This window comes from Cyprinodon tularosa, unplaced genomic scaffold (assembly GCF_016077235.1).
Source record: "Cyprinodon tularosa strain WSP-4 unplaced genomic scaffold, ASM1607723v1 ctg467, whole genome shotgun sequence".
NCBI classification, from domain to species: Eukaryota; Metazoa; Chordata; class Actinopteri; order Cyprinodontiformes; family Cyprinodontidae; genus Cyprinodon; species Cyprinodon tularosa.
This window is the reverse complement of record NW_024039193.1, coordinates 810,975-874,728: the sequence shown is the minus strand read 5'-3', so window position 1 is coordinate 874,728 and position 63,754 is coordinate 810,975. Positions and strand designations below refer to the sequence as shown.

The 63,754-nt window shown below is 37.4% G+C and overlaps 4 protein-coding genes and 1 long non-coding RNA gene across 10 annotated transcripts; 2 read left to right on the top strand and 3 right to left on the bottom strand.

Annotated features, from left to right (window-relative positions):
• Positions 1 to 3,417: 3,417 nt before the first annotated feature.
• On the bottom strand, positions 3,418 to 5,443 carry LOC119794039 (trace amine-associated receptor 13c-like; the record flags this gene model as incomplete). Its single annotated transcript, XM_038301370.1, has 3 exons — positions 5,263 to 5,443; positions 4,462 to 5,078; positions 3,418 to 3,428 (listed from the first exon to the last, which is right to left on the bottom strand). Coding segments are annotated over exons 1-3 (801 nt in total), but the record flags the coding sequence as incomplete, so codon positions are not given.
• A 1,075-nt stretch (positions 5,444 to 6,518) lies between these two features.
• On the top strand, positions 6,519 to 7,261 carry LOC119794040. Its single transcript, XR_005282175.1, has 2 exons — positions 6,519 to 6,782; positions 7,228 to 7,261. It is a non-coding gene; the product is annotated as an uncharacterized LOC119794040 (long non-coding RNA).
• A 599-nt stretch (positions 7,262 to 7,860) lies between these two features.
• Positions 7,861 to 12,449, bottom strand: LOC119794073. Its single transcript, XM_038301420.1, has 3 exons — positions 12,339 to 12,449; positions 9,715 to 11,893; positions 7,861 to 8,084 (listed from the first exon to the last, which is right to left on the bottom strand). Exons 2-3 carry the CDS (start codon positions 11,693 to 11,695, stop codon positions 7,861 to 7,863), a joined length of 2,205 nt encoding a protein of 734 aa, XP_038157348.1. The 5' UTR covers positions 11,696 to 11,893; positions 12,339 to 12,449.
• A 12,835-nt stretch (positions 12,450 to 25,284) lies between these two features.
• LOC119794062 (gastrula zinc finger protein XlCGF57.1-like) lies at positions 25,285 to 52,033 on the top strand. 6 transcript variants are annotated; one of them, XM_038301404.1, is made up of 4 exons: positions 25,290 to 25,526; positions 27,685 to 28,074; positions 30,214 to 30,393; positions 50,932 to 52,033. In XM_038301404.1, exons 1-4 carry the CDS (start codon positions 25,472 to 25,474, stop codon positions 51,999 to 52,001), a joined length of 1,695 nt encoding a protein of 564 aa, XP_038157332.1. In that variant the 5' UTR covers positions 25,290 to 25,471; the 3' UTR covers positions 52,002 to 52,033. The 6 variants fall into 6 exon arrangements, with proteins under 6 accessions (XP_038157338.1, XP_038157332.1, XP_038157333.1 ...); XM_038301410.1 differs by lacking the exon at positions 27,685 to 28,074 and having other exon boundaries at positions 25,285 to 25,526; XM_038301405.1 differs by lacking the exon at positions 30,214 to 30,393 and having other exon boundaries at positions 50,752 to 52,033.
• Positions 52,034 to 59,673: 7,640 nt separating this feature from the next.
• On the bottom strand, positions 59,674 to 61,535 carry LOC119794054 (trace amine-associated receptor 13c-like). The gene is made up of 2 exons (XM_038301382.1): positions 61,328 to 61,535; positions 59,674 to 61,165 (listed from the first exon to the last, which is right to left on the bottom strand). Exons 1-2 carry the CDS (start codon positions 61,489 to 61,491, stop codon positions 60,343 to 60,345), a joined length of 987 nt encoding a protein of 328 aa, XP_038157310.1. The 5' UTR covers positions 61,492 to 61,535; the 3' UTR covers positions 59,674 to 60,342.
• Positions 61,536 to 63,754: the final 2,219 nt, after the last annotated feature.

Here is a 63,754-nt window from a genome sequence, read left to right as displayed (position 1 = left end):
GATATGTTTTTAACAATTACAACTAAAAATCTTTTCTCAGCGCCAGCCACCGTAACGGGAAGGTTGACTGCAATTTTGCTTTTTGGAATTGATAAGATTTACACACCTTTAAAAACATTTTAAAAGACTTTTACTAAAAAAAATTAATGCAACCTCTTTTGGCATTTATGGTTGGCATTTTAGTTACTTTAACTGAATTATTTTATGTCCTGCCCTGCTAACATGAAACAATTGTGTTAAAGTAACTAAATATGATTAAGTAAATGCCAAAAACCGCTGCATTATTTTTTTCAGTATTGTAAGAAGTCCCTTCAACTTCTCAGTCTGAAAAGTTATTGTACAATATGTTCCTACAATCTGTTCCTAAAATATGTTGTGCCAGTTCATGGTTAAAAAGAACAAGCTCAAAGTTCACTCAGATGAAAATGAACTAGCTCATGTTCATAGTTAGCTTTTTAAATGAATTAACTAACTTTACAAACCTATAAATGAACAGGTTGAAGTTCATTTGCTAACTTAAGCCACAATACTCAATAGAAACTCATATTTCGTCCTTTAAATGTGTGATGATAATATATAGAAAGGAATGGAAAATACTGGATGCAGTCAAGGTAAACTGGATGTGCAGTAAAGCCTTTATTTAGCCAAATTACACAGAACTTTAGAAACATACAGGGACATTCAAGTTCTGCTGAAAAGATCTGGATCAAAGATGATTTCTTACATTTCTCATTCAGTAGCAGATATTTTCCAAGATAGCTCAAATGCTTTAACTCGATGTGTCGCTTTAAATTTCAAATGAACGTGGCTGATGTTTACTGCAAAAAACTGAAATCTAAATCTGAATTGAAATGTTCTTAAATTAAGTGCCTTTTGTCTTGAATTGAGGAAGTAAGTGAGACACTTTGACAATGGAACAAGACAATTTACATTTAAGATAAGAAAAAAACAATAGCATTGTCTTATTTCCAGCGAATATTATCTTCTCTTTCCATTTCATTGGCATATCCTCTTATTCGCCAACTTAAATAAGGACAAATACACTTAATTTAAAATTTGTTTTATTTATATCTAGATCATTTTTGATGTGTATGTGGACTTGTTTGTGGAGTCCTGGTGGGCACAGGTTGCATAAAAAATTTAGTTTTTTCTCTGTCTGAGTGTTGCTTTTTTAGTTCATCACTCTGACACTTGTCAGAGTGATGAACTAAAAAAGTTTTCAGTTTTTCTTTGTTTTCTAGTTTTATTGGTTTAATTATTTTGTGCTGTTTCCTGGATGTATTTGAGTTCTAAGGTATTGTTTGCCCTCTGTTGCCCTCTTGTGTTGGTCTCCTTTTCCCTAGCTCCTTTCTAGATTCCTCTGTTCACACCTGCTCCCAATCTGCCGATTAGCCTGGTCTTTGGCTACGTTCACACTGCAGTCTGAAGTGACCCAAATCCAATTTTTTTGGCCCATATGCGACCTGTATCTGATTTTTTCATGGCAGTCTGAACAACACAGATCCGATTTTTTCAAATGGGACCCAGGCCACTTGGCTATGTGGTCCTGAATCCAATTCGAATCTGATCTTTTCAAATGTGACCTGTGTCTGAACGTCGCATTCATCCGTCCTGAACGCCATTAATACCCAACAAAGGTCACTATTCTGGGTCTTGCTAGGAAGAAGCTGCAAGAAAAAAAACACAACCATGGCAGACAATGATGCGGAGTGCAGTATTTATGCTTAGCAATCTTGAAAAGATTGTGTTTTATTGTTGGGAAAGATCACTAGATGCGCTACCACCCATGTTTAATTCCTTAAATACAGAGCATGCTGGCCTTTGATGTCACTGCACCCTCTACTGCGCATGCAGGACACTTGCATTGTATGACTGCAGTTTAAAAAGGAGATTACATACAAGTCGCATATATTTGGAAATGTTAACGGCAACCCAAAAAATTTAGCATTAAGGCCTGCAGTGTGAACGTAGCCTTTGTTTCTCTCTCCCATATACAGGTGCTGGTCATAAAATTAGAATATCATGAAAAAGTAGATTGATTTCAGTAATTCCATTTAAAAAGTGAAACTTGTATATTATATTCATACATTACATACAAACTCATATATTTCAGATGTTTATTTTGTTTAATTTTGATGATTACAAATGACAACAAATGAAAATCTCAAATTCATCATATCAGAAAATTAGAATATTACTGAAGACCAATAAAAACAAAGGATTTATAGAAATGTTGGCCAACTGAAAAGTATGAACATGAAAAGTATGAGCATGTACAGCACTCAGTATTTAGTTGGGCCTCCTTTGGCCTGTATTACTGCAGCAATGCGGCGTGGCATGGAGTCGATCAGTCTGTGGCACTGCTCAGGTGTTATGATAGCCCAGGTTGCTCTAATAGTGGCTTTTAGCTCTTCTGAATTGTTGGGTCTGGTGTATTGCATCTTCTTCTTCACAATACCCCATAGATTTTCTATGGGGTTAAGGTCAGGAGAGTTTGCTGGCCAATTAAGAACAGGGATACCATGGTCCTTCAACCAGGTACTGGTAGCTTTGGCACTGTGTGCAGGTGCCAAGTCCTGTTGGAAAATGAAATCTGCATCTCCAAAAAGTTGGTCAGCTGCAGGAAGCATGAAGTGCTCTAAAACTTCCTGGTATGTGGCTGCATTGACCCTGGACCTCAGAAAACACAATGGACCAACACCAGCAGATGACATGGCACCCCAAACCATCACTGACTGTGGAAACTTTACACTGGACTTCAAGCAACGTGGATGAAGTGCCTCTCTTCTTTTCCTCCAGACTCTGGGACCTTGATTTCCAAAGGAAATGCAAAATTTACTTTCATCAGAGAACATGACTTTGGACCACTCACCAGCAGTCCAGTCCTGTTTCTCTTTAGCCCAGGCAAGACGCTTCTGACGCTGTCTGTGGTTCAAGAGTGGCTTGACACAAGGAATGCGACAGCAGAAACCCATGTCTTTCATACGTCTGTGTGTGGTGGTTCTTGAAGCACTCACTCCAGCTGCAGTCCACTCTTTGTGAATCTCCCCCACATTTTTGAATGGGTTTTGTTTCACAATCCTCTCCAGGGTGCGGTTATCTCTCTTGCTTGTACACTTTTTTCGACCACATCTTTTCCTTCCCTTCGCCTCTCTATTAATGTGCTTGGACACTGAGCTCTGTGAACAGCCAGCCTCTTTAGCGATGACCTTTTGTGTCTTGCCCTCCTTGTGCAAGGTGTCGATGGTTGTCTTTTGGACAACTGTCAAGTCAGCAGTCTTCCCCATGATTGTGTAGCCTATAGAACTAGACTGAAAGACCATTTAAAGGCTTTTGCAGGTGGTTTGAGTTACTTAGCTGATTAGAGTGTGGCACCAGGGGCCATCAATTTTGAACCTTTTCACAATATTCTAATTTTCTGATATGATGAATTTGAGATTTATATTTGTTGTCATTTGTAATCATCAAAATTAAACAAAATAAACATCTGAAATATATGAGTTTGTATGTAATGTATGAATATAATATACAAGTTTCACTTTTTAAATGGAATTACTGTAATCAATCTACTTTTTCATGATATTCTAATTTTATGACCAGCACCTGTATGCACCTTCTGCTCAGTCACTCTTACTAGTTTGTCATCATTTCTTTGCCCCCTTGTTGTGAGTATTCCTCGTTCTCAGTTTTTCCTGATTTATATTTTTTGATTTCTGATTCGGTTACCCTTTTTGTTGTTAAATCTTCAAGAAACAATTTTTAGCTTTATTGTCTGCATTTGGGTCCTGTCTAACCTCCACCCCATCGTGACATTCAATGAACACGTTCATGCACAACACTGTCCCTACCATCAGTTTAACTTTTTTTTTTTTTTTTTCATACATTCTCATCAGGTTAAAGTTAGGCCTCTAACTGTGATAAATATTAAGAAGCCAAGGAAAACATATTTGATAAATTTAGAGAACAATTTTAATCTGAATCTAACACGGGTATAAAAAATATTTGGGATTGCAGCACAACTTTGACATCATGATAAATATCTAGGCAGAGCCACATCTCTGGTTATAGGTTTTGCAGGTGTCGAAAATATTTAGATCAACATCAAAATTTCCCTCTGGTACAGTTAAACATATCCTGGTAAAAAAAGAAAAAAACAACTGTAGTTATTGTTTTACTCCACTATGTCACCTAAATGCAGACAAAGGGGGAAAAAATCTCTCTTTGGATTGATTTGTTCATTTACACTTCAAATCTCTAATCAGTGAAGTATTTTGATGCTACTGGAGCCTCGCTTTAGAATCTGACGAGAGAGAATAATCTTAATAGATTTTCTGAACCAAGGGTAGAAAAAGGCATAAATGACAGGGTTTAAACAGGAGTTAAAATGTGCGAGCCAAATCTCAAAGGCTGCAGACGAAGCATTGACAGAAGTGTCTTCACCCTCCAGAGATGGAAAAAAGTAAGGACAGAAACAAATCAAAAACACAACCACAACAATACCAAGAGTTCTGGCTGCTTTCATCTCATTTTTCCACATAGTTACAGAGCCATGCTTGCCAGGTGCCGTTGAAATTTGGGAACGCATCATCCGAGCCTGGGACAGAGCAACAACAAATACTCTGAAATACAGAGATAAGATGACAGTAATTGGCATGATGAATGTGAAAACCATGTCAATTATCCCTGCAATGTTGCTGATGACAACTACACACTCTCCAATGCAGGAGACAGACACACCTGGATTTACCACATGATCCTGTAAAAGAAGTAGCCTGTAGAATACGGAAACAATCCAGCATAGACTCACACAGACCTGTGTTGTGCTCTTAGTGACCTTGGTAGGGTAATGCAGAGGATCACAGATAGCAACATACCGGTCAATCGAAATCAAAACCATATTTGCAACAGAAGCAGAGGTGATTATGTAGTCTGCAATATAATAGAGAGTGCACACAATGTCCCCAAGAAACCAGCAGGCTTCTATGTAGATTATTTCAACCGGCATCAGCAGAAGGCCCACAAGGAGGTCAGAGACAGCCAGAGAAAGAAGGAGGAGGTTGGTTGGGGTGTGAAGCTGCCTGTGTGGAAAAGAGATAACAAGAAGAAACATTCAGGTAAAAAGAAGTGAGATTGTTAGTTTTTGAATGGGTAAATTCAGTAAAAGAAATTATTGTTATAACATCAATGCAAGGCTATTCACATATAAGAATTACTTATAGTATTTACAGAGAAAGAATAAACATTTTAGATCACTGTAAGTGCCTGAAGTGGGAAATGGAGACGATGACAAGTAGATTCAGAGCCACAGTGAAGAAGGAGATGGAAGAAAGCAGAACGTAAATGAGCAGAACTGTGGTCTGGGAGTGAACTGGCTTTCTGCAGGAGGAGTTAAGCTGTGGGACACACAGCTCTATTTCCTCCAGCGTTTCCATCATCTGACAGAAAAGGCTGCTTAGGGCTGACTTTTCCAGATTAAAAGCTGTTTTATAAACCTTAGACCCCTCCTCTTTCTGAATTACATCTGCAACATATTTTATTTGTTTAATTAAGCAAATTCTTTAAAAATTTGCATCATTGTTTGAACTGTTATGATCTTTACAGTCCTAAGTATTAATCTTTTTAGTTTTTTTTCATATCAAGCAATGTATTTGGCTGGGATTTTAGGTGATATATCAAAAAAGAATAAGGCATAATAGTGAACTTAAAGGAAAATAATAAAATCTGAAAACTGACACTGATCTGTATTCCACCTTTTTAATCAATATGTTAAAGAAACATATTAGATTGTTAAAGGAAAAGTCTAGTCAGCAAGGAATAATCAATGGATCAATATTTATACCTAAAACTAATATGTTTAAAGTGATTTAATGATTTTAGCATTAATCAGTAAAAAAAATAAAAAAAGAATTTCCGGGAGTTTGAGAGCGGCCATTGATGCCCAAATATAGTAACACCCCACTCCTGACATCTTCCAGCAGTGACACCACTATGCGGTAAGCCTAGCGCCATTTTCCCTGCTAATATTTAAGATTTTGAGATGACTTCACCATTGAAATTCACCAGAGCTATAGTTAACAATGCCCACATAGATGGCAGTTGGATGTTGTAGTACATCTGGTAAAAGTACAAAAAAAATTTTATTTATTTAGTTATTTCACCTTTATGATCGGGTTCATCGTTGGATTGCCAACTTGAAGATGGAGGATTTGCCATTGAACGTATGGCCAAAAAAACATGTAATATGTAGCCAACATTTCGGACAAGACTGTTTTCAAGATGACTTTGATAATTGTGACAAACACCATGATGTCACAAACCGGTAGGTGGCAGTAGTGTTCTTTGACAAACATGGATGTCTCCAGTAAATCACATTCAAAGGAAAATTACTCTTAATTAAAAACACTTATCTTTTATTAAACAATATGTAATAATTTCATATTTAAAGTACTTACAGAAGTTTCAATTCTGAATATGACCAGACTTTTCCTTTAAGGAAACTTAAGACATACCTGTAAATGTCCTTATAACTAGAACCGATTCTGTGTCTTAAATTAATCCGCAGTGTTTATTTTGCTCCAGCAGTAACGCAGCCGATGCTTTTATTCTGAAAGGCTCAGAGCAGGAAAGTGACGTGAATGGAATGTCACGGGGTGTATAGCAGTGGCGCGAACGCTGGCAGGCAGAGAGAAGCCATGTTTTAAAGTAAACGAGAAAAGGCGTGTTGTCACGGAATACTCTTGATTGGCAAAGAGTCCTTAGCACCTGGTTGATGAGGGAACAAGGTTCGTATCAGTGTTTGTTTTTTACAATGCATATTTAGCCATATTTCACAGAGCTTACAGGTCTGCTAAGTTATATTCATTGTAGTTACGTTTTTGTCCACCAAACGGTGCTAATGGTCTCTGTTAAGTTTGTCATTCTTATTCAGCGATACAAATGTTTGTGAATAGTAAATTTATATACCAAGTGAAGTCACAGATGGCTACATTATAATGCATTTTCTTTTATTTTATGGTACAAGGCATTGTAAAATACTATATTAAAGGGTTTAATAAATATACATTGAAAAATATGGTGATGGCATTAAAATTTAAGGATTATCCAGATTAAAAAGGATTGTAATAATTTAAGGTTAAAATGATTCATGGTAAATTGATTATGTAAAAAGGGTAAAAGTCAGCATACTGTCTGAGTTACTAATGTGGATTTTATTTGTGTATTTTGTAGCTCTTACGGTGTGTTCACAAGCAAGGCAAATAAAATCCACATTAGTAACTCAGACAGTATGCTGACTTTTACCCTTTTTACATAATCAATTTACCATGAATCATTTTACCTTAAATTATTACAATCCTTTTTAATCTGGATAATCCTTAAATTTTAATGCCATCACCATATTTTTCAATGTATATTTATTAAACCCTTTAATATAGTATTTTACAATGCCTTGTACCATAAAATAAAAGAAAATGCATTATAATGTAGCCATCTGTGACTTCACTTGGTATATAAATTTACTATTCACAAACATTTGTATTGCTGAATAAGAATGACAAACTTAACAGAGACCATTAGCACCGTTTGGTGGACAAAAACGTAACTACAATGAATATAACTTAGCAGACCTTTAAGCTCTGTGAAATATGGCTAAATATGCATTGTAAAAAAACAAACACTGATACGAACCTTGTTCCCTCATCAACCAGGTGCTAAGGACTCTTTGCCAATCAAGAGTATTCCGTGACAACACGCCTTTTCTCGTTTACTTTAAAACATGGCTTCTCTCTGCCTGCCAGCGTTCGCGCCACTGCTATACACCCCGTGACATTCCATTCACGTCACTTTCCTGCTCTGAGCCTTTCAGAATAAAAGCATCGGCTGCGTTACTGCTGCGTCAGAAAAATGATGCAACTCTGTTTGTACTATTTGGCCAAAGTCTTTAGTAACATAACACCGTGGTATTGTGATTTTCTCCAAGTTCTTTAGGTCATCTTTCCATTTATCCCACACTGGTCTTAGTTCACTGGGAAGGGGATCATCCCAGCTGCTGCCTTGTTTGCATGCCTCTTGAAGCACTCTTTTGCCTGTGAGTACAAAGGGGGAAATGAATCCCAATGGATCATAAAGAGATGCAACCATGGAAAGGATGCCACGTCTTGTAGCAGGTTGGTCATTGGAGTGGAAGCGGAACCTGAGCGTGTCTGAGTCAATGTGCCAGTGAATGCCTAGAGCTCTTTCAAGTTTATAGACGTTTAATGAAAGGTCACATGTTTGCTGTGAAGAGGCACGTTCAGATGCTGGAATGCTTTCTAGCACTGTTTTGTCATTACTTATAAACTTGTGTAGTCTAAGGCCACCTGATGCACAGAGTGTCTGAGCCTCCTGAGCGAGCTGAATAGCTTCCATGATACTTGCAGTACTTGTTACGCCATCGTCTACGTAGAAATCCTTCATTATGAACTGCGATGCAAGGGGAAATGTTTTCTCATTTTCCTTAGCCAGATGCTTTAATCCATAATTGGCACACCCTGGTGAGGATGTGGCACCGAAAATGTGAACCTTCATTCTAAATTCTTGGGGCACAGTGTCCAAATTGCCATTTTTCCACCATAAAAACCTGAAATAGTCTCTATCTGCTTCATGCACATGAAACTGATGGAACATTTTTTCAATGTCACATAGCAGTGCAACCTGATGCTGTCTGAATCTGATCAAAACACCATTTAAATTGTTCAATAAATCTGGACCTGGAAGCAAATGATCATTGAGACAATTTCCTTTGTATTTTGCTGAGGCGTCGAAGACCACTCTGAGTTTGTCTGGTTTTTGGGGATGATATATCCCATGGTGGGGAATATACCATTTTTCTCCTTCCTTTGCTTCACTGTGCACTTCCTCTGCATCTCCCTTTTCAATGACTTCATTCATAAACTTTACATATTGCTCCTTGTACCTTGGGTCCTTTAATAATTTGTTTTTGAAGCTTTGAAGTCGCACAGTGGCCATTTGTTTATTATCTGATAAGAAAGGTATTTCCTTAAATGGAAGTGGCATTTCATAATGTCCTTCATTGTTTTTGTGAATTCCTTCCCTCAATGTGTTCAGAAAGAGGATGTCATCTTGAGACACTGATCTATTGTCCTTGTCATCATCCTTAAAGTCTGACTCGAGAACCTTGATTGCATCAGCTGGAGTCATTAAGGGGAGCTCTTTGACTGTTACTCTGTGACACACAGACATGCTAAGAGAGTCACTGTGAGATGATGTGGGGCCTACAATACTCCAGCCCAATGCTGTGCGAACAGCGTAGGGTTCGTTCTCTCCTCCTAAGATTACCTGCCTTGGAGCTAATGCCTTGGAACAATTGTAACCAATCAAAAGCCCAACTTCACATTCTAGCTGTGGAGGAATCTTATCCTTTATTACCTTGAGGTGATTCCATTGCCTTGCCGTTTCACAGGAAGGAATGTGAGAGCGGTTAACTGGTATACAGTCTTTAGTGTAAGCAGGAGGGAGTTCAATAATTTCTGTGGAGTTGTAGCCTCTCACTTTCAAACCTGAGACACGTTCACTTGGTACAACAGCATCTTTACCAAGCATTGTTGTGAGCTTTAACCTTATTGGAGTAGACTTAGCTTTGATATTATTAGACACATCTTGATCAATGAATACTGTGTCACTTTGGGTGTCTAAGGTAAATAAGCTTTTCATTACCTGGATGTTGCTCTGACGAAACCCATACGGGTACAATCATGGAAGTGTTTACACATGTTCCGTTGGTTTCTGCATTGAGAGATAGAGTAGTTGCAGCCTGTTCAGTGTTGTTCTGAATCAATGTTGTGGCTGATTTATCATTTTCATAGTTGAAGTCATGCAGACAGGTAGGGTGTTTCTTCTTACACACTTCACATACAAGTCTATAACGACAGTCCTTTGCACTGTGTCCAGCTTTCAGACAGCCATAACAGAGCCTATTATCCTTTATGTATTTCCTTCGTTCCAACAGTGATTTGCCTTTGAACTGGGGGCAATTTTGAAGTTTGTGTCCATTGTTTTGACATAGCATGCATAGTGATGTAACATTTGATCTTTGTTTTGTGTTTTCCCTTTCTGTTACCACCTGTGTATGGAGAACACTGGAGGTGGGTCTTTTTTCCTTTTGATAACTTTTACTGGTGATTCTTGTGAAGTCTGTAGAGTGGAGAGCCTGAAATGATGTTATTGGATTGCACACTATTTCAGCTTCAGAAGACATGAACTCAGCAAAGTGTTTTAAACTTGGAAACTTTCCACTTTCCTTCATGTGCTGTGTAGCTTGACGATTCCACCGTGCAGCTGCCCAGTTTGGTAACTTCTGAACAAGTTTTTGGTTCTCCTCACAATCATTGAGAATGTCTAACCCTTCTATGTGGGGCATAGCTTCATTACAGGTTTGAATGAAATCAGCGAATGCTCTAAATCCTGTGGAATCATTTGTTTGAATCTTCGGCCATTTTGCTAGTTTTTCTCTAAATGCTCTCTGAACGACAAACGGATGTCCATACCTTTGGTTGAGGCGTTCCCAAGCATCTTTGTATGTGTTGCTGTCAGCTCTGTAGAAGATGCCATCAAGTGTTTGTTGAGCAGAACCAGATACATATTTCTTTAAGTAATACAACTTGTCTGCAGGTGAGATGTTCCTTTTGTCGATTAGTGCAGTGAATGAAGCTTTCCACTCAATAAACTGTATTGGGTCACCTGTGAATATGAAGGGCTCTGGCATCGGTAGTCTACTCACAGCTACATTGTCCTGTAATGCTTGGGCTAAATAAAGAATGTCTGCTTGTGGATGTGAGGAGGAAACACCATTACTGTTGGTGTCTTGAACAGAAGCAGAAACCATGGGAGCCTTCTGATCTGCTCGGCTGCAGTCGACATGAACACCACTCTCACCTTTTAACTCCTGATCATAAGTCACTAGCCTCGCTCGTGCAGCCTTCAACTCCCTTTCAGCCTTCAGTCTCTCTATCTCACGTTTTTGAGATTCAAGCTCCCTTCTCTGTCTTTCTTCTAAAAGTTGAATCCTTTCCTTTTGTTTTTCTTCTTCTATGAATACTTCAAACTCTGCCTCCTTGGCAGCTAATTCTGCTGCAGCCTCCGCTCTCCTTACAGCTACTTCTGATTTTGCAGACATTGACTTACATGCAGATGATTGCTTACTTGAGTTTGTGACAGAATAACTGTAAATGGATTTAGCGTAGTCTAGATCAAAAAGCTCACGTAGACGTCTCTTCACTTTATCGCTGTCATAGTCATCTATCCCTGAGAGTCTTTCATGTGCGACCTTGATAATGTCTTTGGTGACTGCTTCACATGCATCTATGAGTCGCCTTGTGTCACTAGAGGGAGTAATGCTTTCCCTAATTTCTGTATATAACTTTATGACACCATCTCTTTCTTTCTCTAAGATGTCCATGAGTGAAGCGATTTGACTATTTTGAAGATCTCCCTTTAGTTGTTCTCTTGTTGAGCGTATTTGTTTTTTCCATTGATCATAAACTTTGAGGAGACGTTTCTCCTTTTTATGGGCCTCTTCCTCCAAATATGCTTGCATTTTTTTTGTTGGTTTCCTTGGACGAACAGAGCAGGGAGGTTCCTCTTCCCTGTCAACTTGGAGGTTCTCTGTGTACTTTGTTTCCTTTTCAGATGCTTCCATGCTGATGACCTTGAAAAGTCTTTAACTGGGACCTCAGTGCTGAGCGTGGGATGAACTTCGTCTCACCTTATAAAGAAGCTCTTCTCAGCTTGGGGTCAAGCTCTTACTGTAGCGTCCGGTTGAAAAGATGGTCTCTCAAACTGATGGTTCACAATTCCTTTTTATTTATTTGCCTTGCTTGTGAACACACCGTAAGAGCTACAAAATACACAAATAAAATCCACATTAGTAACTCAGACAGTATGCTGACTTTTACCCTTTTTACATAATCAATTTACCATGAATCATTTTAACCTTAAATTATTACAATCCTTTTTAATCTGGATAATCCTTAAATTTTAATGCCATCACCATATTTTTCAATGTATATTTATTAAACCCTTTAATATAGTATTTTACAATGCCTTGTACCATAAAATAAAAGAAAATGCATTATAATGTAGCCATCTGTGACTTCACTTGGTATATAAATTTACTATTCACAAACATTTGTATTGCTGAATAAGAATGACAAACTTAACAGAGACCATTAGCACCGTTTGGTGGACAAAAACGTAACTACAATGAATATAACTTAGCAGACCTGTAAGCTCTGTGAAATATGGCTAAATATGCATTGTAAAAAACAAACACTGATACGAACCTTGTTCCCTCATCAACCAGGTGCTAAGGACTCTTTGCCAATCAAGAGTATTCCGTGACAACACGCCTTTTCTCGTTTACTTTAAAACATGGCTTCTCTCTGCCTGCCAGCTTTCACGCCACTGCTATACACCCAGTGACATTCCATTCACGTCACTTTCCTGCTCTGAGCCTTTCAGAATAAAAGCATCGGCTGCGTTACTGCTGGAGCAAAATAAACACTGCGGATTAATTTAAGACACAGAATCGGTTCTAGTTATAAGGACATTTACATGGCGCCTAACATGGGACATGAACCCATGACCCTGGGAAGTTTCCTAAGGGGTATAAGATGGCAGGCCTTCGAAAAACGGTCTACAATGGTGAAAATGGTGGAAATACCTCGAGAAACTGGTAGGCCGGTGACAAAGTCAATGGCGATATGGGACCAAGGGCGCGAGGGCACTGGAAGTGGCTGAAGCAGACCAGAAGGAGGTTGGTGTGAGGCCTTATTACGGGCACATGTGGAGCAGGCCAACACATACTCCTTGACATCTCTATGGAGGGTGGGCCACCAGAAGCGTCTTGAGATTAAAGCAATTGTTCTGCTGACCCCTGGATGAGCAGAAAACTTGGCGGCATGCATCCATTGGATGAGACGGGACCTGACGGAAGATGGTACATAGGTTCGGTTAGTTGGACCGTTACCTGGATCAGGTTCAGTAGCCAGGGCGGAGTTGATCAGGTCAGTGATCTCCCAGTTAACAACACCCACTGTACAGGAAGCCGGAAGGACAGGTTCAGGTGTCTCGGGATGATCGACGGTGTCATGATTTATCAGGTTACTAGCCAAAGATGCAGAACTCCACAAGACACTGAGGCAGGATTAAAGTCCAATGTTTATTTGGATCAGCACAGGGTTCTGCCCTGGAAGGCAGAGGAGACAGAGTACAGGTTAAACTCAGGGACAGGTAAACAAACTGAAACTCACAGGTTCGCTGGTTTGACAGGCTGGGTTTAACAGGCACAGATTAGCAGATTCAGGCAGGCATGGCAATGGCAAGGCATGGCAGCACATGGCAAGGCGACAATGACCACGATCCGCTCAGAGTGAAGCTATCAAACAGTTTATATAGGGAGAGCTTAATCAGCAGAGCTGATGGAGATCAGGTGTGAGTGCTGAACAGCAGCTCCCAGGGGAAAGATCCACATCGCCCTCTGGAGGGCAAATCCCAGGATCTCAACAGAAACAGAAGCCCACAGAATGGGATCCAAGTCGCCCTCAGGAGGGCAAACCTCTGGATCCCAACAATTCCCCCCCCCTCAAGGGCGGATACCAGACGCCCAAAAACAAAAAAACAGAAAACAAAACAACCCACTCGGGGCGAGCGGAGGGGAAACAGGCAAGGAGGGCCAGTCACAGAAACAAAAACAGGGTCCAGAAATCAAAACAACCCATCCGGGGTGGGCGAGGACAGGAAAAGTCTCAGGTGGCCGGCCGTGGGGGCCGGCAGCAAGGCTTAGTCTCAGGTGGCCGGCCGTGGGGCCGGCAGCAAGGCATAGTCTCAGGTGGCCGGCAGTGGGGCCGGCAGCAAGGCAGAGTCTCTGGTGGCCGGCCGTGGGGCCGGCAGCAAGGCAGAGTCTCTGGTGGCCGGCCGTGGGGCCGGCAGCAAGGCAGAGTCTCTGGTGGCCGGCCGTGGGGCCGGCAGCAAGGCAGAGTCTCAGGTGGCCGGCCGAGGGACCGGCGTCTCAGAAGCTGCAGGGGCCTAGGAAGAGGACGCCTTCTCTGCTGCAGCAGGATGCACCGAGGTAGACGCCGTCTCTGCTGCTGTAGGAAGCACCGAGGAAGACGCCGTCTCTGCTGCTGCAGGAAGCACCGAGGAAGACGCCGTTTCTGCTTCTGCAGCACAGCAACAGGCTCAGCAGCAACCGCCGACTGTGGCTCAGGAGGAGGCTCAAAGGAAACCGCCGACTGCGGTTCAGGAGGAGGCTCTGAGGAAACCACCGACTGTGGCTCAGGAGGAGGCTCAGAGGAAACCGCCGACTGTGGCTCAGGAGGAGGCTCTGAGGAAACCACCGACTGCGGTTCAGGAGGAGGCTCTGAAGAAACCGCCGACTGCGGCTCAGGATCAGGAACAGAAAAGGCCGCCCATTGCGGCTTCGCATCAGGAGGAGAGGAAACCACCGATTGTGGCTCCACAGGGACACAGGAGGCTGTCGATTGCGGCTCCGGATCTGGGGCAGAGGAGTTTACCGGCTGTGGCTCCACTGGAACACAGGAGGCCGTCCCTTGCGGTTCCGCTTCAGGAACAGGGGTCCTTGGACGGCTCCAGATCTCCTGCATTCGACGATTCCACTCCTCATCTCGTCGACGCCGCTCCATCTCCCATTTACGATTCAACTCCTCATTACGTTTTATTTGTGTATTTTGTAGCTCTTACGGTGTGTTCACAAGCAAGGCAAATAAATAAAAAGGAATTGTGAACCATCAGTTTGAGAGACCATCTTTTCAACCGGACGCTACAATACCAATGCCAAAATGTTCAAATTTTCCTTTGCAAAAAATTTGAAAAGGTGTGCTTTTCTGGTTATGATTTCAAGATGAAGAAATGGTTTTCATATTTCTTGCTCATGGGTGGTTACTACCAGGTTAGAAATTGAACTTCAGAATTCAGGTAAAAAGAAATACATAACACATGTCAAAGTACAACCCATAAAAAGAAGCTTCGCTGCAAGTCCAGCAGGTTCTGAAACAGCCTTTTCTGCTGCCATCAGACTGTTGAATTGTTGAACTTTAAACTTGACTCTGCATCACACTGCAACAACATATTTGCATTACCAACGCGGCTGATTTTATGTTAGTGTATCTTCCACAATATCTAGTTTACACGGCAATGAAAGTTTCCATATTAATGCCTTTTGCATCATGACTTTTAAACTGGTTTCCTTTTCTCCTACACTGTTTACATTCTTGAATACTGCAGCACTTTATAAATGTTAAGGTTAATTTCCTTATTGTAAGCTACTCATTCAGTGTTGTAAGCTGTATGCAATGAAACTTCGTTTTGTATACACTCTGTGTGTACAAGATGACAATAAGGTTTGTCTAAGTCTAAACATAACATGAAAACAGAACCAAAAACTTCTAATATTCAATTAAAGTTTGTAAAGATCCAGACCTGTTTTTGACTTCAGTTGATTGTTCTGTGTTATTTAAGTCCATGCCGTCAATGTGTCCTTTGTTTTCATCACATAACCATCAGGTTCTTGATTTCTGGACTCTCCTCCTTAGTATGTTTTGTTTATTTCTGAATGAAATACTCCTTCACCAAAATGAGTCTGCTGATGTCGGTTTATTGGGACAGAATATTCCAAACATTTTTATGCAGATGATACTGTCATATACTGTGAAGCACCTGCTCCTGCTCATCGGCGTCGCCAGACCCCATTTACTGGGGCACGTGCCCCAGTATAAATCTCATGAATATTTGCAACAGTATTACATTTTTTTAATGCATCAACTTAGATAATTCCAATGGGAGGAGACGTATATTTCTAATCATATGCGCAGCAAGTGTGTTGTTAACTCCAAATTGAGGATGTATTAGCGCCCCCACGTCAGCGCATGTCACTGCGCTGCTCTCAACTGTTTTGGATGGGACACTGTGCGGCCGCGACGCATTTTTAGTTCTGGTAACGTTTCTTACCTGTCAATTTTATTATTTTCCCAGTAAAACCACATGATTTATAGGCTACTAACTGAAAATGACTGCATTGGTTTGTAGATGGATATCAGGAAATTCTTCACACGAAGCAGAGACAGGGAAGCAGTAAAACAAGATGAGAGAGAGGGAGGTAAGGTCCCGTGATGAATTAGAGATTTAAGCTAACTAGTTACATTAGAAACGTTATAAGCAATATGATTGATATTTACATAATTATACATTTATGTTTTTAATGTTTGCTGTAGAGAATGAGAATGAAGGTGCTGGAATTTGGAGTAAAAAAACGTTCATTCAATTCAAAATGGTTTGAAAGCTTTTCCTGGTTGAAAAAGAAAGCCTTGTCATCAAGGTTATGCAGTATGTTTTCAACTTGCTTGATAACATCATATTCCCAACACTAACGCAGGTCATCCAGATCTCCCTCACAATCACAATCAACAGCTGTAGTTGTGAAAGGTCATTCAGTGTGTTGAGAAGGATCCACACTTGGCTGAGGTGCACAATGGGACAAGACAGGCTCCATCATCTTGCTATTTTATCAGTTGAAAAGGAAGAACTTTCTAAGCTGAGTCACAGTCTAGTGATTGACCGCTTTGCAAAAATGAAACATAGGAGGTACACTTTAATGCTCATAAAACAAAAGAAAAACTTAGTTCAGGTTGAGTTAAAATTTACCCTGAACTAAAACTCTGAAACCTAGGAATTAATGATTACTTCAGAATGTGTATAAGGAAACTTTTTATTTGACAAAGTTGTTGATGTCTTATTTTTTATAGCTGCAATGTTGAAAATATTCATGCTTGTTAAAACAAATATGCTCTTACACTTATTAATATCTCAACTGGTAATTTTGGTATATGTATCAGGGTTGGGCAGTGTGCTTGTTTGTATATTTGTATGGAAGGAGGGGCATATGCAGTAGGGGGCCAGTGCCCCAGTAAAGCTGTATGCCTAGCAACGCCCCTGCTCCTGCTAAGACCTTTCAACATTTACAGCATGCTTTTGATAAAGTCCAGTAACAGCATTGTCATTTTCAACTTATTCTAAATGCTGACCAAACAAAATGGATGCAAACATGAGATATTCACTGACTGAATAACTTTTAACAAGAAAACAGTTTTAGTTGTTAAAGATGTATGTTTTACAGCATATTAAGAGAGCCTTTACTGCTCAGGCTCTCATAGTCTGAGCATCCATCCATCCATCCATCCATCTTCTTCCGCTAATCCGGGGGTAGTGGCTTCAGTAGGGAGGCCCAGACTTCCCTCTCCCCAGCCACTTCGGCCAGCTCCTCCGGGGGAATCCCAAGGCGCTCCCAGGCCAGCTGAGAGACATAGTCCCTCCAGCGTGTCCTGGGTCTCCCCCTGGGCTTCCTCCCAGTGGGATGTGCCTGGAATACCTCACCAGGGAGACATCCAGGAGGCATCCTAATCAGATGCCTGAGCCACCTCAACTGGCTTTCTTTCACCTTTCACCTTCACGCGATTTTTATTTCTGGTGGTACGGGATAGCTTAGTGCAAGCTCTCTTGGCTTCTCTCTGTAATTATTTTTCCACTCTCTAAATCTCCATCTCCTCTCTCCTGCTCTCTTTGTCGGGTGTACAGTTATTTCCTCTTCCTCATTTAGCAATAATGGTATGTGTGTGAGTCTTGTAGTTTCAGTGTCAGAGCTACGGTTCCAGCTTCAGGCTGTTGAACGTCTTGGTGTTAGACAAGGGTCAACAGCTAACAGTTCGTGCCACCAAGATTAGGAGCATGTTAACGTAGTGGTCCTGCAGCAGCTCCTGAAACTCTCTGAACCAAGAACAGCTGGGTGACGATATGTAGAAGGCTGGATCAGGACTCACCACTAACCCCACCATGTTTCTGACAGATTTTCCCTTTTGCATTCAAAGGAAGTGGGAGTGAGACTTCAAGTAGTATGTCATACCCAGTTCCAACCAACTGATTTAAAAACTATTTGTATCTCTGATTTTCACCAGATTTTTTGTTTCACAACAAAATGAAAATATTTGGACAGAAACTACACATATGCTGGATGCTGATTAAACTGATCAAGCATCCATTACCACATGTTTTTATCCTATGAATTTAACAATATTATCATGCATTCTCTCCCTGAACTCTTAGGAGTTCTGAGCAAAGCAGGATGGGAGGAACATTGCAGGCTTTGCTTTGTGCAGGCATTCAGGAGCGCAGCAGAGCGGTCATGGAGGATGTGGGGTTGCGGTGTAATTTTCTTAGTTAAATATTTTATTTAATTTTTATGCCAAATAAAACTTGTGTAACAAAAAGAAGTAAATAAATTACAGAATTTCAGCTTTACAGAAAAAAGAATATGTAAACTATCCCAGATATGTTAAAATTTAAATGTACCAGATGAGAATCTTTTTACATCAACCGTCTCACACCTGGTGAGAAACATAATAAACATCAATCTAAAGGGTAACAAAGTTGTTTTAAGTGTTGGCTTAATTTTTTTTAAGTATTTGTGGTGTTTTACGGCAGTATACTTTTGTATTTTTTCTTTATGCCTCAGAGCTCAGCAGCCCGTAGGCAGCTCTAAAATGATTATTATATATAATTATATTAAATATGATTTCAAGACCTTAAAACTATGCATTAGGATATTGCAGATTTTCCATTGTTATGGCAATTGAAGTGGATACATGATCTGAATGGAAATAAATGGAATAGCGAGTTGAATTATGCAATATGTCCTTGCTATTGATGCACACACACTGTTGGTGAAAATGCAGGGACAATAATGAAAACTTTAATGTACATTACTTTCTGAAGTAAATATTTAAGATTTCTTCTGAATCCGTACATAAAAACGTGTTATTGTAGTGTGGGGAGCTCCTATGGGCTCAGAACAATTTTAGGTGTGAAGCTCATTAGCTGTTCTAGCTGTTAATGAAGTTTTGTAGTGAAGAGAGTGTTCACACCTCTTGTCCTTAGTGAGAGCTGATGGCTCATTATCGTCATGTGCAAGCTTAAAGAGAAAACAGTGGTAAAGGATGATGCAACAATAACAAGTGTTTGACATTTTCTTAATTACTTGTTGTTGTTTTTTTCCCCAAACTTTCAAACTTTATTATGCAACTTGGAAAATAAATGAATAAAACTAATTGTATGTTCCACCAGGTCCTTACCCTGGATTTTTAGATCAGTTTTCAGAGTTCCTATCTGATTTAGTGTTACATACTGACAAGTTCATCAAGATCCATACTGACATTGAAAGCAAAGCTTAAATGCAGCTTTCAATGGTGTCTTATACTCAATTGGCTTTGTTCAGTGTGAATACTCCGGGTAAATTCTAATCTTCATTCATACCTTGGACCTGTGCTGACATATGGCATGAAATGTGAAAAAATACCAGTATTTTCTCACAACCCTCTCCTCTCTGACCAATTTTTAATGACAATAATAATTCAATATTTAATATTTGTAACAATGATAATAATTTAATATTAAATACTTCTATCAAAATTTAAAAAGAGAGTTCTCTTTCCCCAAAAGAAAGTTTTACTTAACTTCATTATCAGATAACTTAGTTATACGTTCCAATTACGTATCACTGAACAATACTGCAGAGGGCAAACATTACATTTATTCCCCTTCACAAACTGACACTTTTGGTGATGGTTACTACTTCCCTGCATACTTCCCTGGGCAAGGTAGCCACCTTGAAAAGGAAAACATTAAAAATAGAAAGATGCCTCCCTAGTTTAATGCAGAGCTGCACACTTTAAAGCAAAATGGTAGGAAACAGGAGAGAAAATGGCATTCCACATGCCTTCGGGATATTACCTATTTCATGATGTTGGCAGTGATGACTGGCTTGATTGTTCATTCCATTCACATGCTTAACTCCGCCCAGTTTCTCATCACTGCTCATCTGTGTCACCTGCTCCAGTCCCTATTTAACCTGCCTGCTTCCAGTCATCAGTGCAAGTTTATTCGAGCCTTTGGTGAGAGTTCTCTATCATACCTGATTGTTTTCTGATTGCCTGATCCTGACCCACTCTGCCTTTTGACCTGGGAGCCTGCCTGTTCCGTTCAGATATGTTTGCATGACCCATCTTCAGACTCCTGCTTGATTGTGCCTGTTGACTGAACCTGGATTTGCTTCCTGACCCTCACCTGGATTTCCCTTCAGTACCTCTTCTGATCTCTGGTTTTCTGGCTCAGACTCCTGTGAACCTCTTTGACGCGGACCTTGGCTTCGCCCTCTGGATTATCCTGCGTTCCTTCAACTGCTCGGATCTGAATTCCTGCTAGTTCTGCAGTCTTCAAGGCTTCAGTGTCTGGAACTCTCTGGGCAGCTTTTTCCATGTATTGTTGGCGGCTTTCAATTTGGATTCCACGTCTACCTCTGGGCCCGAACTGAAGTTTAAGACCAGATTAGTGACTCACATGTTGATAATCATCATTCGCCAGATTAACATGGTCACTTACTTTAGCTGTGTTTCCTTCCTGCAGAGGTTTCATCCGTAGACCCCTAGCTGCTCACTGCTGACCCGTTATTTGTAAGGAAATGCTTTTTGAGAAATCTGTCTGTCTGCCTTAAATTCTGGGTCCGCTGCTCTGAGCCCTGGCAATTTAGTCAAGAAAAAAAAGTTTACTGCTGTATGAAATTACCCTTTATTGTCATGTTGGGTTTCAAAAGTCTTGCCCACATGTAGAAAAGTACTCAGAGGCATGAGAAAAGTTAACAATTTATTGAATGTGACAAAAACTCAGAGAGAGATAATACAGGAGATTCTCAGCTGGGAAGTATCCAGAAGTCTGGTGAACCGGAACTGGTGCGCATTCAGCTCGGCAAAGAACTCATGCTCTTCCTCAACACTGAAGTCCTCAGACATTTTTCTTTCGTTGTTTCTTTCTTTGCACAGGTAAACAGCACATTTCTTCTTCTACGCTTGCATTATCGGCAGAGCAGACGCTGAATGCGCACTTTCGTCTGGTTTGGTCTGCCGCGGTTTCCGTAGACTCGTGAACGCGCTTTTAGGAAATCCTATACACTACTGTTTATGCTCTAAAAACATTCTAAATGACTTTGTTTCGAGTAAATTGTGGACGCTACCCACTTAGGACACTTGGAATACATTGGACGAGCAGTATGGAGGAATATTGACACGTTTTTTGTGGACTTTTATGGACCTTTCTGCCTCGGGCGCCATAGACCTCCATTATTTGAATATCAGCAGACAGCAAGAAGCCTCCCAGATCTCCAGATGCATTTGAGATATCAAAAAAGTACTCCAGAGTGTTGTTCAGCATGGGGGTGAGTAGAAAATGAAGGCTAATCATGTTTTGGGTGTACTATTCCTTTAATGCATGTTAAATACAGAACTGAGGAGTTCCACCTGGCAGTGATCCTGAAGAAGTTGTATTATTATATAAACAGTTTATGATATTCTGAAAGTAGGCTCAAAATCCAAAATATTTACAGCTATGAAATCTGAAAGGATGATCAATAGAATCAAAGGCCTAATGCTATTCCAAAAAGAGAATGAAGGGATTTATTCTTTAAGTTAACTATAATAGAGAACTATAATAGAGAAATTCTTGTACAAATTGGATGTTTTTTATTAAATTGACCTATTCACAATAACATGACCTGTACAGGACATTCTATGTAACTATATTCGAGAACCTCCTCAAAAAAAATTTATTTTGAACAGATCTTCCTTTTGAAACCCGATTCTCTTTTCTGATAATCTCTTTTCTGATCATTTAATGCAAGTTTGTTTTAGTCTGTTTCCAAAAACCAAAGTAAATATTATATTATCAGAATTTACAACTGTATTTGGTCTTAAATTGTCTAAAATACTTTGCTCTTTCCCAGGCTTGGGAATAAGGGTATAAACTGCCTCATTTTAATTGTGATGGAGAGATTATTTATTGCTTCTGTAATCATAAGAAAAAAGGGTTCTCTAACAATATCCCAAAAATATTTATAAAAGTCAGCTGTAAGGCCGACACAGACGGGGGATTTTTTCAAAGATAAACTTTCTGCAGGTTTCAAGTTTAGTAATATTTGCATCACAGCTCAGAGAAGTCACTGTCAATACGGGGAATTAGAAGTTGTATTTCCTCAAAGGGCTTTGTGTTTTAAGGAGAAGGGTTTTTAGAAAATAAAGTTTGGAATACAAATATCCTATTTCTTTTGTTATTTCAAGCTAATCAGCACATTGATATATGACAAAAATAAAGCAAGCTCCTTTTCTCCTCCTTTTTCCACTTAGACCTGGATCTCATAAAAGCTTCCTACCTTTCTTTAGATAAATATAATTTAATTAAGGGATAACATTAATAATTGCTGCCTGACTACTTGGCCACATTTTGACTGACTGGTAAAGGCGCACGACTTTCATCCAGGACTCTGTGGGATTAAAAAAATCCAACATTAGAGCTGTAATTATGGATTTGATTTGAGTACAGACATATTCTGATTTGATTGAAGTAGAATAACATTTACAGTAACCTTCGTTTTTTTGGGATGTCATTGGATGTTTTAACAAATTTTTTTATGGCAGAGTGATCAGTAAGGGGTGTGGCAGATATGGAGCAGTCCTGAACTAACACAAGAAATAATCCAAAAGATCTATTTTGGATGTATTAGTGTGGTTAGGTTTTCCGTAAAAGTTTAAAAAACAATCCACTGAACTTGGTTTCCAAGGTTTTAAAGATGTTTCGCCACCTCTCCAGAAAGCTTTCTCAATTAAAATGTCTGGATCCGCATTGAGTTTGAGGCTTTATGTAGACAAGGCCTTGTATTGCTTGGATTCTGTACTGGGCGGTTGTACTGATACCTGGAAGGGATCATCTCTATAACTGAATTGTATGTTTTTGGAAGCTGGAATCTGCTTTAGAGTTGGTGCACATTTGTAAGGATTCCAAAAAACATCTTACATAAGCCATAAAAACAGTGAGGTTGGGTTTGTTTTTAGCAAATTTACAGGTATGTATGTGGAAGTTCGCCAACAAAATAAAAAGTTTATAAGATGTTCTTTCCCAAACATGCTGTTGTTGGGAATACCAAAGAAAACATGTTTGACATTTAAAGGAATAAGTATATCAAATTTCAGAGTAAAGAAAATGTTGAAGTTACTCCAAAACATTTTGTTGAAAGAGCATTCCCAAAAGAGGTGTGTTAATGTTTCTTGTTCGATGTGACAAAAGGAACAGCGAGGATGAATATTTGGAAAATATTTATTCAATTTCGTATTAACAGGGTAACACCTGTGTACAGTTTTAAGGGTCACCTCCAGCACTTCACAACAACCATGTATGTTCCCAATCAATATCTGAATAAAGATTATTCTAAAAAAAAGATTGATGCAGGGAGAAGTATTGTTCTTCTTGTGGAAATTTTGTTCCAGTTGGCAAAAACGTTAGGTAAGCATTACCGCTACCACTGGTAAGGAGTGTGGACCACATAGCATGAAAACAAAAAACAAAAAAATTCCTGTTATACAATTTAATCTGTTTCAAAATTTAAATATTACCCTAATATCCTCTGCTTCCTGATTCCTTTTGCAGTAAATCAACAATGTCTAGTTTGATTTTCATATTACTGAGTTTCCTAATTAACTTCTCTGAACCAAATATTTCCTACAACTCAAAATAACATGTTCCACCGTCTCATCTTCCCCACATTTCCCTGTCTGATGTTTCCCTATTAAAAATAATTTAATCCTGTGTGTCCTATTCTAAGTCATGAATCTTTTGTTCCTTTTTGTTCTTCTCATTTGTCCAATTCTCTGTTGGATTTTATAGAACCACCTTCCTTTCTTTTCTTCTTCCTATAACTTTTGCCACCTCTCTTTTGTTTTTTTGTTAAATTATACTCTTTATTTCTGTAATACTAAAACTAACATTAATATCTATCCTTACCTTATTTGTACTCTCCATAGCCATCCTGTCTGCCATTTCATTTCCCTTAATCTCCCTATGTGGTGGAACCCCAACAAGATTTACTACTAGCCCCATTATATTTATTCTGTAAAGTGTTTGTTGTATTTCAATTAATATATGTGGCCTACTCTGACTGATTATTTTACAAACTGACTAATGATGAACTAGAATCTGAACAAATGATAGATTTTAATTGTCTTACATCTTCCAACCATTGAACTTGTACTATATGTATATTCTTGTACTATATATTTATTCATAAATTGAAATTCATTCTTGTTCTTCTTTTCTAATAATGAAAGATCGACTTCAGCATCAGGAAGTATCTAAGGTGCTATAGCAGTTAATGGAACCGTCTGACATATTTTTAACTGATTTAAATGAAGTTCATTAACTGTAGTGTTTATTACCCATCAAAAGCTCTTTAATTTTTTATTTTCTTTTCCCATCCAGGTTTAAGCACCTCTAATGTTGGATGATCATTCCTTTGTCCCTGAAATATTGACCAGTAGTTAAAATATAATTGATCTCTTCTAAATTTAAGAGGCATTCCTCCCATTTCAACCTGTAATGCTGCTGTTGAAGATGTTTTAAAAGCACCAGTAAACATTCTTAAAGTCTGATGTTGAATAATATCTAACTTATGGAGGTTTGTATCTGCTTCTGAGTTATAAACTATACCTCCATAGTCCAATACTGACCTGATTAATCCAATATAAATTGCTTTTAAGGCTTTTCTATCAGGTCCCCACTCCGTTCCAACTAAACACATCATTATATTTAATACCTTCCTACATTCATCGATTATTTTCTTAATGTGCATACCCATGAAAATCTTTCGTCAAACCACATCTCAAAAAAATTTAACTGTTTAACTCTTTCCAAATTTTGTTTTAAGTTAATGTATCAACTCTTTTCCTTGTAAAAAACATTATTTTAGTTTTCTCTACATAAAATTTAAACCACATTTATATGACCATTTTTGTACAACTGAAATTACTCCCTGACGTTTCTTTACAATAAGTCTACATTTCTTCCTCTTTTCCACATTGCTCCATCATCACCAAATAATGATAAACCCATTCCACTCTCTACTTCTTTAAACATATCATTAACCAATAATGCAGGGAGTAGTATTATTTTTTTGTTTTTAATTATATATATATATATTTTTATTTAATGGCAGATTGCAGCCTAAACCTTTAAGTGCATACCGCCACCTACTGTAAGGGGGTAGTATTGAAACGCCCAGAGTGTTTGAATTTCCGGTGAGCGTGACACGACTTGTGACGTAACGACGTTCCGCTTTCAGCGGCAACGTCAAGGAGGCTACGCTCACAATGCTAAGCGACACTTCCGGTTTTCCAAGCTGTGTGCAGATTGAGTCCAGCTGAACATATCTACTTGAGTCCAGCTTCAAGACGACTTTATAAACGAGCAGTTAACTCCTACCGAAGAAACATTCACAGAGTTTAAAGAGAGAAAAGCACATTCCGAAGAAGAGATGGATGATGGGGACAGACGGTCGGATTTCCCTCAGATCAGCATAAACCCGATAGGTAAGAAGCGCGTGACAGAGACGTTTTCCTGTTCATGGAGAATGACTTTTAGCACCGTCTTTGGAAAACTGATTAGAGGAGACATTGACATGTAAACCATATAAATAGACCCCGCATTGGCCTATCGTCTGTTGGCTCTGGTGAGACCCGGTGCCGCCATCTTGGAGCGGTCGCCCACTCCACTCCAGACTGCAATTCCAGATGGCAGGATCAATTAAGTATCAGCGTATTTAATCAATTGAAATGCGCTGAATAACAAACCTTATAAATACAGCTTTTCTAACGTGGTTCTGTGTATTTTGATATTGTAGTGTGATTAACAATTATACATTATGATTTGATGTAAATATTTTGCTGAAAACATAGATACATGTTCATGAATGTTTTATATTTATATATATATATATATATATAATGCAAAGAAAAGTCAATGGGAAAAAAAGGCTGACAAGATATCTACAAAAAAAAAAAAAAAAAATAGTTGCATCCATGAATTTAGAAATGGGATCAGTTTCTTATTGGTTTGTACAGTATAAAAGGGCAATACAGACCAGTTTGATACTCACCTGAGCTGATATCTTATGTGTTATATATGGCTGGACTTCCCATCCCATTATAGTGATTAAATATGGCTGGACTATTGTAATTCTTTACTATCAGGAAGTCCACAAACTGTAGTTAAAAGCCTTCCGCTGATCCAAAATGCTGCAGCCAGAGTTCTGATGAAAATGAAAAAGAGAGATCATATCTCTCCTATCCTGGCTTCTCTTCATTGGCTTCCTGTTAAATCCAGAATAGAATTTAAAATCCTCCTTCTCACATATAAAGCCTTAAATGGCCAAGCTCCATCTGATATCAGAGATCTGATTGTTCCTTATGTTCATAACAGAGCACTTCGCTCTCAATCTGCAGGTTTACTAGTGCTTCCTAGAATTTCTAAAAGTAGAATGGGAGGCAGATCTTTTAGTTATCAGGCTCCTCTCCTGTGGAACCAACTACCAGTTTTAGTCCGTGAGGCAGACACCCTGTCTACTTTTAAGGCTAGGCTTAAAACTTTCCTTTTTGATAAAGCTTATAGTTAGGGTGGCTCAGGTTATCCTGAGCTATCTCTATAGTTATGCTGCTATAGGCTTAGACTTTTGGAGGACATAGGGACCCCCATTTCATCATTCTGCTTCATTCTCTCTCTGTTCTCCTATTCTGCAGAATCTGTTAGTTCAATCTCTAACGTTCTGCTCTCTCTGGTTATGCTTTTTCTCATAGTAGCTTTGTCTCGTCTGTTGATGTTTGGCTGTGACGTCATCCTGGAAAGAAACATCAGTTGTGCTGCTTCCATCAACACCCTTGTTTATAGATGTTGGAGATCGGCCTGTTTTCCAGTGTGGTCCTGTTTCTCTGACCGTGACTGAGTGGATGTGCTCTCTTCGTCCTCTGGCATGGGAGCTGGCTCGGAGCTCGTCTGCCTGGCTGTGTGTTTCCTGGACGGGGCCGCCTTTTACAGCTGCTTTTTGTATCTCTGCTTCTGTCTCCTTGAACCCCAGTCGGCCTCGGCAGATGGCCGCTCACACTGAGCCTGGTTCTGCTGGAGGTTTCTTCCTGTTAAAAGGGAGTTTTTCCTCTCCACTGTCGCTACAAGCATGCTTAGTGTGAGGGATTGTATTTAAGTCAATGAGTCAATGCAATCAACTGGTTTTCCTTAGATAGAAAACTTTGTATCAATTTGACTATATGATCTGGTTGAACTGTAAAGTGCCTTGAGATGACATGTGTTGTGAATTTGGCGCTATATAAATAAACTGAATTGAATTGAATTTCTAAATGGAAAATTAAAGAAATCGAAAACAAATTTCAAAACCAAAATTTATATAATAAGGAATATTTGAATCTAAAACAATATAATCTTAAAAGTAATTTGAACATTTCTTAACTGGTTAATAATCTGCAGATTCTCCTTTCACACAGATTCCAAAGCTTTAATGATAAAAGTGGAGGTTCAACTCTTCAGCGACGGCACACATTGACCAGTCCTTTGTGATGTGATGTCACAGATGTTCTGCATGCTGGGAGATGTAGTTCTATTGTGGTTGTATGCCGTTAAATCTAAACACGGATGATAAAAGTGAAGTGTCCTTTCTTTCCCCTTTGTTTGTCTTTCCAGACTTCCTGCAGGATTATGCTGGGAAAGAGGAGGATTTTTCTGACCAGCACCTGTATGAGCAGGAGCCGATTTCCAGTTTGGGCCAAAAGGAACAAGAACCTTTACAGATAAAAGAAGAGCAACTAGAGCCAGAACATCCCTGGACAAAAGATGAAACCATGGAGCTCCCTATAAGTGCAGATAAAGAGCAGCTTGTTCTGAAACAGGAGACTGAAGATTCAGAAGAGGAGCCTTTCCCACTTTTTCCATGTGAAGAAAGGTTTCTGAAAATGAAACATTTAACGGTTCACATGAGAAGTCCCACAGGTCTGAAGATGTATCCATGTCTATCCTGTGGAAAAAGCTTTATAAAGGAAATTCATTTGGAAAATCACGCTAGAATTCACACAGGTGAGAAACTGTTCTCCTGTACGATTTGTGGCAAGAGTTTTACTTTAAAAATAAACTTGACTGACCACATGAGATCTCACACAGAAGCCCTTTCAATGTGTGACATTAAAAAAAGGTTTATGAAGAAATCTTATCTTAAAGGAATAGTACACCCAAAACATGATTAGCCTTCATTTTCTACTCACCCCCATGCTGAACAACACTCTGGAGTACTTTTTTGATATCTCAAATGCATCTGGAGATCTGGGAGGCTTCTTGCTGTCTGCTGACATTCAAATAATGGAGGTCTGTGGCGCCCGAGGCAGAAAGGTCCATAAAAGTCCACAAAAAACGTGTCAATATTCCTCCATACTGCTCGTCCAATGTATTCCAAGTGTCCTGAGTGGGTAGCATCCAGAATTTACTCGAAACGAAGTCATTTAGAATGTTTTTAGAGCATAAACTCTATGCTCTTTCTCTATGCACTTTCGTCTGGGTTGGTCTGCCGGCTTCCGTAGCGTCATGAACGCGCTTTCAGGAAATCCTATACACTACTGTTTATGCTCTAAAAACATTCTAAATGACTTCGTTTCGAGTAAATTCTGGATGCTACCCACTCAGGACACTTGGAATACATTGGACGAGCAGTATGGAGGAATATTGACACGTTTTTTGTGGACTTTTATGGACCTTTCTGTCTCGGTCACCATAGACCTCCATTATTTGAATGTCAGCAGACAGCAAGAAGCCTCCCAGATCTCCAGATGCATTTGAGATATCAAAAAAGTACTCCAGAGTGTTGTTCAGCATGGGGGTGAGTAGAAAATGAAGGCTAATCATGTTTTGGGTGTACTATTCCTTTAAACAACACATTAGAGTTCAAACAGGAAAAAAGCCATTTCCTTGTACAATTTGTGGAAAAGGTTATACCAAAGAAGCTATTTTGAATTCTCACATGAGAGCTCACTCAGGTAAGAAGGCTTTTCCCTGTAAGATCTGTGGGAAAATTTTCAAAAGTAGAGTTGTATTGCTTAAACACATAAGAAATCACTCAATTGAAAAGTATTTTGAATGTGTGTTGTGGAAAAATCTTTGCTCTCAAATCTAATCTTATTAGCAGCACTGCCAACGGACATTAAAGTAGTTGAAGGACACCTCTGTCACGGTCAGAGGGAGTCCGTATCGCTTTCCCTGGCACTAAGCAGCTTTAAGGATGGTAGTAACCGTGGCTCACAAAACAGCTACAAATATACAGACGTCAGACCCCCTTGCCACGTTTGTTATAAAAATGGAAGTCAATGCAGCAAAATTTCCCCTTAGGGACTATATGTTTCTGCTAATTGTGCAGGGTTGATATCCAGGCAATGCTGCACCTTCCTGCTGAGATCAATATGTGTGTTTATTCTAAAGTTATAAGATAATATATTTGTTTCAGAATCAGACATGCATTAATAATCCCAAAGGTAAATTACAGCAAGGCCCTAAACTCATCAGCACATTAGACGCTGAAGAGTAGGGTGTACTGGCGATGCCATTGGTGAAGGAATACGGTATGAAACCGGAGTTAAAGGAAAAGTCCGTTCAGGAAGGAATAATCAATGGATCATTATCAATACCTAAAACGAATACGTTTGCAGCGATTTAATGAATTTGGCATTGATAATTAAGAGAAATAAAAGCAATATTTTTTGTCACAATCATTTTTGCTAAATATAGTGACACCTCCTTGCTGCCATCTTCCGGCAGTGACGTCACGGTGCGGTAAGCCTAGCGCCATTCTCCCCGCTTTACAAGCAAAATCAATGGGAACTACTAGACACATCTGCAATCATCAACAATTATTGAAGATTTCCAGAGGACTTTACCATTGAAATTCACCAGAGCTATAGTGAAACTAACAATACCCACATGCATGGCAGTTGGATGTTTGAATACATCGGGCAAAAATGAAGACAGATTCCAAAACTTTAATGATAAAAGTGGAGGTTCAACTCTTGTCAGCGACGGCACACATTGACCAGTCCGTTTTTACCTGTGATATGATGTCACAGATGTGCTGCATGCTGGGAGATGTAGTTCTATTGTGGTTGTATGCCGTTAAATCTAAACATGGATGATAAAAGTGAAGTTTCCTTTCTTTCCACTTGTTTGTCTTTCCAGACTTCCTGCAGGATTATGCTGGGAAAGAGGAGGATTTTTCTGACCAGCACCTGTATGAGCAGGAGCCGAATTCCAGTTTAGGCCAAAAGGAACAAGAACCTTTACAGATAAAAAAAGAGCAACTAGAGCCAGAACATCCCTGGACAAAAGATGAAACCATGGAGCTCCCTATAAGTGCAGATAAAGAGCAGCTCTCCTCTCCGTACTCCTGTACGATTTGTGGCAAGAGTTTTACTGTAAAAATGCGCTTGAGTGAACACATGAATTCTCACACAGTTGAGAAGCCCTTTCAATGTGTGTCCTGTGGAAAAAGGTTTATGGAGAAAGCTTATCTTCAACAACACATTAGAGTTCACACAGGAGAAAAGCCATTTACTTGTACAATTTGTGGAAAAGGTTATACCAAAAAATCTTTTTTGAATTCTCACATGAGAGCTCATTTAGGTGAGAACGCTTTTCCCTGTAAGATCTGTGGGAAAATTTTCAAAAGTAGAGTTGTATTGCTTAAACACATGAGAAATCACTCAATTGAAAAGTCTTTTGAATGTGTGTACTGTGGAAAAACCTTTGCTCTCAAATATTATCTTAATAGTCACATGAGAATTCACACAGGTGAGAAACCATTCCCCTGTACAATTTGTGGTAAACGTTTTTCTAAGAATAATAGTTTGGCCCAGCACATGACATCTCACACAGATGAAAGACGCTTTACTTGTAAGACCTGTGGGAAAATGTTCAAAAGAAGAGATGTTTGGAAAGGACACATGTTGACTCACACAGCTGAGAAGAATTTTAAATGTCCGACCTGTGGAAAAGGATTTCTTAAGAAATATTATCTATCTGAACACCTCAGAATTCACACAGGTGAGAAGCCGTACTCCTGTACCATTTGTTACAGAAGTTTTCCCCAAAAAAGTCATTTGAATAAACACATGACAATTCATGAGAGGGACGCTTTTCATACATGACGTGGAACTAATTGTATTTAAAAAAAAAAAAAAAGGAGAGGCCTTTTCCATGTCTGACTCATGTTGAAATGTCCATCTAGAAACTCCCTTAACTCTTTACATCAGAAACTCACCAGTTAAAGGCCTTTTTCTTGGTGGATTTAGAAAAAAACATTTCAACAGCAGTAATTCTACTTGTTTTCATTAAAGCTGGAACTGATGGGGAATTATATTGTCTTTGAATTAGTGCTCGGTCTAGAACTGCACACTCTAAATATTGTAATAAATTCTTGCAGATTATTGAAAATAAAAATCTCTCCATATTGCTTAAAAGTTCTTATTTTCTTATTTTATTTTCTTATGAGATGGTCTTTCATGAACTGTTGATGTACATCACCAAAGTGTACTGAAAACAGTTTTTTGGCATTTGCAGTGTGGGGAACTGACATGTTTATCCTTTAATTATGAGGCCCATTTATTAACATTAACTTTAGAATTGCATAAAGTTTTACTTGTCACATACATTACTAAAAAATATTATCCAAAAATTGGACTTAGAGGAGTTAATTTGTTTAGTTTAGACAACATGGAGGCATGCTGTAAGTTCATGCATTAGTGCTGAAAGGCCACCATTTTTTTTCTGTCTTTTCAATGCATTCGTAACTAGGGCTGGGTATTTAGGCCAAAGTCTTGAATCGATTCGATTTTGAGTCATACAGTTCTAAATCGATTAATTTAGATTCAATCGGTTTTTACAATAATGAAAGTGGTTCAACTGCGTTTCAAAATATTCATGGATTTTATTTTTTTCTGTCATATTAAACACAAAGTGCAAACTTGTAAATCAAACAGTTTAAACTTGAGATGTGAACAAAACTGTCTCAAAAGTGCAAACTTGTTTGTGAAAAGTGAAAAAGTGAAGCGTCACTCGAGCGAGCAGACGTGACACAGCAGACATGCATTAGCTGCATTATCTCCACCGCACAAACTATATTTGCAGCGTTGTCCGTAACAACTACAGGGTGTTTTCTTGTCAGCCCCCATTTGTTAATGTCTGCAGTCAACCTATTGGCTATATTTGCAGCTGTCTGGCTTGAAGTCATCTTGAGCAGTGTCGTATAAAGTACTGAAATCTCGGAGTCAAGTAAAAGTATAAGTACCTCTCCAAAATATGACTTTGGTAAAAGTCCAAGTCACTGACTGAAATGTTACTTGAGTAAAAGTCTTAAAGTATCTGAAATGGCTTTTACTTAAGTATAAGAATTACTGTAAAAATAGATGTACTCAAGTAATATAGTGAAAAGTATAAGTAAAAAGTAGTGCAGTTTGAATGACATTTTTTTACATTTTGGTAAACTTTGAAGGTTAAATTCATTTAAAATAATATAAACAACCAAGTGTAGGATAAATATAGACTGGCTTTGCGAAACAGGCATATCCTATTGGTGTTGATGAACGAACCCAGGCAAGACCAGACTTTGTAATCAGTAGGTGGGGTCAAAACACTTCAGTTTCTCTCGCTCGTTTTTTGTTTGTTTGTTTTTTTACTTAGTAACTAAACCAAACATTGAAGATGTATCGGAGTAAAAGTATGCAGTTAAGTTTGTAAATGTAGTGAAGTAAAAGTGAAAGTTCTCAAAAACTTTTTTTTGAAATTAAAGTTCAAAAAATCTTTTGGGGAAAAAATTTTTGAAATTTTATTTTTTAAAAAACAAACCAATTTTTTTTTTTAATTTTTTTCCCATGTTTTAAAATTTAAAAAACCCTTTTTCCCCGAAAATCCTTTTTTTTTTTTTTTTTTTATTTTTTTTACTTCAAACTTTTTTTTTTTTTTTTAAAACCCGGAAAATTTTCCCGGGTTTGGGCCGGGGGAAAAAAGGTTTTTTATTCCCAATTTTTTTTAATCGTTTTCCCCCTTTTAAAGGGTAGAAATTTACCTTTTTTTTCCTTTTAAAAGGGTTTTTTTTACCTGGGGGAAAAATTTTTAATTTTTTTAGGACCAATAAGTTTCCTTAAAAAAAAATTTTTCTTTTTTAGATTTTTAAAAAATCTTAAATGACATGTGGGGGAACCTTATAAAAAAAGAATAAAAAATTTTGGGAAAATTAAAAAAAGCTTTTATTTTTCCTTTCCTGAAAAATTGGTTTTTAACTGGATGGGCCCGTCACGGGGTGGGAATTCCCTTTTGGGCCAAAAACCTAAAATCTGAAAAAAAAAGAAGGAAATTTCACCTTTTTAGCTAAAAACCCCAACTAAATCCCCAGCCAATTGAATCCCCCAAAAAAAGGGCTTGGCCCCTTTGCGGTCCCCCAGTGAATCCCCAAAAAAAATTTTTTTTTTCCCAAAATTTACAAATTTTAAATTAAACCAGATCCAATGGATTTGTTTCAATAGTTTTTTTAAAAAGGGCCCTTTTAAAACCCCATATTTTTAATGAGAGAATTTTTTTAATTTTTTAAAGGGGAATTTTTTGCTAGTTTTTGGGGGGGGAAAAATTAAAATTGGGGGCACGACCCCCAATTTTTTAAAAAACCCTTTTTTTTTTTTTGGGCCCCAAACGGGCAAAAAATTTTTTTAAAGATTAAAAAAGGATTTATGGGGGGGCTATTTTTAATTTTTAAAAAAAAATCTTAAATTAACCCACATTAATTAGGGTTTTTGCAAGATCCCCTTGTTTCCCCGATTTTGCAATGCGTTCAAAAATATATACTTTTTTTTGGATAAAAATTTTTTTCTCCGAATGTTTTGTTTTGAATACCCGCAAATGGGGCGGAAAATGTTGTACCAGGATGTTTCAAAATTTCCCCCCAACCCCTTAACGGGAAGGTTACTTGTTTTTTGGTGTGTTTTTGCAATTTTAATTTTTTTTTATTAATAACGAACGGGAAAAATCCAAAAAGGGTTAAAAAATTTCCAAAAAAAAAAAATTTTAAAAGATTTTTTGAAAGGGAATAAACCAAAATTTTGGGGGGAAGGATTCTTAATTAAGTTTGTATCTTGGATTTATTTTTTCTTTTTTAAAAGGTTCACTTTACAAAAAAGTTTTTCTTTCCCTCAAGTTTTTTTTAAAAAAGCAAAAAAAAAACAAATAAAAACTAAACTTTTTTTTACTTTTTAACTCATTTTTTTTTTTTCCCCCTTTTTTTTCAACATTAATTAATAGAGGGGGAAAAAAAGTTTTTCCCGACACTTAAAATTTTTCCAAGGGCCGGGGAAAATCCATTGGGGGGTGGGGGGGTTTCCGGGGGAAAAATTTTAATGGGAACCCAACCCCTTTTTTTTAAATTTCCCCCCTTTTTTTCCCGGGAGCCGGCGGCCCCCCCCAACAAAGTAAAAAAAGGGGGGGGGAGAAAATCAAAGACTCGTTATTATCCTTGAACCCCCCTTTTTAAAGGGGTTTTTTTGGGGGGGGGGGAGCAGTTTTTTGGGTGGGGTTTTTAGGCCCGGTGGGCGGGATTTTTTAAATACAAAAGGGAATAAAAATTCCTTTCCCCTAAACCCAATTTTTTGGGGAATAAAAAAATTTTTTTTTTGGGGTTTAAATTTTTAAAAATTTTTAAAAAAAACCTTCCATAAAAAAAAGAAAGGCCCTTTAAAAAAAAATAAGGCAAAAAGTAAATTGAAAAATTTCCAAAATCTTACCTGTTTAAAAAAAATGGGAATCAAAGAATTTTTTTAAAATTTTCCTTTAAAACCGGGGGTCAAGTAGCAGGCATTTAGGTTATTTTTTAACCGTTAATTTTTTTTTTAAATTTCCCACAAAAAGTTGGGGCCCTAAAATAAAAAAAAATTTTAAAAATTTGCTTAAAAGCATTCCTAGGTTTTTTGCCAAGCTGCTTAGTTGCCCCCCCCCAAATGGAAATTTTTTTTGGGGAAAAAGGTTTTTGGGGGTAAGGTTGGGGGAAAATTTTTGGGGAAAGGGGGGAAATAAAAAGGAAAAAAGGGGGAAAAAAGGAAAATTTTGGGGTAAAATAACAAAAATTTTTTTTTGAATCGGGAAAATAATAATTTTAAAAAACCGGTCAATACCTTCGTGTTTATTTTTAACCCCAAAAAACTTTTACCAGGGGAGGGGAATTTTAAAAAGGAACAAAAAAAGGTAAAAAAAATTTTTTTAAATTTTTAAAAATTTAAAAAATTTGTTTTGATTTTTTTTCAATTTAAATTCTTTAAAAAAAATTATTTAATTTAAAAGCAAACACCCTTTCTTTGGGGAACGGGTAAGACATAGTAAATTAAAAAAAAACTAAAAAAAAGGAAATTTTTTTTTAAAAAAATTTAACTAAAAAATTTTTTTTTTCCCCGGGGGAACTTTTCCCCCAAATTTTTTTAGGGGGCAAAACTTTTGGAGCTTCCGGCCCCCCTTGGAAAAGGGGAAAAAACCAGGAAAAAAAAAAACCAAAAAAAAAAACCTTTAACATTTTTTGTTAAAATCAAAAAAAAAAAATCCTTCATTTAAAAACCCCAAAAAGGAAAAAAAAAAAAAATTTTTTTACTTATTTTGGGGTTTTTTTTCCTTTAGATCTTATCCAACCCAAACGCCCGTTTTATAAAAAATTTCAAGGGTTTTTTCTAATTTTCCCCCCGTTCCAAAAAAAAATTTTTTTTAAAAAAAAACCCAATTTTTTTTTTTATGTCATCCAAAAATCTTGCAAAACCACATAAAAAAAATTTTTTTTTTAACTCCCAAATTTTTTTTAAAAGAAATTTTTTTTAAAAAACAAAATTTTTCTCTACAAAAATTTAAAATTTTAAGAAGTAAAAAATTGCCCCTCTTTTTTTAAAATCAAACCCTTCCTTTTTTAATGCTCCTATAAAAATAAGAAAACCCCTTCCCCTTTCTTTAAAAAATTAACCAATATGAGGGGGGGAATTTTTTTAAAAATTTTTTTTTTTTTAAAAAGAGCCAATAAAATTTAAACCCCCCCTTTTAGGGGGGGGGGCCCCCATTTTTTTTTTGGGGGAGCTAAACAATTGGGGATCAAATTTGTTCAAAAAAACCAAATCCTAAATGAAAGGAACCATTTTTCCAATGGGGGCAGTTGACCCACTGCTTTTAAAATTCAAACCCAAATCAAGCCTTTCTTACCGAAGAACAATTTTTTTTTTTTTTTTTTTAAAAAAGAATTCCCCCAAAAAATTGGGGGACAATTTATTTTTTAAAAAAACCCCCTTTAAAAAACCCAAAAAATTTTCTTTAAAAATTTTTTTTTTAAAACCCTTATAAAATAAAGGGGAAATTAAAACCCAAAAAAAATAGGTTGGCCTATTTTTTCCGGGAAAAGGGCCGCCATCTTGGAGCGGTCGCCCCCCCTCCACGCAATTCCAGATGGCGGGATCTTAAATCGCGTATTTAATCAAAAATGCGCTGAATACCAAACTTAAATACAGTTTTTCTAATTGGTTGTTTTTTTTTAAAAATTTTTTAAAAAAAACATTTTGATTTGATTAAATATTTTGCTTAAAAAAAAAATTATTTGGGTTTTTATATTTAAAATATATATATATATTTATTATTAAAAAAAAAAAGTATAAAAAAAAAGTGGAAAAAAAAAAAAAATTTGGGAAAAAAATTTTTAAAAAAATTTTTTTTTTTCAGAAAAGGGGATGGGGCAGTTTTATTTTTTTAAAATTTTGGGGTAATAAGCCTTTTTTTCCCATTTTGATATTTTGGTTTTTTAATTTAATTTTTTAAAAATGGGCCACACAGAAGCTTTTTTCCCCAAAAATCCCCAAAACCCATGAAAATTTAAAAAGAACTAAAATAAACGGTTTTCCCTTTTTAAAAAAGGGAAAAATTTTTTAAAATTTTTTTTTAAAAAACTTTTATGCGTTTTTGTAAAGGGGGTTTTTCTTATTTCCCGTAAAGAAAATCGTTTCAAAGGGTACAAATGTTCCTTTTTAAAAAAAAAGGAAAATCTTAGAAATTTTTGAAAAAAATAAGTTTTAGTTTGGAGGCGACCAAATTTTAGTTTAAAAATTCTTTAAAGGGAAATTTGGGGTTTAGTTATTTTTAAATTTTTCCTAAAGTTTTTTCCTTTGGCCGGCTTTTATTGTTTTTTTTTTTTTTTTAAGTTTTTTTTTTTTTTTTTTTTTTTTTTTTTTTTTTTTTTTTTTTTTTAAAAATTTTTTTTTTTTTTTAAAATTTTTTTAAAAGGGGGGGCCTTTTCGGGGTGCCTCCCCGGAAAATGACATATTGGCCGCCCCAAAATTCCCTTTTTTCCTCTGGTTTCTGGGGTTTTTACCCCCCCTTTTTCCCCGTCCCAAACCCCCGGGGGCTGCCGTTTGGGAGGAAATCTTTTTTGTGGGGGGCTTTTTTAAAAAGGGGTTCCAAACCCTGTTTTTTGTTTTTTTTAAAAGGGGTTGTTTTGAAAAAGTTAATTTTAAGGGTTTTTTTTTTTTATGGGGTTTGAGGGGCATTGAAAGTTAAATAGGCTGGGCCCCCTTTTTTGGGTTAAACCCCGGATGTGGGTTTCAAAAAAAAATTTTGGAACATTTCAAAGGGTTTTTACCAGGTATTATTTAATTATTTTTAACCCTGGGTTGCTTAAAAAAATTTTACGGGTTAATTAATTTAAATAGGGAGGTTTCGAGCCCTAATTGGGGGGGGTGGTAAAAAGGCAGGTTAATTTTGTCATTTTTTATTTTTAAAAATTTGGGGTTTTTTGTTTTTTCCCCTTTTTTCTAAAATTAAAATAAACGAAAGAGAAGAATTTTTTAAAACCCGTTGGATAGGATTTTGGGGGAAAGACGGGAAAATACCAGGAAAAACAATGACCATTTGGGCAAAGATGAATTTTTTTGGCCCCCTTTTTCTATTTTGTTTGGGGGGGGTTTTTTTTTTCCCTTTTAAGTTTCAATGAACCCCCCCTGTCCCAATGAGATGGTCCAGTTAAACAAAGGGAAAAGGTTTTTTTTTTGGAACCCAAAAAAAAAACATTTAAACCATTTCCCGGGGGGCAAAATATTAAAAAACGCCCCAATTTAAAAAAATTTTAAACCCCTTAAAGGGAGGGAAAGTTTTGGGGTTCCTTTTAAAGGTTTTAAAAAAACCCCAAAAATAATTTTTTAAATTTTTTTATGGAAAAATGGAGAAAAATTTTATTCCAAAGGAAATTGAACCCGGGAAAAATTCTCCGGGACCCCAAAAAAAACCCCAAAAAGGCCCTTTTAACAAAGGGTAAAATAAAGCTAAATTTTTTTTAATTCATTCCCAAATCAAAGGAGCCCCTGCTTAGAATTTATTTTTTTTTAGCATAAATTTTTTTTTTTTGTTTCTTTTTTTTTTGGGTCATGACCCCCTTAATGAATTTTTAACCTCTGGGGTGAGGTCAAAAAAAATTAAAAAATAAAAATTTTGGGGTTTTTGGGTCCCAAAATTGAATTGAAATTTAACTTTAAAATTAAAGGTTTTTGGGGTTAAAAAAAATTTGTTTTTTTAATTTTTTCCCTTTTTGGGTTCAAACCCCCTTCCCTTTTTTTAAACCATTTTTCCCCGGTTTTCCGGAAAGGGGGTTTGAAGGGCCAATCTGTTTTTAAAAAAAAAAATTTTTAAAAAAAATGTAAAAAAAAAAATTAATTCAAAAAAATAAAAAACAAAAATTAATTTTAATTTAAATGAGACTAAAAAGGGTAAACCCCTTTTTCTTAACTTTAAATTTTTTAATTTTTTTTGTATGTTAAAAAGATAAAAAAAATTTTTGTTTTTTTTTGTAAATTTTTTTTAGTATTTCTTCGTGGGGATTTTTTCCTTTTTCTTTTTGCATTTTGCTTTTAAAGGGGGAGGGGGTCCCCAAAAACTTTTTTTCAGGGTTGGCCCATTTTTATAAAACCCAGGTATAGAAATGTTCCCTTTTCTGTTTTTGTTAATAAAAAGGGGTTTTTGGCTTTTTGGGGAAATTTTTTTTAAAATCAATATGGGATTAAAGTTTAAAAAAAGTCGAAAGAACCCCACCAGGAGAATACGGGGCCCCCCCCAGCCTTGCCGAAATTTTGAGCCCTTTTGAAGGGGGAAGGGTTTTACCATTTTTTTTAGGGTCTTTAAAGGGGTTTTAATTTTTTAAAATTTTTAAAATTTTGAATTAAAAGGGGGTTGGCAGTTTAAGATTTTAAGGATTTTCCCAAAAACCAAAAAAAAAGAAAAAGGGGCCCCCCGGCTTTGGGGGGGGCCACCCCCGGGGGGGGAACCCCGGGAAAAAACCATCGCTTTCCCCTTAAATTTTCCCCAAATTTTTTTTTTTTTAAAGGAAGGGCCTATGGGGACTTTTTAAAAAAAATATTCTGGGTTTAAATATCTAAAAAGAATTCAAACAAAAAAAGGAAAATTTTTAACTCGGGGGGAGAAAATGGGGGGCCCCCCCTACGGGGTTTTCTCTGGGAAACCCCCCCCATTTTTAAAGGGCAAAAAAAAGAAAAGAAAAAAAGGAGGCCCGGCAAAAAAATTTGGGGGAAAAAAAAAAGGAAAAATCCCCAAAAAAAAAATTTTTTTAAAAAATTTTTCCAAAAAAAAAAAAATTTTAAAAAAAAAAATTGAAGAATAAAAGATAACCCTTTATTTTCCTTTAAAATTTAACACTTTTTTTGTTTTTTTATTTTTTTTGGCAAAAGTTTTATTTTTGGCTTTTTTTTAAAAATTTTTAAATTGGGGTTTTTCCCCCTTTTCGTGGAAAAATTTTTGAAAATTAAAAAATTGGGTTCACCCGGGGGCTTTAAACAATGGGAACCATTTTTCCCAATTTTGGGGGACAAGGGAAAAGAAAATTTTTTTTGGAAAAAGGGTGGGTTTTTCAATCTTTTTTAATTTTTGTTTTCGCTTTTTTAAAAAAAAACGAGTTGTTGCTCAAAAGGAGGGTTTGGGGGGGGGAGTTGGGGGGTGAAAATTTTTTCCCAAAAATATTTTCAATTTTTTACAGGTTTAAAATTCCGGGGGTTTTTTGTGAAAAGGTTTTTTTAGGGGGTAGTGGAGTCATTTTACTTTGTTTTTTATTTTAAAAAAACCCCAAAAAAAAAGAGTGATTTAAAAAAACAAAGTTAAAAAAAAAAAAAATTAAAAATCACGTGGAAGTTGGGAGGAAATTTAAAATTTTTAAAGTGGAAAAATAAATTAATTAAAAGGGGTTTCAATTTTTTAATTCCTTTTTTAAAAGTTTTTCGTTTAAAAAAAATTGAATAAAAAAAAAAGGAAAATTTAAAAAAATCAAAGAATTTAAAAAAAATTTAAATTTAAAAAAGAACTAAAAAAAAATTTTTTTTCCTGGTTAAAAAAACTCAACCTTTCAGGATTCAAAATTAAGTAAAATGGGGGGTTAACTTTCCAAAACCCTTTGCCTTTTTTAATTCCGAGTTTTATTTTTATTTTTTTTTTATTTTTAAAATTAAATTATAAAATGGTTTTTCTTTTTTGTTTTCTTTCCAAATTTTAGATTTGGGGAAGGGGGAAAAAATTTTTTTAACCCTTAAGGGGGGGCCCCTTTAAAAAAAAGAATTTAAAAAAAAAAACTGGCAAAACATCCCCAAAAAATTTTTTAAAAAAAAAAAAAAAAATTTAAAAAGGCGTAAAGAGCATTTGTTTTAAAAGGGCAAATTTTTTTTTTTTTTGGGGGGTTTTAAAGAAAATTTAACGTTTTTAAAAATCACTTTTGTTATGGTTTATCCTTAAAAATTTAAAAAAATTTTTAAAAACCCAAAATTTTTTTGAGAAAAAAAATTTTTACTTGTAAAAATTTTTTAAAAAAAACTTTCTCCAATGGGTTAAAGGTGAGAAACCCCCAAAGGGGGAAAGGAGAAAAACTTATCTTTAAAAAAAATTAATTTTCACGGGGAAAAAAATTTTTGTACCCCTTTTGGAAAATTTCGAATATTTTTAAATTCTATATGGAGTTGTTTGGGGGGCTTTTCCCCGGGAAAATTTTAAAAGTAGATTGAGTTAAAAAATAAAAATACTCAAAAAAATTTTGAATTTTGGTTTTGGAAAAACTTTTTCCCCAAAATATTGTAATAAATTCTTGCAGATCTATTGACAATAAATAAAAAATCTCTCCATATTGCTTAAAGGTTCTTATTTTCTTATTTTATTTTCTTATGAGATGGTCTTTCATGAACTGTTGATGTACATCACCAAAGTGTACTGAAAACAGTTTTTTGGCATTTGCAGTGTGGGGAACTGACATGTTTAACCTTTAATTATGAGGCCCATTTATTAACATTAACTTCAGAATTGCATAAAATTTTACTTGTCACATACATTACTAAAAAATATTATCCAAAAATTGGACTTAGAGGAGTTAATTTGTTGATTTTAGACAACATGGAGGCATGCTGTAATTTCATGCATTAGTGCTGAAAGGCCACCATTTTTTTTCTGTCTTTTCAATGCATTCGTAACTAGGGCTGGGTGACACAGGAAACATGCATTAGCTGCATTATCTCCACCGCACAAACTATATTTGCAGCGTTGTCCGTAACAACTACAGGGTGTTTTCTGGTCAGCCCCCATTTGTTAATGTCTGCAGTCAACCTATTGGCTATATTTGCAGCTGTCTGGCTTGAAGTCATCTTGAGCAGTGTCGTATAAAGTAATAAATCTCAGAGTCAAGTAAAAGTATAAGTACCTCTCCAAAATATGACTTTGGTAAAAGTCCAAGTCACTGACTGAAATGTTACTTGAGTAAAAGTCTTAAAGTATCTGAAATGGCTTGTACTTAAGTATAAGAATTACTGTAAAAATAGATGTACTCAAGTAATATAGTGAAAAGTATAAGTAAAAAGTAGTGCAGTTTGAATGACATTTTTTTACATTTTGGTAAACTTTGAAGGTTAGATTCATTTAAAATAATATAAACAACCAAGTGTAGGATACATTTAGACTGGCTTTGCGAAACAGGCATATCCTATTGGTGTTGATGAACGAACCCAGGAAAGATCAGACTTTGTAATCAGTAGGTGGGGTCAAAACACTTTCGTTTCTCTCGCTCGTTTTTTTTTTTGTTTGTTTTTTTACTTGGTAACTAAACCAAACATTGAAGATGTATTGGAGTAAAAGTATGCAGTTAAGTTCGTAAATGTAGTGAAGTAAAAGTGAAAGTTCTCAAAAAAATTTATACTCTTGGAAAGTACAAAGTACTCCAAAATATACTTAAGTACAGTAGTGAAGTATTTTTACTTCGTTACTATACAACACTGATCTTGAGTGCATCTTTCCTGCTCATTTGATGTCATTCCCTAGACATCGATTTTGCAAAATGTTAAAGAACCGATTCAAAATCGATTAAATCAATGTTTTTTTGTTTTTGTTTTTTTACCCAGCCCTATTCGTATCACTGGTCCACAACTTTGTTGTCTCATGATTTATTTATATACGGCGGCAGGAAAATATTATGGCTGTGCTTGAGTGACGCATGGCCACTAGTTAGTTTTATCCTAGCCGCTATCATCAGATGTTATTTTGTGAGAAACTATAATGGTAATTCAGTTCATGTTCCATTTCCTGGTAAAACATTGTAATGGCATTTAACTCGTGCATGAAGCTCTGCTGAATGTTGGTACTGATGAGGTGACCTCCCTTATTAAGGCCATAACACAAATTTTACACAATCTGTCCAAAAAATACAATTTGATCAGCTGTAAGTTGTCAAAGCCTAAACATCTTCAGCTCCCAAAACATCTCTCAACTCGCCTGTAGTTGAATTCAATTCAATTCAGTTTATTTATATAGCGCCAAATTCACAACACATGTCACTGATTCAAAGTTTTCTATCTAAGGAAAACCAGTTGATTGCATTGACTCATTGACTCAAATGCAATCCCTCACACTAAGCATGCTTGTATGTATCATTTTAACATTCCTATAAGCCCAAAACAGTTTGCTATTGTTTTTTTATGCTATTCCACCAGGTGTTATAATGTTATTCAAAGGTTAGACTTCTCTGTTCTCTAAAGGCCCGAGACCTCCAGCTGAACTAACTGACACCTATGTAGGTAAATTGTGTTTTCAATCTAAATCTCCTAAAAATAACAAACATATTCGTACTTTATTCCAAGCAAACTGCATCTCAGTTCCGTAATTTCAGTCTGGTCTGGACTGGCCTCAGATGTTTGCTGGAACAAAACTTGGTCTTTACCTAATAAATATTTACTAGTAAACAAGGTTAAAGAGGTTTCTTTTAAGATCATTCACCGCTGTTATCCAGTAAAGTCATTTTTGGTTAAATATAAAAAGGACATTGATACCACTTGTACTTTCTGCAACATTTACTCAGAGTCTGTCTCTCATCTGTTTTGGTCCTGTGAACAAACCAGGCGTTTCTGGCAAGGTATCTGTCGCTTCATTCTGGACAATATTTATGACAAATTTGAACTTTTTTTTAAAGATGTTTTAGTTGGAATCACAAAATATAAAAAAGAACTTTCTGAACATTTCTTCTTATGCAATCTTTTGTTACTGTTGGCCAAGTTTTATATTCACAAATGTAAAATTATTGTCACTAAACCCTCATGTATTTCTTTTTTAAAGGAAGCAACTACTTATTTTTATACACTGTCCTCCTCCAATAATAAAAAGGCTGCTAAAACTATAACTCTATGCTCTAAATTTAAAGTATTTATGTAATCCCTTTATATGCTTCTATTTACTATTGCTATTTTTACTTTTATTTAATTACTTTTTTTTTTTTTTTTTAACAGTGTCCTGTCTGGCAAGTTGGCAATAAGAATAATTGTCTTGATGCCAAAAGGAGCCCAACAGATTTTACTTTCACAAGTGTAGCGGTATCGCAATTGCCATACTGCTCCACTTGTTTCATGTATATAAATTGCTTTATTATAATTATGCAGGGAGTTTTACAGTTCATATGGACACTGCAATGTAAGTAGAGCAGAAAAACAGAAGAAGAAGAAGGAAAAAGAAAAAGAATTTAATTACTTTTTATTTTTTTTTTTTTTTCTTTTGCTCAAACCCCTGGTGATTGTTCACTGAAAATTGTACTTCTTTCTGTATTATAATACCTTTTCTAATAAAGTTTATTAAAAAACAAACAAAAAAAAAACGTCAAGGAGGCTGCGCTCCGAACAATGCTAAGCGACACTTCCGGATTTCCAAGCTGTGTGCAGATTGAGTCCAGCTGAACATATCTACTTGAGTCCAGCTTCAAGACGACTTTATCAACGAGCAGTTAACTCCTACCGAAGAAACATTCATATAGTTTAAAGACAGAAAAGCACATTCCGAAGAAGAGATGGATGATGGGGACAGACGGTCGGATTTCCCTCAGATCAACATAAACCCGATAGGTAGGAGGCGCGTGACAGAGACGTTTTCCTGTTCATGGAGAACGACTTTTAGCACCGTCTATGGAAAACTGATTAGAAATGACATTGACATGTAAGCCATATAAATAGACCCCGCATTGGCCTATCGTCTGTTGGCTCTGGTGAGACCGGTGTAGGTACCAGATTGACTCGGGCTGCCAGATTGACTCGGGGGCCTGCGCCTTTTGAGATGCGTCAGAGCGTCCGCCATCTTAAATGTGGCAAATCTGCAGTTTCTCAGTCACTTAAACAGTATCAGAGGGACTTTAATCTCTGAATATACTTTGTATTCGTAGTATTTTTGGTTTTGTAATATTACAAGTTTATTTTTTGTATCCCTTTAGCTTCATTCTCCTGAATTTATTCTCGTTACAAATGCAGACCGCGGGCTCAATGTAGTTTGTTTGAGTGGCATTGCCATAATGTCACGTCATCGGGAGGCGCAAGGCCCATGGCGAATTCGGTGACGTCATCAGAAGGCGCAGGGACCATGGAGAATGTCTTCGTAAAATTGTCCGTTTACAAACAGCAATCCCGCTTTCGAATAAAACCTACACCCCGCTATAATTACTTTAGTAAGCTGTCCAGACCAATCAAAATGTTTTGCGCAATTGTGCAAACGTTAAAACAATTATGTATTGTGACGTCATCAAAAGGCGCAGGCCCCCGAGTCAATCTGGCAGCCCGAGTCAATCTGGTACCTACACCGGTGCCGCCATCTTGGAGCGGTCGCCCGCTCCACTCCAGACTGCAATTCCAGATGGCAGGATCAATTACAGGTGCTGGTCACAAAATTAGAATATCATGAAAAAGTAGATTGATTTCAGTAATTCCATTTAAAAAGTGAAACTTGTATATTATATTCATACATTACATACAAACTCATATATTTCAGATGTTTATTTTGTTTAATTTTGATGATTACAAATGACAACAAATGAAAATCTCAAATTCATCATATCAGAAAATTAGAATATTGTGAAAAGGTTCAAAATTGATGGCCCCTGGTGCCACACTCTAATCAGCTAATTAACTCAAACCGCCTGCAAAAGCCTTTAAATGGTCTTTCAGTCTAGTTCTATAGGCTACACAATCATGGGGAAGACTGCTGACTTGACAGTTGTCCAAAAGACGACCATCGACACCTTGCACAAGGAGGGCAAGACACAAAAGGTCATCGCTAAAGAGGCTGGCTGTTCACAGAGCTCAGTGTCCAAGCACATTAATAGAGAGGCGAAGGGAAGGAAAAGATGCGGTCGAAAAAAGTGTACAAGCAAGAGAGATAACCGCACCCTGGAGAGGATTGTGAAACAAAACCCATTCAAAAATGTGGGGGAGATTCACAAAGAGTGGACTGCAGCTGGAGTGAGTGCTTCAAGAACCACCACACACAGACGTATGAAAGACATGGGTTTCTGCTGTCGCATTCCTTGTGTCAAGCCACTCTTGAACCACAGACAGCGTCAGAAGCGTCTTGCCTGGGCTAAAGAGAAACAGGACTGGACTGCTGGTGAGTGGTCCAAAGTCATGTTCTCTGATGAAAGTACATTTTGCATTTCCTTTGGAAATCAAGGTCCCAGAGTCTGGAGGAAAAGAAGAGAGGCACTTCATCCACGTTGCTTGAAGTCCAGTGTAAAGTTTCCACAGTCAGTTATGGTTTGGGGTGCCATGTCATCTGCTGGTGTTGGTCCATTGTGTTTTCTGAGGTCCAGGGTCAACGCAGCCACATACCAGGAAGTTTTAGAGCACTTCATGCTTCCTGCAGCTGACCAACTTTTTGGAGATGCAGATTTCATTTTCCAACAGGACTTGGCACCTGCACACAGTGCCAAAGCTACCAGTACCTGGTTGAAGGACCATGGTATCCCTGTTCTTAATTGGCCAGCAAACTCTCCTGACCTTAACCCCATAGAAAATCTATGGGGTATTGTGAAGAAGAAGATGCAATACACCAGACCCAACAATTCAGAAGAGCTAAAAGCCACTATTAGAGCAACCTGGGCTATCATAACACCTGAGCAGTGCCACAGACTGATCGACTCCATGCCACGCCGCATTGCTGCAGTAATACAGGCCAAAGGAGGCCCAACTAAATACTGAGTGCTGTACATGCTCATACTTTTCATGTTCATACTTTTCAGTTGGCCAACATTTCTATAAATCCTTTGTTTTTATTGGTCTTCAGTAATATTCTAATTTTCTGATATGATGAATTTGAGATTTTCATTTGTTGTCATTTGTAATCATCAAAATTAAACAAAATAAACATCTGAAATATATGAGTTTGTATGTAATGTATGAATATAATATACAAGTTTCACTTTTTAAATGGAATTACTGAAATCAATCTACTTTTTCATGATATTCTAATTTTATGACCAGCACCTGTAAGTATCAGCGTATTTAATCAATTGAAATTCGCTGAATACCAAACCTTATAAATACAGCTTTTCTAACGTGGTTCAGTGTATTTTGATATCGTAGTGTGATTAACAACAATAATACATTATGATTTGACGTAAATATTTTGCTGAAAACATAGATACATGTTCATGACTCTTATTTATTTTATACGTGTGTGTGAGTGTATGTATGTATGTGTATATATATATATATATATATATATATATATATATGTATGTAAATACAAAGAAAAGTGATTGGGGTGGGGGAAAAAGGCTGACAAAATATAATAAAATAAAAATAAATGGCTGCATCCATGAATTTAGAAATGGGATCAGTTCCTTATTGGTTTCTACAGTATAAAGGGGCAATACAGACCAGTTTGATACTCACCTGAGCTGATATCTTATGTGTTTGCATATATATATGGCTGGACATGAGACCTCTTGCTTTTGTCTCAACACTCCCACTAAACACTGTGTGAAGCATCTGGAAGAGCTACACTTTGAAGAGCCTAATGCAGGTTAGAGCCCCTTTCTATGAAGAAAGTTAAAAGGATTTAAAAAAATATATATATATTCATATATATGAACTTTGTTTATGTAACATCGGGGAATCTGCTTAGCTTTACAGCAGTAGAGAATATGCATCCTGTTCTCAATCAGTTACCAAATAAAAGGTAAATCAAAATTAGAATTAGATGAAGAATAATGCTATATTTCCTTTTAATACAGTTGCCAAACTCATATGGAGCCATAGCTCTATTGAACGTTCCTCCCCCCTGCTTTTAGCAGTAATGATTTTATGATTCTTTGTTAATACAATTGGTTCTATTAAAAATATGATCATTAGCACCCCTATGAATAGAATTGTTTAACCTCTGGTAGGTGAGGCTGCATATGAGAAAACTATAAAACTAGAACTGGGTTTGGGCTGTTTGGATCCAGCTAAACTTGCAGAGTTAGCAAATTTATAATCTTTATCTAAGCCTTCAACGTGCATTCGGTTCCAACCAAGTTATTTCAGGAATTATGTCTGATTTCCACCTTCATTTTAGATATGAATATTCTATCTGTTACTAGGATCTGAACCACATGCTTTTGTATTTACACTGCTAAAAATAAAGGGATTATGTAAACAACACTATAACTTTAATTAAATCAAGCTTCTATGAAATCGAACATTAAATAGGAAGCCGTGGAGAAGCTGTAGTAGGGCAACAACCCAACAGCAGGACCCAATAGGAGTATTAACATCAGTGCCCTGCAAAATGACCTCCAGCAGGTCCCAACTGTGCATTTGTCTGCACAAACAGTTAGAAACCGGCTCAATGAGGATGGTATGAGGGCCCAACTTCATACCAGACCAACATCATGCAGGAGGTGTGGTATTTGTCAGAGAACACCAGGATTGGCAAATTCACTAGCACGCTTCACAAATGAAAGCAGGTTTACACTGAGCTTATGTGACAGATGCGACAAAGTCTAGAGACACCGGGGAGAGCAATCTGCCTGCAACATCTTTCAGCATGACCGGTTTGTCAGTGGGTCATTAATAGTGTGGGGTGGCATTTCTTTTTAGAGCTGCACAGCCCTTTGCTCGCTAGAGGTAGCATGACTGCCATTGGGTACGGAGATGAGATCCTCCTATTTCTTTGTGAGCATATACGCTGGTGTGGTTGGCCCTGGGTTCCTCCTAATGCAGGTCAATGCTAGACCTCATATTTGCTAGAGTGTGTCAGCTGGTCCTGCAAGATGAAGGCATTCGAGCTATGGACTGGCCCGGCCATTCCCTAGACCTGATTCCGTCTGAGCAGATCTAGGACGTCATGTTTTGATCCATCCACCAACATCACGTTGCACCACACTGCAAAAAATATAAATCTCAATAAGTTATTTTTTCTTAAAATAAGTGTGTTTTTCCTTGATTTGAGGAGATAAGTAAGACACTTTGCCAATGGAACAAGACAATTTCCTTCTAAAATAAGAAAAAACTATTTTATCGTCTTATTTCAAGTAAATATTATCTAACTATCTTATTTTAAGAGTGAAAATACTCATTCCATTGGCAAATCATCTTATTTACCTGCTCAAATTAAGGCTAAATATACTTAATTTAAGCCATTTTTTACTTATTTCTGGATTGTTTTTGCGGTGCACAGACTGTCCAGGAGTTGCCACATGCTTTATTCCCTGCCTTCAAACTCATCAGGAGGCATGCCCAGGCATTGTAGGGTGGTCTCACGGCACGTGGAGGCCAAACACAATACTGAGCCTTATTTTGACCTGTTTTAAGGACATTACATCAGGACATTACATCAAAGTTAGATATGCTTGAGGTGTGTTTTTCCACTTTATGTGTGTGACTCCAAATCCAGACCTCTGTTTGTTAATACATTTTCCATCTTCCATAAGAACATTTAGTTCATTCAGGTCTAGCATGTGTTATTTCAGGGTTCCCTGTATTTTTATGAGCAGTGTATTTAATTAAACCAACACTAAGTAACTTTTCAACCTTCGTAAAATATTTTCATAACTTTTGTGAGTATACCTCGTAGGGCTGGGCGATAATTCAATAACGATATATATCGATCGATAGACGTGTGGCGCAATAGAAAAAAAGTGTGTCGATAAAAGTTTGATAAAGAAACGCAGTTTTCCTTCCTTCTCATTGTAGCCTATCATGTAGGTTTATGCTAGTCACTACTTTCTCCCAAAGCGCCGCCCTCTCAAACCACAACACAGAGCACATGAAGATGCCGCAGCAAGGAGAGGCGGAGGAAATTGTTCCAAAGAAGGGTTTTTGTAGTTCGCCAGTTTGGCAGTATTTCAGTCATGGCAAGTCGGACAAAAAACAAACCACAGTCATCTGTAAAATGTGTCGGGAACCAGTGAAAATGAAGTCTAATAACACAACCAACTTTTTTTTTTTTTATCATCTCAGCCGCTCACACCCGCAGGAGTACGAGCTGTGTAGGCCCCGGCGCGGCTCTCCTCCGAGGAATCTTTGGGAATTATCTATATATATATATATATATATATATATATATATATATTCAGTTCTGGGCAGTTTCCCACATAGTTCTAACAGTTGAAAGAAAAATGCTGAGGGGCCAGAAACTAAGCTGAACCATAACGAGGTGCCAGCAGCACCTCTAGAAGAATAGGGGTGAGAAAAAATACCCCATAGAAATGCTAGGCTAAAGGGTGAGTTGATTTTTGTTTGGATTTTTGTTCTTGTTGAGTGGAGTTTACATGGTAGCCTAGTCCTACAATCTTTTAATTACCACAAGCTGGTGGTGTACTATTCCCACCCAAATAGGGTATTCTATTTATGTATTTGTTATATTTATTTTTGTCCCTTTAGTTTATTCTTTGTCAGTATTTAATAACATAACTCAGGTCTCTTAAGTTATTTTTCTTTAAAACAATTCTGTTATGGTTAAAAAAGTTGGTTAAATAAAGATTTAATTGGAAGTCTGTGTTTGTGTTCTTCACTAAAATTAAATCATTTAGCAATATCATAAAAAGTCCAGGCAGAGCTGCACAATAATTATCGATATCGATCAATATGCATTTTTTTTTTTATCGATAAGCTTTTTTTCTATATCTAACTATATAGTAGTTGAAGGACACCTCTTTCTTAACTGGTTAATAATCTGCAGATTCTCCTTTCAGACAGATTCCAAAGCTTTATTGACAAAAGTGAAGCTTCAACTCTTGTCAGGCGACGGCACACATTGACCAGTCCTTTGTTACCTGTGATGTGATGTCACAGATGTGCTGCATGCTGGGAGATGTAGTTCTATTGTGGTTGTATGCCGTTAAATCTAAACACGGATGATAAAAGTGAAGTGTCCTTTCTTTCCCCTTTGTCTTTCCAGACTTCCTGCAGGATTATGCTGGGAAAGAGGAGGATTTTTCTGACCAGCACCTGTATGAGCAGGAGCGGAATTCCAGTTTGGGCCAAAAGGAACAAGAACCTTTACAGATAAAAGAAGAGCAACTAGAGCCAGAACATCCCTGGACAAAAGATGAAACCATGGATCTCCCTATAAGAGCAGATAAAGAGCAGCTTGTTCTGAAACAGGAGACTGAAGATTCAGAAGAGGAACCTTTCCCACTTTTTCCATGTGAAGAAAGGTTTCTGAAAATAGAACATTTAATGGTTCAAATGAGTAATCCCACAGGTCTGAAGCTGTATCCGTGTCTATCCTGTGGAAAAAACTTTATAAAGAAAATTCATTTGGAAAATCACATTAGAATTCACACAGGTGAGAAGCCTTTCACATGTATGTGCTGTGGGGCAAGCTTCACTCAGAAATCTAATCTTAATAGACATAACAGATTTCACACAGGTGAGAAACCGTTCTCCTGTACGATTTGTGGCAAGAGTTTTACTGTAAAAATAAGCTTGACTGACCACATGAGATCTCACACAGGTGAGAAGCCCTTTCAATGTGTGTCCTGTGGAAAAAGGTTTATGAAAAAATCTTATCTTAAAAAACACATTAGAGTTCACACAGGAGAAAAGCCATTTCCTTGTACAATTTGTGGAAAAGGTTATACCAAAAAAGCTATTTTGAATTCTCACATGAGAGCTCACTCAGGTGAGAAGGCTTTTCCCTGTGAGATCTGTGGGAAAATTTTCAAAAGTAGAGTTGTATTGCTTAAACACATGAGAAATCACTCAATTGAAAAGTCTTTTGAATGTGTGTCCTGTGGAAAAATCTTTGCTCTCAAATCTAATCTTAATAGACACATGAGAATCCACACAGGTGAGAAACCATTCCCCTGTACAATTTGTGATAAAGGTTTTTCTGCGAAAAGTCGTTTGGCCCAGCACATGACATCTCACACAGATGAAAGACCCTTTACTTGTAAGACCTGTGGAAAACTGTTCAAAAGAAGAGATGTTTTGAAAGGACACATGATGACTCACACAGCTGAGAAGAATTTTACATGTCTGACCTGTGGTAAAAGATTTATTAAGAAATCTTATCTATCTATACACCTCAGAATTCACACAGGTGAGAAGCCGTACTCCTGTACCATTTGTTACAGAAGTTTTACTCTAAAAAGTCATTTGAATAAACACATGACAATTCATGAGAGGGACGCTTTTCATACATGACGTGGAACTAATTGTATTTAAAAAAAAAAAAAGTAGAGGCATTTTTCATGTCTGGCTCATGTTAAAACATCCATCTAGAAACTCCCTTAACTCAAGTTAAAGGCCTTTTTCTTGGTGGATTAAAAAAAAACAAAACATTTCAACAGCAGTAATAGGCGGGTTTCAGTCACGTGATGATTATGACGCGACCAGGGGGCGCGATTTCAGATGGAGGGCAGGAAGTCTATGAAGTTAGCGTAAACATGGTGGACACAGTTTTCGAGAGCCCGTATTGTATGGAGTTAGAGCCTGTTTCAAGACATAGATACAAGGAGTTGATTGACAGATATGTTGGACGTGACCCGTACCTCATGAAGATGAGTGAGTTTTCGGTGGACCTCAAAGATTTGCCGACAGTGGAGGCTGTTGACATAATGAACTATCTGGTCCTTCAGACGTCGTATTACACCAAACAGCAAATGAAGGCCTATAAAAGTATGGAGGCATATAACTTCTTTGTTAGCGGGTGGGTCCACAACCTCAGCACCAAACGTCTCCACAACGATCATCGTTTAGCCTTTGCCAGGGTGAGTGTTTGTTCTTATATTGTTTTATGTGTTAAAAGATGCTAGCGTTAGCAGTAGCGGCTAGCCTGACAGCTGTTTATGTTTCAAGGTAAACATGGCCTCTGCACATTCCGACCGGCTTTGTTGATCTTCTTTGAGCTTCATCCTCTTCTCTCGTTGAAGAGATGCTTCTGATTTGGGCTTAGTTTTTTGGTAACCGAGGTTGACCGTCAGAGCCCAGTCTACCGACTCAACGTCACCCAAAGCGCTAGGACAGCCTAAACAGTCACAATGAAGTCCATATTAGACTACCGGTAACTTATTAATCATTACTAAGTAAATGAGCATTTAACGACAACCTTATGCTATATAAACACAACCGCAAAAAAAAAGTTAGCTAGCTAACATAACGTTATAGCTTACCTCCGACGAAGTGGTTGCTGCAGACACGGGCATTGGCAGACTCTGCTCCTCCAGACCGCAGACGTAGGTTTATACTCCATTTTTACGGTGTTCTGTGAGGTTTTTACACTTTTCACCTTTATGAACGACAATCTTTGGTAAAAGCTCTTTTCCTTTTCTCGGTTCGAACGATTGGAGCAGCCGTAAACTACACAAAACATAGGCATTATTTCAGACGGCAGATCCTCAGCTACTTCACTTCCTGCCCTCCATCTGAGTTTCGCGGCGTCGCGAAAGCAGCACTGTGACCTCACGTGAAACCAAGCTATTCTACCTGTTTTTATTAAAGCTAGAACTAATGAGGAATTATTATTAAATATTATTGCACACTCTAAATATTGTCATAAATACTTGCAGATCTATTGTAAATAAATAAAAAATCTCTCCATATTGCTTAAAAGTTCTTATTTTTTCTTATTTTATTTTCTTATGAGATGGGTTTTCATGAACTGTTAATGTACATCACCAAAGTGTACTGAAAACAGTTTTTTGTCATTTGCACAGTGTGGGGAACTGACATGTTTAACCTTTAATTATGAGGCACATTTAGTAACATTAACCTTTGAATTGCAGAAAGTTTTACTTGTCACATACATTACTAAAAAAAATTATCCAAAAATGGACTTAGATGAGTTAATTTGTTTGATTTAGACAACATGGAGGCATGCTGTAAGTTCATGCATTAGTGCTTAATGGCACCATTTTTTTCTCTCTTATAAATCCATTTGTATCACTGGTCCACAACTTTGTTGTCTCATGATTTATTTATATACAGCGACATCAACAAATATTATGGCTGTGCTTGAGTGACGCATGGCCACTAGTTAGTTTTTTCCTACCCGCTATCATCAGATGTTATTTTGTGAGAAACTATAATGGAAATGCAGTTCATGTTCCATTTCCTGGTAAAACATTGTAATGGCATTTAACTCGTGCATGAAGCTCTGCTGCATGTTGGTACTGATGAGGTGACCTCCCTTATTACACACAAATTACACCCAATCTGTCCAAAAATACAATTTGATCAGCTGTAAGTTGTAAAATCCTAAACGTCTTCAGCTCCCAAAACGTCTCTCAACTCAATACCAGCCTGTAGTTGAAACTCCTACCAACATAAGACGACTCTACAGAAGTGTTAAGTAACGAAGTACAGATACTTCGTTACTGTACTTAAGTACACTTTTTGGGTATCTATACTTTACTCCATTACTTATTTTTCTTCCTACTTCTGACTTCTACTCATTACATTTTCACACAAGTATCGGTACTTTCTTTTCCTTACATTTTTAAAACAAAAGTTACTCATTACTCTTGGCTTCGGTTTAATGCAGAGGTCACAGATTAACAGACCGCAGTCCAGATCCACCTACTGGCTAACCCGGACCCAACCTGATTTAAAACATTTATAAATTGGTGCGGCGACTGCGCTGCCACCATATTGTCACCATACGCTGCCACTAGGGTGACAGTCCGGCTTTCCTGCCAGTAGGCTGCCCGATCATCTCCCAGGTTTACTGACACTGTTTTGGTGTCAAAGACATGGGATGATGTGTACGATGAATATTCTCCAGCGGAGGATTTCACTTTTGTTTTTGAAAAGAAAGAGGACTGTGAAAAGTTCTGTGTGTACATTCTGGATGAAAAAAAAATCTGTGTTTTTGCCAGATTTGAAGAAACTCTGTAAATAAAGAAATTTACAAGTAACCATATGTCTTCATTGCTGTAGCCTCTCTGTATCTTAGAGTTAAGGAGGATGATACTGACAGTATACCTAAAGAATTTGTCTTCTCCCAGTGTCCTCTGACACCCTCATGGCCTCTTTCCTTACAGCGTTGAATACAGAGAAAGCACTATCTAGGCCTTTGCTTGATTAAAGGTTTCACACATGTTAATAAGCAATAACATCAAGGTTTTAAAACAGTATTTTAGTTAGAATTGGCCAAGGACACCTAGTGGCAGAAAGTGGCAGTGCCACTTATTGGCAGATGATCCACTATGTGGCTTTATGAAAAATGTAGTTTAATAAGCAATAACATCACAATATTATCTACTTAGAGGTACTATAGCTACTATTAATGAATTATTTGCCGAAAAAAGGCAAGAAAAAAAAATGAATGAAAAAATAGGTTATTTAAAATACAGGTAAAAGCCAGTAAATTTGAATATTTTGAAAAACTTGATTTATTTCAGTAATTGCATTCAAAAGGTGTAACTTGTACATTATATTTATTCATTGCACACAGACTGATGCATTCAAATGTTTATTTCATTTAATTTTGATGATTTGAAGTGGCAACAAATGAAAATACAAAATTCTGTGTGTCACAAAATTAGAATATTGTGTAAGGGTTAAATTTTGAAGACACCTGGTGCCACAAACTAATCAGCTGATTAACTCAAAACAACTGCAAAGGGCTTTAAATGGTCTCAGTCCAGTTCTGAAGCCTACACAAACATGGGGAAGACTTCAGATTTGACAGCTGTCCAAAAGGCGACCATCGACACATTGCACAAGGAGGGAAAGACACAAAAGGTTATTGCTGAAGAGGCTGGCTGTTCTCAGAGCTCTGTGTCCAAACACATTAATAGAGAGGCAAAGGGAAGGAAAAACTGGTCAGAAAAAGTGTACAAGCGATAGGGATCACCGCGCCCTAGTCAAGATTGGGAAAAAAACCCATTCAAAAATGTGGGGGAGATTCAAGGAGTGGACAGCTGCTGGAGTCTGTGCTTCAAGATCCACCACCAAGAGACGCTTGAAAGACATGGGTTTCAACTGCCGCATATCTCGTGTCAAGCCACTGTTGACCAAGAAACAGCGCGAAAAGCGTCTCACCTGGGCTAAGGAAAAATAGAGCTGGACTGCTGCTGAGTGGTCAAAAGTCATGTTTTCTGACGAAAGCAAATTTTGCATTTCCTTTGGAAATCGAGGTCCCAGAGTCTGGAGGAAGACAGGAGAGGCACAGGATCCATGTTGCCTGAAGTCTAGTGTAAAGTTTCCACCATCAGTGATGGTTTGGGGTGCCATGTCATCTGCTGGTGTCGGTCCACTCTGTTTCCTGAGATCCAGGGTCAACGCAGCCGTCTACCAGCAAGTTTTAGAGCACTTCATGCTTCCTGCTGCTGACCTGCTCTATGGAGATGGAGATTTCAGGTTCCAACAGGACTTGGCGCCTGCACACAGCGCAAAATCTACCCGTGCCTGGTTTACGGACCATGGTATTTCTGTTCTAAATTGCCCAGCCAACTCCCCTGACCTTAGCCCCATAGAAAATCTGTGAGGTATTGTGAAAAGGAAGATGCAGAATGCCAGACCCAAAAACGCAGAAGAGTTGAAGGCCACTATCAGAGCAACCTGGGCTCTCATAACACCTGAGCAGTGCCAGAATCTCATGGACTCCATGCCACGCCGCATTAATGCAGTAATTGAGGCAAAAGGAGCTCCAACCAAGTATTGAGTATTGTACATGCTCATATTTTTCATTTTCATACTTTTCAGTTGGCCAACATTTCTAAAAAATCCCTTTTTTGTATTAGCCTTAAGTAATATTCTAATTTTGTGACACACGAAATTTTGGATTTTCATTTTTTGCCACTTCAAATCATCAAAATTAAATTAAAATAAACATTTGAATGCATCAGTATATGTGCAATGAATAAATATAATGTACAAGTTACACCTTTTGAATGCAATTACTGAAATAAATGAAGTTTTTCCAAATATTCGAATTTACTGGCTTTTACCTGTATAATAAGTTGTTTGCCGATAAACGGCAAGAAGAATAAATAAAAAATAAGTTATTCAACAAAAACCGGCCTCTGCAGCCCTAAAACGGTGTCAGTAAACCTTGAAGTTGCCCGGGCAGCCTACTGCCAGGACAGCCAGACTATCATCATAGTGGCCGCTACCAATATGCTGCCACCAGAGTGGCTGATGGTTTGCAGCTGCAGGACCGCAGTCTGCTAATCACTGACCTCTGCATTAAACTGAAGCCAAGAGTAACGAGTAACGTTTTTTTTAAAAATGTAAGGAATGTAAGGATACTGGTGTGAAAATGTAATGAGTAGAAGTCCAAAGTAGGAGGAAAAATAAGTAATGGAGTACAAATAGATACCTAAAAAGTGTACTTAAGAACAGTAACGAAGTATTTGTACTTATTTACTTGACACCTCTGCTTATCTCTTCCTCCATCATTCTCAGATCATGTGGATCTTGTCTAATTCAGCTTACCTGTTATTTTCTCATATCTTTTTAATCAGGAACTTTCATATATACAAACTGAGTAGCAGAGGTGTCAAGTAATGAAGTACAAATACTTTGTTACTATACTTAAGTAAACTTTTTAGGTGTCTATACTTTACTCCATTATTTATTTTCCCTCTGACTTCTACTATTTACATTTCCACACTAGTATCTGTACTTTTATGGAGCGATATTTGTGCCTTCGGTTTGAGCGTGCAGGAACCAATCCGAGCGAGGAGTAATACAACGCGCGCACGCTCAAAACCGGTCTGGCGTGCGCTCAACTCTGAAAAACTCTTCTCAACACAGTGTCGTCTCGCTCAGTTCCATTTTCTGCGTGTGCTCAGATCCATCTCTGCTCGCGCTCGACCTGCTTTCTCCAAGCTCAACACCAGCTGTGCGCCCGGCTGTCTCTCCGCTTTCGAATTCATGTTTTACTGACATTTATTTGAGATAAAATGCAGAGGTCATGGATTAGCGGACCGCGGTCTGGACCCACCTGCTGGCTAATCCGGACCCAACCTGATTTAAAACATTTATAAATTACTACATGTTGTCAGAGGACAGTGTCTAAACATCACTTGCGCCGCTTCTCCTGTTACCCTGAAATCCCACATCCTCCATCACGGCTCCACCCTGCAGAGCTCCAGACCTCCTGCACAAAGCAAAGTCTACAGCCTCTGCTGTTCCTCCCATATTGCCGCGCTCTGATTTATCCTCGGAGCTCAAGGAGAGCATTCGCGATATTATCATTAAAGTCATAGGTGCAAAACTTGCAGAAATGAACACTTAATTGAATATAACATATAAAAACAATCCCCATCAGCATCCAGCATATGTGCGGTTTCTGATGGAGGTGAGAAATTAGCTTTCTGGTCTGTTGAAGAACCAATAGTTTGCATCCAATCTTTTAAATAGATAATAAACGGTGTTGGTGTTTTGAAATATTTAAGAATTTGTTGTTATTACCGATCTGTTGTAACTATATTTTAATTTGATGAACTGGATCTTCTCGCCCTTTTTTTTCTCCTGTTTGGTGCGATTGCAATAGCGGATCTTGACCTGGCCGGACCGGAGCGGAGCCTGAACATTTAGAGGATGTTTGGCTCAACCTGCTGCTGTGAAGCAGGATTCTCCACCATGAACAGAATAAAAAATAAATGTGGATCCAGGCTCAAAATGAGCACCTTGATATGTACTTGATAATGGCTTTGTCTCCATTTAAACCCAGGTTTAAAGCCTTGCAGGGCAGACTAAAGCCCACTGCTCTTATTAAGACAGAAAAAAGAAAGAAAAAAATAACAGTCAGTTCCGGTGTTTTATAAAATATGTGAATCAGGAAATTATCTATATACCAAACTGAAAGATTGTTGTTCTCTATTTTAAAAAAACATTTTAGATTTTAAATTTTTTATATATATATATTTAATTTAAAAATTCAATGTATAACATGGATGCATAAAAACCTCATTTTATTTCAGTGTTAAATTCTGTTTAAAGTAGCAGATCATTAAAAATGTCTCCAAACCTTTACTTGTTGATGATTTTCTTTATTCGGAACCCTGCTGATTTTTAAATGGTTAGCCCTGGTTTAATCTTTATAAATATTGATTTCATGTCATGTGCCCCATACAATCCACATCTAGTGAACATTAGTGTAATTCGATGAGTCATATAACGCAAACACTCATTGGTTAGCTAAAGGAAATAATCAGAAGCAAGCAGGTGTTTTTCAAACTGCAAACGTGAATTGTCTATGCCATGCTACAATGTGGGATTCAGAAAAAGATGTTGAAATGTCTGAAAGGTCGGACACAGGCGAGAGCGTATCGGGAGATGGAGACCAACAAGACCTCCCTCCTCCTTGGCCCTATCTCAAAGAATTTTTCAAAGTAAAATAAAGAAACGCATCAAGACCACTTTTAAAAAAAAAAAAATTTTATTCACCAATCCAAATCAAATTATCCGATTAACACACATTAAAGGTTCAGTGGAGGATTTTCGTAAATTTTTTAAAAGACCCGCATTCTCAACTTAAACAAAAAATGCACATGCAAAACCTTGTTCCTGCTACCGAGAGGGAAGGCCTATTAAAAATGTGCGAGAGCGTGCACAAGCCGATTTTTCCTCATCCATACTCTGTTTAAAAGTTGCTGTTCTCAAAAGACGTTAGATTCTTTTACCAGGCAGAGATGTCCTCAGATACAATCTCCTACCGCTCTCTCGTATAACTTTATTGGAAAAATGGGGTCCCTAGTTACAATAGATCACACTGGAATGATAAAGGATTGTGTGGAGAGTAAGTTGCAGCAGGATCACTTTGTGGCACCTGCAAAGGATTACTTTCACAAGAGGCTACTAAAAATAATAGAATAAAAAAGGTCAATACAGGACAAGATGAAACGAAATAGAATAGCTGCAACACATACTGACAAATCTTTGCCTCTTTCTCTTGTTGGAGCTAATGTTAATTCCTTTCTTTGGTTCCTCGACTGCAGCATCTTGCTGTCCCCTTCTTCAATCGCCGTTCTTGAAGGCTTGCCAGAGGCTTCATTGGATGCATTGGTAATGGTTAGGTTTAGGGTTAGTTTTTAGGTTAGGGCAGAGAAAGGGTTGAGAAATTACTAAAAATGAATGAAAGTCAATGGGAGTCAACACATGGTCCTCACTACGATTGCAGAACGAGCATGTGTGGTTGTGCATGTGTGTCACAGGCTATTGAGAAATGTTTTAAAGACAAATAAACATGGTTTTACTGAAACATAAAACAGTTGGTGATTATAACTGTATTTACTAATTGTCATAATATTTTGTAACTATTGTAATTCTATCAGGGTCCTTACTGGACCCCTGTTAATCATAGGCCTTTAGAATCCTTTCTCTTTTTCACCATTTAAACTGGCCCCTGAGTGTTGGTGTAATGTAAAGTATTTCTTTGATCAAAACTGTGTATTTTTTCCCTTCTCCTTCAAAATTCTGCTTTATTATTTATTTGTCCAACACATAAAATCTAACTAAAACACATGGAGGTTGAGTTTTTGACATTAGGAAAATTATTGTTTACAGACTTGCTGGACACTGTACAGTATAGTGTTCAGGGATGCAGTAAGTTTACATTAGAGGAACCTGACTTGAATATTTCAAGTGTAACAATAATTTTGATAGACTTTCTAAACCAAGGGTAGAATAATGCATAGATTAGTGGGTTAAGACAGGAATTGAAGTAAAACAATGATATAACATAAACACCTGTCAAAGTATGGAGCAAGCTGTCTAAACTCAATAGGGAGATGCAGAAATAAGGGCAAAGGCATGACATAAACACAATTATCACAAGCCCAAGAGTCCTGGCTGCTTTTATTTCAGATTTCTTGGGAATTGCTTTTACTGAATACCTACTTGTGAGGACTGAAACTTGAGAGCGCATGATCTGAATCTGAGAAACAGCCACCACAAAGACTATAGCATAAAGTACTAATATGACAGTAATGGGAATAAGGAATGTTAAAAAAAGATCGATAATAAACCCTGTGATGCCAAAGTCAGCTGTACATTCTCCAGCACAGGAACTAAATTTGTCCAAATTATCTAAGTTCTCCCTCAACATCACAGTGGAATAAATTAGAGAACAAGTCCAACAGAGTGAAACTGAGACTCTAGCTCTTTTCAGAGTGACCTTAGTGGGATAATGCAGAGGATCACATATGGCTACATAACGGTCAATGGAAATAAGCACCATATTTCCTACTGAGGCAGAGACAAGAATTAAATCTAAAGTAAGAAACAGAGCACACATGAGGTTGCCAAGATACCAGCAGCCGTCTACCATCAGAAGTTGAAACAAGAAGAGAAAACCCACGAAGAAATCTGAGAAAGCCAGAGAGAGAAGAATCATGTTTGTGGAGGTGTGAAGCTGTCTGGAAAGATTAGAAACACAAACACATGTTGACCCTTTCACTTATTTAAACAATAATAGTTAAAATAAGTAATGCATTAAAAGTATGTTTAATTGACATCAATTTCCTTCTGCTGCATCCTTCTTTTTTCATTATATCATTTAATTTTAAAATAGTGTTTACCTGAAGTGCAGAATTGCAATGATTACCAGCATGTTAAGACTCACAGTCAGAAGAGAAACAACAGATAGGAAAACAGAAAGAAGCAATATATGAGAGGAAGAATGCTTTGGTTTCCTGCAGGAGGTGTTGAGCAGCTGTGGGAAGCAGAGCTCTACTTCTTCCATCTCTAAGAGCTTTGATACCAATTACTGGTTTATATAAATTATTAAACTCTTTGACACACCTTTAAGGTATTGATCCACTCAAATGCCACTCCTATTTTGTTCTTCTATGATGACCTCATTAGGGTGTTAAGCCTGGTCAGAAAAAGTGTCCAACTTTGAACAATTATTTTAGGCCATAATAAAATATTTGGTGTTGCAGTAAATATTTAAGACAATGAAAATTGATTTTATGATTATTCAAAACAAATACATACAAAAAATGTATAGATAAAAAAACAAAAAACAAAAAAAAACCCTCAAAGGGCATATTTTTGTATACATGTGGGGCATGTAATGGAATATGAACATTGACTCTAAAAAAACACTGCATCAATACAACCCTGTGTCATAGGCTGTGCTCAATATCTTTTTGAGCACATTCTCAAGGGGGGAGCCTCTTATGACATCCTTGAATTTTTGGGGTCTGTCATATAGTAGGTACAGAATGTATGCAGTCTCTTTTTCTCTTTCTTTCATTGCAACCATCTGCTAAAATCTATTAAAATTCATTTTATTTCTCATTCATGTACAATCAGCACACCATCCTTAAAGAAAAAAACATAAATGTAGAAATTTTTGCAAATTTATAAAGAAACAAAAACTATTACATTGTCATAAGTATTCAGGCCCTTTGCTCAGTATTGAGTAGAAGCACCCTTTTGAGCTAGTACAGCCATGAATCTTCTTGGGAATGATGCAACGATGTTTTCACACCTGGATTTGGGAATCCTCTGTCGTTCTTCCTTGCAGATCCTCTCCAATTCTGTCAGGCTGCATGGTGAGTAATGGTGGACAGCCATTTTCAGGTCTCTCCAGAGATCTTCAACTAGGTTTAGGTCAGGGCTCAGGTTGGGTCAGTCAAAGCCACTTCTTAGTTATTTTAGCTGTGTGCTTTGGGTCATCGTCTTGTTGGAAGGTGAACCTTCTGCCCATTCTGAGGTTTTGAGCACTCAGGAAGAGGTTTTCTTCCAGGATATCTCTGTACTTGGCAGCATTCATCTTTCTTTCAATTGCAACCAGTCGCCCTGTCCCTGCAGCTAAAACACCCCCATAGCATGATGATGCCACCACCATATTTCACTGTTAGGATTGTATTGGGCAGGTGATTAACAGTGCCCAGTTTTCTCAACTCATACTGCTTAAAATTAATGCAAAAAGGTAAATCTTGGTCATATTAGACCACAAAATTTATGCAGACTTTTTTTATGTTGCACTGAGGAGAGGTTTACGTAAGGCTAAATAAAGCCCTGACTGAAGGAGGGCTGCAGTTGACTTTGTGGAACTTTCACCCATCTCCTTACTGCATCTCTGGACCGCAGTCACCAAGATCTTTGAGTCATTCTTTACCTCTCTCAACAAGGCTGTTCTCCCAAGATTGCTCAGTTTTGGCTGGATGGCCATTACCATTTAAAGATTATAATTAAACACAGATGGACTCCAATGAAAGAGCAGAACCATCTTAAGGATGATCAGAAGAAATTGGAAGCTTGTGAGTTAGATATGTGTCACAGCAAAGGGTCTGAATACTTATGATGATTTGTTTTCGGCTTTTCTTTTTTTAATAAATTTGTAAACTGTTTGACTTTTCTGCTTATTTCTTTAAAGATGGGGTGCTGAGTGTACATTAATGAGAAATAAAATGAACTTATACAGAAATTATAGATTTTGGACCAGATTCTGAAAAAGAAGCTGATTATTCTTTCCCTTCATCTGGATGGGATTAAATTAATGTCAGTCAATGATGCTCAGAAACTAGTACATGCCTTTGTTACTTCAAGGCTGCACAACTGTAATTGTTTACTACCAGGAAGTCCACAAACTGTGGTTAAAAGCCTTCAGCTGATCCAAAATGCTGCAGCCAGAGTTCTGATGAAAATGAAAAAGAGATATCATATCTCTCCTATCCTGGCTTCTCTTCATTGGCTTCCTGTTAAATCTAGAATGGAATTTAGAATCCTCCTTCTCACTTATAAAGCCTTAAATGGACAAGCCCCTTCGTATATCAGAGATGTTATTATTCCTTATGTCCATAACGAAGCACTTTGTTCTAAATCTGCAGGTTTACTAGTGGTTCCTAGAAGTAGAATGGGAGGCAGATCTTTTAGTTATCAGGCTCCTCTCCTGTGGAACCAACTACCAGTTTTAGTCCGTGAGGCAGAAAGTCTGTCTTATTTTAAGGCAAGGCTTAAACCTTTCCTTTTTCGTAAAACCTATAGTTAGAGTG

Bases quoted from the DNA above. Each gene is read 5' to 3' on its own strand.
- LOC119794062 (XM_038301405.1), top strand. From the start codon at position 25,472: ATGGATGATGGGGACAGACGGTCGGATTTCCCTCAGATCAGCATAAAC. The intron at 25,527-27,684 runs GTAAGAAGCGCG...TTGTCTTTCCAG, and splicing joins GATCAGCATAAACCCGATAG to ACTTCCTGCAGGATTATGCT. The intron at 28,075-50,751 runs GTGAGAAACTGT...TTGTCTTTCCAG, and splicing joins TCACGCTAGAATTCACACAG to ACTTCCTGCAGGATTATGCT.
- LOC119794054 (XM_038301382.1), bottom strand. From the start codon at position 61,491: ATGGAAGAAGTAGAGCTCTGCTTCCCACAGCTGCTCAACACCTCCTGC. The intron at 61,166-61,327 runs GTAAACACTATT...TAATCTTTCCAG, and splicing joins ATTGCAATTCTGCACTTCAG to ACAGCTTCACACCTCCACAA.
- LOC119794073 (XM_038301420.1), bottom strand. From the start codon at position 11,695: ATGGAAGCATCTGAAAAGGAAACAAAGTACACAGAGAACCTCCAAGTT. The intron at 8,085-9,714 runs GTAATGAAAAGC...TTGTACTCACAG, and splicing joins TTCGTCAGAGCAACATCCAG to GCAAAAGAGTGCTTCAAGAG.